The sequence below is a fragment of the Silurus meridionalis genome, chromosome 8 (genome assembly GCF_014805685.1).
Source record: "Silurus meridionalis isolate SWU-2019-XX chromosome 8, ASM1480568v1, whole genome shotgun sequence".
NCBI lineage: Eukaryota > Metazoa > Chordata > Actinopteri > Siluriformes > Siluridae > Silurus > Silurus meridionalis.
This window is the reverse complement of record NC_060891.1, coordinates 4,214,716-4,269,102: the sequence shown is the minus strand read 5'-3', so window position 1 is coordinate 4,269,102 and position 54,387 is coordinate 4,214,716. Positions and strand designations below refer to the sequence as shown.

Genomic DNA, 54,387 nt, shown 5'->3' with positions numbered 1-54,387 from the left:
TAGCTGTTAACTGGACCTCACATCATGTTAGCTAGATAGATGTGATAGCCTAGTGGGTTAATGTCAGGGTCCCCATGAGGATGAGTTTGAGAGTTTGATTCCTGGTCGAGCTGGTTGCTGTGTTGATAAATAAAACTTCTGGACCTTGTCCACTCTGAAAACATTTCAATTCTGTGTTTGATTAATTTCTTGATTTCCTGGTCTTTAATGAAAGATAACCCCACCAAAAAAAAAAGCACTTCTGTGGGTTAAGGCTTGTGCCTGAACATGGTCCTTAATATAGTCCACGCTGGTGATAAGGTTTCAAAGCCAGTCCTACATGCCTTCTTTCTTACTGCACTGGCATGAAACAAAGTATGAACCCTCCAAAAAAGCACAAGCAGTGGTTGCTCAGTGGTTTAAGGCTTGTGCCTCATCTAAACATGCATCCCAATCTGATCTCTTCCATGGTTCAGTGGGTTACGGTTGGTGTCTCACTGAAGTCCTAGACTTAACACTCGACACATACTCATTCCACCATCATTTATTATTATTATTTATACTCTACCATACTACACCGTTTACATGCTGTTTTTTGCACCTTTACTGTTTTTTATTACACTATACTGTTATTATACTACACTGTTTACATGCTGTCTTTTGCACCTCTTGACTGCTGCTGTTTTTTGCACTACATTGTGTCTGTTTATATTCAGTCCCGGGTATAGTTTTTACAGTTCTCCTCATACAGTACTGTATATTCAGAGTATACAGGAGCTTTACTAGTTGGCGCTATCTCAGGTTTTTGTCTTGTCTTGTGTTGTCTTGTGTTTTCTGTCTGCACTGTCTGTCTGTATTGTTTTTCTGTCTGCACTGTTTGCACTAGGTTGCACTCGATGCACTTCATGTAGCTTGTTGTTGTTTAGTGTAGCTCCAGGGTTCCAGAGGAACGTTGTCTCGTTTTTACTGTGTACTGTGTACCACTGTGCATAGTAGAGATGACAATAAAAGCCTCTTGACTTGACTTGATATTAAGGATCAGGGTTTGAATCCTGCTAGTTGCGATGTAGGTTATGTTCCTGCTTCCTAAATCTTTCTTTAGCTTTATATTCTTGTGTTGATGGTTTAAAGGTAGATAGACCTGCTCTAAACAAACTTCCTGGCCTGTCTTCTCTGATGGTCCAGTGGGTTAAATCACGTGTTCTGCTTTTGGTGGGGTTCAGGGTTCGAATCCTGCTTTCTGCCTGCCAGTCACGATCAGGATTCACTTCCTACATTTTTCTTTAGCGATATATTTTTGTTTTTAATGGGTTAAAAAGAAAGATACACCTGCTCTAAACAAGCTTCCTAGCCTGTCCTCACCGATGGTTCAATGGATTAACATTGGTATCTCGCTGGTGGTGGGGATCTTGGTTTGAATCCTGCTATTTTCCTGCTATTTACAATGTGGGTTCAACTTGTGCTACTTACATCTGTATTCGCTTCCTAAATTCTTGTGTTGACGGTTTGAAAAGAAAGATAGACCTGCTCTAATCAAGCATCCCCTTCTGTTTTTTCCTGATGGCTTAGTGGGTTAAGGCTGGTACTTTGCTAATGTTGGTGGTCAGGGTTCAAACCTGGCTTTCTGTCTGGTAGTCATGAGGTAGGTTAAATTCCTGATACCTACATCTTCATATTCTTGTTTTGATGGGTTAAAAAGAAAGATAGACCTGCTCTAAACAAGCCTCTCAGCTTGTCCTTCCTGATGGTTCAGTGGGTTAATGCTGGTGCCTCGCTAATGGTGTGAATCAGGGTTTAAATCCTGCGTTGTCCCTGCTAGTCATGGTATGGGTTTGCTTCTTAAGTCTGTCTTTAGCATTATATTCTTGTGTTGATGGTTTGAAAGAAAAGATAGACCTGCTCTAACAATTGGTATAGCCTGTCCTTCCTGATGGTTCAGTGGGTTAAGATGGGTGTTTTGCTGTTGGTGGGGTTCAGGGTTTGAATCCTGCTTTCTGTGTTTCTTTCTGCTCTGAATTTCTTGCTTTTGAAACAAAGGTGAGTTGTGGGACTTGATGGCTTTGTGGTAAAAGCCTTGCCTCTGAGCTCAGAGGTTGCTGGTTCAAATCTGGCTTGTCCCCACACTGGGTAAGTTGTGTGGAAATTAGTGTGTGGTGAGCAATGATGTGGGTGACTGTGAACACCTGCTGGGTTACAGCCTTAGAATAAATGTTTTGCATGTAGGGGCAAACAATTTGTTAATTAAAATTTTCTCCGGAGCCTATGTTGAAACTTTTTTGGATGTTTTTGCTTCATAACCCCCTGTTTTCAGCTTCTCAGACGCCAGGGGGGCAGACGCCTGAATATTGCCCCCCTGGTTTAGGATACGCCCTCTGAAACCGTCCACATCCGACCTTCCACGCAACCATTTCTGACACCTTCCTTACTATGGTCACTGGAACCTTCCACACTCTTAACTTTGAGCCCTGGCTGGGGTTTGAACCAGCAACCTCTCAACCCAGAGGCAAAGCTCTTCCAATTGAGCCACAGGATCTCCTGCATGAACCTGATTTTTAGGACCTTTTTTGGTTCTTTTATAAAACTTTTTAAACAATTTAAAGGATAGCTAAGGGGTAGGAATTGAACCAGGTGAGTCAGATAGCAGAGGCCATATTACTAACCACTACACTACCAGAGGGGTGACAAACAAGGCTTTGCTTATTGGACTCTTGGTTTTTCTATAGTTAAGAGACCACTGTTTTCTCTTAGATCATGATGGTAGAGGGTCAAAACTTCTCCTTCCTGTTCATTCTCTCAGTTACTCGAAGTCTATGAGAACTGACTCAGGTATAAGAACCACATCTCCAACACCTGCACCACTGATATACCATGATTTACCAGCAATCAATTTTAATGACCTTTCATTGTTCTGTTTTTAAAAACTTCTTATAATGTTCAATATGAAACTAGAGGTAAGAATCAAACCAGGAAAGTCTTTCATCATAGATCGCTAATGGCATTACTTTCAAAACTCAAAACTTTGTTAGACATGTAAATAAGCAGGAAAGACAGAGACAAAGACAAAGAGACACAGACACAGCTTTAGAAAGAGTGAGAAACAAATAGAGAGACAGCAAGAGAGAGACATATACAGTGAGACAAAGACATTTACTAAAAGAGACACAGAGACAATTAGATAGAGAAAAAATAGAGAGACAAAGATAGCGAGATATAGCCACTTCCTGTTGGAAGTGTTTATCCCGAGCGACTCTTAATGATCTCATTTACTAAATGAGCAGTAGTGAGTTAAGTGCTTGCTCAGGTGCCCAAAACTGGCAGCTTGGAGGTGTTAAACATGTATCATATTTACAGCATGTGATATGTATGTAAGCATATGTACAGTGATTAAATATAAAGGCTATATCAGTGCAGAGACGTGTGGACATCATTAAGAGCCTTTGCTATGTTTCCACACGGACAGTTAATGAGGTGATACCGGAGAAACTGCGACCCTTCAAGTCAAGTCAGGAAGCTTATATATAGAAAATTATAGACATTTTACAGATTTGAATGATGTATTGTTTTTATCTGTATGATCAATAAAGACAGTAATTTAAGTTTGTGTCACCATTATGAGGGAAAACGCCACAAAACGCCACCTAGAGGGTTAATTGTGTAAAACATGGCGGATTTGGTGTTTGATTTGAGACTTGGCGCAGAAATAAAACAAAAGTTTACAGATTAAAAATATTTTTATCTGGAGATTATTTATTTATTTTAGATCTAAGTAAAGAAAGGATAACGTCGTGGATAAACGTATTTTTTGCCAGTTAATTATTTATGTATTTAAATTTTTTAAAAATGGTGAAACAGAAATGCGCGTTGAATTGATAGCGCGTTAATAGCATTTCGTGCCGTTTGATTTTAGATATTTTCATTAAATTCAGTTTTCCCACTAATGTGCAAATATTCTGGAAATATTTGGAAAAATAAATTATAAAAAAAAAGTGATTTTTAATAGTGAAATTATGTAGGCTGTCACGGACCACATGCAATGCCGCCGCGGACCACCAGTTGAAAACCCCTGGCGTAAAGCCTTCAGGATTTCTTTAATATTTCTTTCAGGCAGTATGTAGGCTTTCATCACCTTGTGGAGAATAATATAGGGGAACATAGATAAAGAAATTCATCTTTATTTTATATTCTGTCTGGTTTTGTGAAACAGCCCTTCATTCTCTTACAACCTTCAATTTTATCATGTTCAGCCTCTGCACATTCTAACCTTGCTTTTATTCAGTTATGCTTTATCTTCACAAACCCTTCTCCATGAAACAAAGCATGCATGAGTGCAAGGGTTTTTTTGTACTTTTGTTTGAGGAATTGCAAACTCCAATGCCATTCTGCTTTTCTATATCTGCCACATTTTATTTCCCCACTCCAGGCAACCAACTTGGAGACTGGTTTTGAACCAACAACCTCTTAGCTCAGCAGTAAGGCTTTTACCACAACACCACCAAGACCTACTTAAGTGAGCTCATTTTTGGGAGGGTTTATATTTTATTTAATAATAAGTGCGCATGATATTATTGTGAAAGAAAGACAGTAGTTGAAAGAAACTTCCATCAAATGAACCAGGAATCAGGTATTTGCTCAGGTGAATTCAGTTCCAATGCGCCATAGTCCAGATGGAATTGCATGGTTTTAAAGTGTTGAATGGGAGCCATGTCTGTTCAGTTTTCCTTTCACCCGGAATAAATCTCATAAAAGTCCAATTTGGCATTTGTCCTCTTTCATCATTCAGTCTAATTTTTGTGTGCATAGAAACAAAAGGAACATGCATGTGTCATGGTGGTTTCAATGATATTCTGTACTATCAATAAATGCTGAATATTTTATTGATTATTTTTCAATCTATAATATTTGAGCCTAAATGATTTCTTCGTTTGAACAAAGTCGTGGATCATTTATGTGGTTGTTTGCAAATGCATATTTGATTTATTATTATTTATTTATTTTTATTAAAGATGTGTATGCAAGCCTGTTTATACTGGGCAATGGATTCCACTGTTCCACTCTTCTCTTTAAGAGCTTAAATAGAACTTCTTCAGAATATGTTTATTGTCAGTGTGTCTCGACTTTTGGGCATCAATGGACTAATAAATGTATAATGTAGCTTCCAATACAGACATATGGATTGAAACTGTATGACTGCACCTCGAAAAACTAATTTTTACGAACCATATGAAAAAAATTTCCAAACAATTTTTTTTTAAATCGTGTATTCAATACAGTCTGGAGTCTTTCATGGTATTTGTGATGCATATATACTCTTTAACCAGCTGGTGGCGCTAGTATGATGATTTCGCAATCACAATCAGACTAATGGAAGTTTTTCTAGGACCAGCCAAGTCAGTAATATTTTTTTTTAAATCCTCTCTCTCTCTCTCTCTCTCTCTCTCTCTCTCTCACCTAGAGCTCATTTGATATTTACATATAAAACTGTTTTTATGTAAACTTATTAACACATGTAAGAACTTTTAGCTTATACAGATGTCTATAAAGAGGACAGAAACTAGATAGATAGATAGATAGATAGATAGATAGATAGATAGATAGATAGATAGATAGATAGATAGATAGATAGATAGATAGAATTTAAATTTAAGAAAAGAAAGTACAAAGATAAATGAAAAAAGGCAACAAAGGAGAAAAAACTGGAAAGAAAAAACTTGAAAAAATAAAAAGATAAAAAAATTAAAAAAAAAAAACAAGAAAGAAAGAAAACAGGAAAAAGAAAGGAAATAAATAAACATAAGAACACTTGTGAAAAGGGTGAAGTGAAACAGAGGTCAGAGTTCAGTTTTATCTTTCTTGGTGACCACATCACTAGAGTATCTTACCAAAGCAAGGACACTCTTTACATTTCAGCAACACTTTAGTAGATCTTCTCAAGGGACAACACTATAGAAATAAAACATTTAAATATTTAGAGTATTAGTCATTATAGCCAGTAGCATTATTGTCTAAATAACTGGCAACAAAAGTGAGTACACCCAAAGTGATAACAGCTGTATATCATTTATAAATGCAAATCCACATGTTCATGTTTTTGTCTGCTTGACAGGACCATACAAATGTGTGTATCTTGTATTAGAGCAGTTAAAATTTAGTGATTTGAATACAATTCTCTCATACTGACCACTGGATGTTCACCATGGCACCTCATTGTAAAGACTCTCTGAGGATTTGAGAATTAGAATTGTTGCTCTCCACAAAGATGTCTGAAGCTATAAGATCAGTAACACCCTGAAACTGAGTTAAAGTACAGTGGCCAGGGTCATTCAGAGGTTTTCAAAGACGGGTTCCACTCGGAACGGACCTCGCAAGTCTGTTTGCTGAAGACAATCTATCCAAGAGCATGAATTACTGGAACCATGTCCTGTGTTCTGATGAGATTAAGATAGTTTGGCTCAGATGGTGTCCAGCATATGTGGCGACACCCTGGTGAGGAGCACCAGCAAAATTGTGTCTTGCCTACAGTAAAGCATGGTGGTGGTAGCATCATGGTCCGTGGCTGCATGAGTGCTGCTGGTACTGGGGAGCTGCGATTCATTGAGGGAAACATGGACTTCAACATGTACCATGATATTTTAAAGCAGAACATGATGCCCTGCCTTCAGAAACTGCGCTGAAAGGCAGAATAAAATAACGACCCTAAACACACCGCCAAATTGACGATCTGTGATGACATTATGAAGAAGTGGAAGAGGATCCCAGCAACAACCTGTCCAGCTCTGGTGAATTCCATGCCCAGGAGGATTAAGGCAGTGCTACCTAACAATGGTGCTCACAAAATATGGACGCTTTGGACACAGTTTTGACATGTTCACTTGGTGTACTCACTTTTGTTGCCAGCTATTTTGACACTAATGGCTGTATGTTGAGTTATTTTGAGAGGACAAACAAACAAATGTGCAGCTAAACAAGCACCCTCACTTTTGTTGAATATTGTATTCGCACGACAAAAGAAAATCTTCTTAATAACGTTCTTGGAGGGAAAAAAAGCATCTTGAGCCTCAACTGGTTTATATTATATTATTATATATTATAAGCCATAATAATAAGCAGCGGTACCTTCTGTAATTTTTGGGATATCTGTATAAAAAATAGCTCTGCTTCTCTGAAAAGTAAAAAATACAAAAGATGGCAGAGGGTTCCATCATCTCACATCTCACATCCCACAACGTCACTGTAAACAACCGACTTTAGTTACAGAATACAGTTTTGAAGATGTATATTACAAAAATCTTACATTAAAAGAAAAAAAGAATATTGCGCAATTTCAGTGTCAGTACTGTAATGTGAGATGCTGCACCCTAAGCCAGATGTGCAAATGACCTGTGAATATTTCTAAAGAACCCTGGACTTTCTGGTTCTCCTTCAGAGGAGCATGGAGTCATGAGCTCAGCTGGTACTCATTGTTACACCGTTTTAATCCAAAACACAAAAGGTTCTTTTTCAGCTGATGGCCAAATGCTGCCATCCATCCCAAAGAACAACCACTGAGTAAATATATCATTCTTTTTAAAAGTCACAATCGTTAAGGAAATCCTAGCTGTGCCACACACACAAACACACATTTGTTTCTATCCAATGAGTGTTTTCATGAAGGCAGGCCTGGAGAAGGGCCAGCGGTACTCGTTGGGGACAGGACCGTTGACGTTGCACTCGAAGAAGGAGAACATGGGGAACCAGATGCGAGCTCGGCGGCTGTGCTGGTACGCCTGCGTGTTGGCCAGCGTGTGGTAGTAAAGGAACAAGCGAGTGGTGATGTAGAAGGCGATGAAAACGTCAATGGAGTAGTGCTCGTGAGCAGCCAGGATGAAGAAGATCCCGAACAGGTTCAGCACCCATGCGAGCGTGTGCAAAATGTGCCATTTACTCGGAGTGTCTACAAAGAGAAGAACATCAACAAACACACGGCTGGTTCAATACAGAGAGAACATACGGTGACAGAGTACAAGACACATTTACACCCTGGTAATTCAGAAGAAGCAAGGAGGAGGAGGAGAAGAAGGAAACAAATAAGAAAATGACTTAGACAAGGAAGGAAGAGGAAGAGAAGAAGAAGGAAACGTAGAATACTGAGGTGAAGAAGGAGAAAAAGAATAAGATATAGGAGGAAGATAGTTAGGAAAAGAAGGAAAGGTAGAATGAGAAAAAGAAGAATACGAAAAAGAAAAATTCTGAGGAGGAGGAAAAGAAGAAAAAGTAGAAAAAGAAGTAGTATACTGAAGAAGAGAAGGAAAGAGAAGACAAACGTGAAGAATGAGAATACTGACGAAGAGAAAGAGGAGGAAGAAAAGAAGAAGAAAGAAACAATGGAGAAGGAGAATACAGAGAAAGAGAAGGATGAAGAAGAATATTGAGTGAAGAAAGAACAAAAAGTAGGAACATTTGTGGGAGAATACTGAGGAGAAAAAGGAGTAAAAGAATGAGAATGAGAAGAAGGAGACAGATAGAACGGCAAAAGAATGAAAGAATCCACACAAGGACACAATGAGCGTACTCACATTCTGTGACGAAGAAGTTGAGCATGGTTAGAATCACTGTGTGTCCGCTGAACATGTAATCTCCACATGTGTGCACCCCTGTCAGGGACATGCCGAACCCACTCCATATCTGTAATGAGCGCAAGAGTTTCGCCCAGATATCACCATACATCTACACACACACACACACACACACACACACACACACACACACACACACACACACACACACACACACACACAGTAAGCATGTTGTAACTGCCTGCAGACTAAAGAAATATTGACAAGATTCCAAAATGTACTGACGGACGGACAGACAGACAGTCGAACAGACAGACAGACAGGCGGACAGATAGACAGACCTTGCCAGAACACTGCAGATGATGTCCAGGGACAGACAGGGAGGTGACAAACATGGTCACACAACGAAGCAGGAACACAGTCCCTGTTAAACTACAAAATCTGCGAAAGAGAATAGATCTACATACACACACACACACACACACACACATATATACACACAACATATTACACACACAACATATCACAAAAGGTGAAGGCTCTTGGAGACTTTTTGTTATCTTGGAAAAGATCTGTTATATTACACAGGCATATAGAAATATATAGTTGATTTGTGTGTGGTGTGTGTGGTGTGTGTGGTGTGTGTGGATTGTGTGATTATATATACCTGTGTTTGTGCAGCAGCAGTATTAGCAGTAATATATAACACAGGACGAGAGCACAGGCCTCAGCCATGGCAAAAGCCCAGGGAATTCTGGGTACGCTAAAACACACAGAATTAAATGTCGTTAAAATGCTAATTACATTCAGTAAGCCCCGCCCCTCACTATTCATTATACATATATTATACACATGAACACTTTCTTTTAACTGTCATTACAGCACAGTGGGGCACAGTGGGGCACAGTGCGCCGCTCAGATTTGTCAGAACGTGTTGACTGATTTTATATAAAAGCAGCTGTTTTATAATTTAACTTTTACACTTGCAGAGTGAAGAAATGTTATTCTATTACATTATTATTTGTCCACTACAGTCTCTAACACACACACACACACACACACACACATCTGCATGCATGAAAACAGGAAGTGGCTCGTGACAACTGCGCTCTATGGATTCTTTAGCATTTTATTTCCAACTTTAAGAATTTGTCTTAAAAGGAGAAAATCCTGATGATCTGTATTACTAAATACAAATGTAAACTATTCAATACAATTTTTTAATTTATTTAATCTCATTCAATCAATTTGTGCCAATTTAATTGATTACTCAATGTAAAAAAGTGTATTTATATTTTATATATATAAATACACATACACACATATACACACACACAAACACACCTGTCTAGGAATATGTCAGGCAGGGGAGGGTAGGTTCGCTTATCAGGCACCCTCTCATGCACCAGCACCATGACAAACGAGGTGATTCCAAACACCAGCATCACATAGACCGAACTCAGTGCTGTCTTCCACCCCTCAGGATCTAGATAGCAGTAGTCCTTTTTACATTTTCCATTGGAGTAGCCGTGACCATGCCCATCCCACGTCGCCATGCTGACCCCGTTACCCACTGGGCAGTTTTGGTCCGTGGTGCTATTCCATTCACAGCATTTCGATCCTGAGGTCCGCGAGAGCAACGTGCCATTGGTGCAAGAGTCACTGAATGATCTGAGTGGTGTGTGGGAGCACGTGTTTAATCTCTGAAGCCCTCGCAGGGCCAGCGCGAGCCTCTTGATGTCGCCGAGTCGTGAGAGCCGCAGTGGTGGGGATCGCAGGTCGTGTTCGGTTACACACAACAACGCGGCTCCGTCCACGCGGTGCTTAGCGCAAAGCAGCTCCACGTACTCGCTGAAGCCCTGCTCTCTGAGCCAGAGAGCCACCTCCTTAACGCTCCAGCCTTCAACCCCATCACCCATCACCATACCTACACACAACAAGAAAGAGCAGAGACGTTATGTAATCTCCGGCATTAACAATTTACTGTGCTTTAATAACGCGACGTTTTAAATGAACTGTTTTCTTTCAATTTGCTTGAAATGCATACTGAAGAGCCACAAAGCATTTTTACATTTTTATTTGTATAGCGCTTGAAACGATGGACATTGTCTCAAAGCAGCTTTACAGACAATTCTCTGAGATGGCATGAAGAAGAAACATTCAGAGGAACCAGTCTTAAAAAACGAACCCATTCTCATCTTGGTGGCACCGAATTACCATTCATTCCAGTATGATTATTGTTAAGGTTTCCAGTGATAGCTCAGGACCACTGGTTGCAATTAATCGCCTATTTTAGCAGACTGTTGCTCAGTAACTTCACAAATCTTTAGGCTGCTGATGTGGAACCATCCCCAGCTGCACAGAGTGGTCTCCAATCGAAGAGAACTCAAAGAAATAAACAAACAACAAAAAAAAGATGATATTTACTGATACATGGTCTAGTATCTTTGGGGGCTGCTTTTCTGTGGAGCTTCAAATCTGTGTAGGGAATGATGAAATCTCAAGGCTTTCAAAGCATTCTGGAGCAAAACGAACACATGAATGGCTACGAAGGAAACACTGGAGTATTCTGAAGCGGCATTTTGATGAGCCCTGATCCGAATCCTATGCAAAATCTATAGAGAGAGTTGAAACATGCACTGTGGAGAAGGCTCCTTCAACCATCTGGAACAGTGTGCTCATAAAAAATGGGCCAAAACGTCCTGTAGACAGGTGCAAAAGTGTCATCAAGAGCAACAGAAATCACTTGTTTCACATGCATGGATTGCCTCTAAAGATCATGCAACAAAAGATTAAGTTATTGTGGGTTCTTCTTTTTTTTTTAATGGAGGGGAGCAAATAATTTGTTGATGTCTGTATCTAAACTACACTAACTAAACTGCTTTTAAAATACAAATAAGCAGATATACACACGCAGACATAATAGTGTCACACCCACACCCGCACATACTATCAGTGCTTTGTAATAAACAGTTATCTTTTTTTTACAGATTGTAACCAGAGAGCACGATGTGCCGACTGTTCAGGTACAAAACGTGTCACAAACACTCAGATCCAAAGATTTAAGCTAGGAGATAAGGCTGTTGAAGAAAACATTATGCTATAGCAGTTACCTCAATCGTATTGAACAGCTTTATGATGAACTGGAACACCCCAGGCTTTCTCAACCTACAGTTCCTGACTTTACGAACACGAACGAGCAAAAAAACTCCACGAGCAGACTCCAGAATGTAGTGGAACATTTCCCAGAAGAATGGAGGTTAAGTATGCAAATGGAGACTACGTATGAAATTTGGATGTTCGGAAAGCGCTTACTAATCTTCGCTCAGCTGTGCACAAATGACAAATGTGTGTCCATGCAGTATGAGCAGGCTGAGAAGGTTACCATTCTTCAACTCGTCCACTAGGGGCATATTCTCTGACAGGGGCAAGAGCATCATCCTTGGCAAATGAATAATGTTTTGTTGTATTTAAAGCAGTAGTAAGGATATTGATATCAAAGCGGGGCTATGTTTGTTTGTCTTTGGGTGTGAGTGTGTATTTTCACATTGTCACATGAACATTTCTGCACTTTTTAACACTGAATCAACTCTGACACATATCTCACACATAGTGCGAGTCGCCCTCTTTCACATATATAAGCTAATGGACGCCTATGATTGGCTACTGCTGCTGTGATCTTTAATAAAACAATATACTTTGATTAAACCCAGGTGTAAATTAAAATTAAAATTAAAATTTACTGTAAAATTATATATATATATATATATATATATATATATATATATATATATATATATATATATATATATATATATATATGTGTGTGTGTGTGTGTGTGTGTGTGTGTGTGTGTGTGTGTGTGTGTGTGTGTGTGTGTGTGTGTGTGTGTGTGTTAAAACTGGAACATAATGCTGAGGTATAATTCCTAATGCTGACATGGTGTGAGACTCTAGACTCCAGTGTTATCTATAGAAAGTCGACTGCTGACACGTAAACACCAAATATTTATTATCATTATCAGGGCAAAGGGCTGTTGTCCCTTACACAGTCTAATCCCTGTGTCACTGATGACAGTGATGATAAATGCGAGCGACTGATAAACGCACTCAAACACACACAAACACATACACGCGCATGCATTCTCACACAGTCTAAACATGTGCCGTCTCCTTCCAGTGTGAACGTGTAGGTGAGATTACTGAAAAGCGCTTGTTATTTTTTTCTAGAATCAACTCTCTGGAGAGATAAAATTGTAGAACAGAGAAAGGCATTGCACAATCTAACAGAGGGAAAACAAGTTCCACTCTGTCACGCTGAAAGTGTCCACGTGAGTCTGCGCGTGTGTGCGCGTGAGTGTGTATTATCATTTGTGCAGGCTAACGTGAAATTTCTTGACGATTTTATGAAGCAATACTAAACTCTCCTCTGAATAACACCACTCTGTTAGAGACAAAGTCAGCATTTTCACTGAGTAACCACACACAAACACACAGACAGAGAGGGGGGGAGGAGAGAGAGAAAAAGAAAGAGAGAGATTTTCATTGAAACTAGCCCAGAGGTCGTATATTTCTCTCTTTTTCTTCTTTTTATAAGACCAAAGTTACATTCCTTTTATTTTATAATCAGTGTATAATAATTTGTATTAAAAAACAAGGGTTTAATGAAAGTATATTGGATTTCTATTAAAGTGTTATTATTATTGGTCATAATCTCTGGGTGGGGCTGTGAATCACTGCAGCAGTAGCCAATCGTAGACATCCATGAGCTCATGTATGTAGAAAAGCGCGATAGCACAAGTGTCTTAATGTGTTAGAGGTGATTCAGTGTAAAATTCTGCATTTAACAAACACACACACACACACACACACACACACACACACACACACACACACACACACACACATATACACACACATACACACACATACACACACATACACACACATACACACACATACACACACATACACACACACATACACACACACACACACACACACACACACACACACCCACACACACACCCTCTTACTCACAAGTAGAAGTTGAAGAAGTGTTAGAGTCTGGCATTTCCCCAGGAGACCCAGGAATCTGTGGCCAGAGATAGAAAAGTCTAGACTAACCTTCTCAGCCTGCTCCCACATTAACACAATGGGTCAGGACTGCTACTACTGAGATATATATATATATGTGTGTGTGTGTGTGTGTGTGTGTATATAATTAGTATGAATGAACAAATCATCAATCCAGCCATACATAATTTCTTAATTATTTATATATGAGTATGAGTTATATAACAGTATTTCAGTCTCGTATCAATCAGACACTATTACTGACTCCGGTACTGACCCTGATTGCTACACGGATACCGAATTAGATCTGAAACAGTCAAATCCGCATTTCATACCATCAAACCAGGTTATTCTTGACACAAATGACATGTCTTCCATTATTACCACAGGACACAAATCGTCATAAAGCACACAACAGTCACGCCTCACGTTTGCAAACCCTGGCACTAGAGCTTGACCTGAGAATCCTGAATTACTCGCTTGCCAAAAGGATTTCAAGAAGAGTTAAGGATCAGGTATCAGTGAAGGTTCTGACCTCTGATGACCTCATCTAATGATATATAGACATAAAATTATAATAATAATAATACAATTTAGAAATACAAATAAAAAAACAGGATTAGTGCAAGATTAGGGAGTGTTTTGTAACTAGATTACGACATACCTATATTCGTCCCACAGTGGGGAAATTTCTGAAATACCACTGACCACAAATCAAAAATCAGATACCAGATTTGATACCAAAGTTTAAACAAATTCCTGATTATTTCTGGATTGTTTTTTTTTTTTTTCCAGACTGTCATCTGACTTCTGTTTTTCATGATTTCCTTTTGGTTTTCATCATTCGATTTACATTTTAAACTGTAGTTAGAAAAAATTAGAAAATATATATATATATATTTCTAGTTATTTAATTAATTACTTTTTCCCTCATTATCCCTAACCTAAGGCCTAAGAAGACATCAGATGTTCACAACATATTTTGTATTTGATATTTAACACAATATTTTACATTTTCACATTAAAATGAAATGCAAAGTATGTAACACAACATCTGTGGTTTTTTAGGTTAAGTCAAGTGGGCAAATGTATTCATTAGACAATGCCTGTTAAAAATACATAAAACAGAATTTATATATATTTATACATAAGAAATTTTATATATATATAAAGAGAGAGAGAGAGAGAGAGAGAGAGAGATATGAATTATCTAATTGTTTGTTTGTTTTGTTTTTTTTGTTTTTACAGATTTTATGTATATATATATATATATATATATATATATATATATATATATATATATGTTTCAATTATGGAAAGTTGTGACTGCAATCAAGACCCAAGAACCCAATCTTTACCTTCTCCAGATCTAAAATCACCCTTGTCCTTTAAACAACATTTAAATCTCCATATTATGTCACTCTTCCAAAGTAAGTGATCATTTATTCCAACACTACAGGTGAATAATAGGATTTAGGAATATGAGATCAGCAGACAGACAGACAGTTTTAACTATTTAAATAATAATAAAACACACAGTTTTGAATAAAAAAATGTGTTGTGATGTGAAAAAGAATGGATCTCTGCTTACCGTCTCCGGGCTGTGATTCCGACGCCTGCCTGTGAGTTCTACAGCTGATCCACTGGGAGTCTCGCACTGACTCACTGCCATGCTGTCAAAAGCCACGCCCACAGCGTGTAAACAGGAAGTGCGTCACGGTTTCACATCTGGGCGTGATGGGATTATATAAATCAGTAGCGTTTATTATTTCTTTAATTCGCATTCTATTGAAAAATATAAATCCAGCAAAATATTATTTTATGATACAAACTTTCGAGACTTATTATAATCCAGCAGTTGTGGGCGGTACCTGGAGTCACGTGTCCTAAAAAACTGGTGATTGAGAAAAGTGATTTAAAACTCCAACTCCGATGGTGTTAAAACCAGGATTTCGTGCTGTTTTTGTATACTTAATTTTTAATGTGTAATGTTTGAAGTTCTCCGGTTTATACTCTTCTATTTACGTTTTCTTCTATTTAAGTTTCCCATTTCTTGATATATAATATACATAAGAATCGACTCTTGAGTCGACTCTTCCTTCTCCCAATGAGTCGACTCATCCGACTCCTAAACGGCTTAAATTTATATTTAATAATATATAAAAATTGTACATTAAATACGTTATGATTTTCACTTATAATTTAATAATACATTTTCAGAAAGCTGTATTGTATTGAAAAAAGTCAAGAAGGCAGCTGTTTTAGAGACTTGACTTATGGCTAATGATAAAAACAAAACTATATATTTGATTCATCTGTTCGAGAAGAAGCATCTGACTTTTCAGATGTGTGCAAGATGGTAAACCAGTGACCCAATAAATTGATCTGGTGGATCATAAAAAATGCAGATGCTAACGGATTCATGCGAGCAATTTAGGCTGCCGTGGAAAAACTTGACCTCTCTACAGCGGAAAGGAGAGAAAAGCCAAGACACACTTTTAGCTTGTTGATGGTGCTGTATATTTGACACTAAAAGACTTTTTCAGACACATGTGGTTCTTTCCCAAACTGTTACCACAAAGATGGAGGCACACGATTGTATAGGATGTCCTTGAGAATGAACTTTCCTTCACTTGAACTCGTAGACCCAAACCTGTTCCAGCATGATGATGCCCCTTTGCACAAAGCCAGCCCCATCACAGTATAGTTTACATGGAGTGGCTTGGAAGATCTTGGAAGCTTTGACCTCAATCCTTTTAAACACCTTTGGAATGGATTGGAACTCTAACTGCACCCCAGGCCTCCTCACCTCAACCTAGTACCTGTTTTTACTAACACCCTTGTAGCTGAATGAGCACAAATCTCCACAAGCACACTCCAAAATCTCATGGAAAATATTCTTAAAAGTGTGGGGGGAATTATACCAAAAATGGGGATTAAATGTGGAATGGAATTTTCAAAAAGCATGAATCCTATGGTCAGGTGTCCACAGATTTTTGTCCCTGTAGTGTAAGGTATTCTTCTGTACTTAAACAAAAAGTAATCGCTGATTCCTTTTAGATAGAAGCTGCAGAAGCAAAATGGAAAGCTGGTGTGCATGTTTTCAGGATTCATATACCAGTTGTACGAATACTTTTTTCCCCCTTTAGCCTGGATCTTTACTCCATCAGAGCTGCCTGTTAGTGGAAATCCAAAGTGAATAGCGAGCGGTATGGTGAAGGGAAACTTCAGCCACATTGGCGTCATTTAGCCACATTTGTGGAACAATCTATTAAATAGAGTCAGAGATACACCATGTAGCACAGCGAGGGCAATCCGTAGCCTTCGGAAAATGCGAAAGGAGCGTGTTCTATCGTTATTTACTGCATCGATCCGTCCATCCTTGTCAGTATTTGTGTACAAATTGCAGAAAGTGCCCCAGTAATTCCAAACACCCCAAAGCAAAATTTAGACCTTTTATTCCAGTTTAGTTCTACATTTATATATTCAAACACATTCTTAAACATCTTATACTGTATATGGACTCATACGTTCCATATACAGACGCCTTCCTGTTTTGATGAGTTCTTCAAGTCAATAGTTCAATTATATGTGCATATTGACCCATCCAGAGATCCACACGAAGCTCAGAGCAGCGCCATCTACAGATTGAGAATGGAAACTCATTTCTCCAAATTAATTATTTCCAAGAAATCCAATCTAAAACTGATTACAGTTAATCTGACAAAAGGTATCCCTCTTCCTCTACAGTGTACAGTTAATTGTAATCTCCAATCCAACAGTTTCACTCATTTTCATTATTCAGCCCATTTACTTAGCTAATGCTTTATTTAATCTCATTTAAAATCTACTCAGAGTAAAATTTTCCAGGCTACATTTATCAACCTTTTATCCTGTTATTATATCACTTATGATAATGAGAGAAATTACAATTCCAATTTCAGCTCGGTCTGCGTCACTGGCATTTGTCTTGCCTGTCTCCATCTTTCTTTCTTGTGATTTTTGTCCTCCCATTAACCATTTAGTGCAGTAGTTTCTGGGGGTCTATATATAGTTTTTTCTCTGTATTGAATATCATTTAAAATGTATTTAAGTACAATACTTCAAACAAAACATACTTATAAGTAAAATTACAGATTTTAAAAACTACTTTAAAAAGTAGAAGCACATACACACACAAAAAAAACCTACTTTCCACCTCTGGACCAACTCTTGGCAAGGCCCGACATCAGGCTCTGCATCGGAGGAGGAGATTGTTGAAGGGATCGATAATTATAGCTATTCGACTTTGTTCCAAATCCAAGACATTAAGTAAAATATCTCGTTTATTTATTTAGTTCTGAACTTGATTGGGATCTTCAGATAAATACAAAGCTGTACCATTGCCTATTTATTTTAAATACTGATCAACAGTGGTGTATTAGTCTACCATCGCTGTGATGAGTTTTTGTGATATCCCACATATCTCCAGTAAACACTTTCTCCTGGTCAGTGGATGTAAAGCCAACGGAGGAAATATCCATTAAGCGCATTCATCCCAGGACACCATACACACACACACATATTAACACCTAAAGGCAATTTAGAGCCTCCTGCTTGCATCTAAATATATATGAATACAAAATCAACCTGAAGTGTCGATCCAGCCAAAAAAATAAAAATGCACATTTATCTACAGATAGAAAAAAAAACTTTATTCCTTGTAAAGGTGTACAAAACTTTATATCGAAATTAAGACCGACAACAGAAATCCGTTCCACGAAATGGTGCCGCACAGAGGGATGTACAGGACTCTGACGTTTTAGCAAATGACACGCGATAAGCACATAAACTAAACAGTCTCTCAGGTTCTGTAGTGAAAAGCTCACTCAGTTTACCTCAGAAGGATCTTAATGCATTTATTGCATATCAAATAAAAGGTTAAAATACTAAAAGTCAGAGTTCCCATCTCCGCTGGATGATGTAGACGTATTGGTTGGAATTGGGGCACAAACTGAAGATATATATTTCAAGCTTGCTTTTTTTGATAGAAACCTGCTAGACCATTAGTTTCCAGTGGAGGTTATGCTGGCATGAGCATATGGTTTCCTTTTTGATTGAGCTGTAAAGCGCTAACGCTGCAGCCTCGTCCTCGTAACTTATGAATTTCACTCAACATCTAGGCTACTGCTTTTTCTCAAAATAACACCTTTTCCATATCCCGAAATAAAATATGGTGGATTTATATAGTTGCTTCTGTTCAGTGTCCAGACCGAGGTTTGGATGCTCCACCAGCTGTTCTTTTTGGGATGGTGGTGGGGACGTAGGGAGGATCCCAAGAACAGATGAAAAACCTCACTGAGGCATTAGATGCCTTACGTTGTATTTGGACGTGTCGTTGTATTGAGTCATGGGTTTGTCTGCGATCCCACACGTACCCACGCCAACTTTTCCGTTCACGCTCTCCGGTGAGGCAAATATACTGCGTTTTACCTAAGGGGAAAAAAGAAAAGAAATGATGGACAGAGTGAGTGAAAAATGAGCATTAATAATCTGGCAACAAACTTTAAAAAAAAAAAAAATGTATGCATCCGTTACTTACTTGCCCCTTCTTGTTCTTTGAATAAGCTTTATTGTTGAACATTTGCCATTTGGATTTCTGGTCTTCTCTTTCTTGTTCTAGCTCTTTTATCCGCTGCACTTTCTTCTGTGCTTTTTTCTTCTTGTATTCCCTTTGCTCTGCCTGCAGCTCCTTCCTGGAAAGGTTAAAACACACGAGGAGCGCGAACGCATTATTTGACACCGACATGCATTTACACAAACCACTTTTCAAAAACCTTTTTTTTTTTTACTAGATTTTAATTAACAAAAATCCAAAGCTAAAATTATTCTGAATATTCGAGCTTCCTGGTCAGGTCTCTTTGGCAAGAGGGATGGAAAAAGTTTGTGGACACACAGCATGTGCTTTTTTTTTTTTTTTTGAACAGCCCATCCCACATTTTTCAGTGCAGTTGTAATAATTGCTGCTCATTTTGCAGTGCACTTGTGATGATTGCTGATCATTCGGTCACAAGGCTTGTTAGTAAAATCAGGTACTGATGTAGTTGGAGGAGGAACAGCAGAACGACACAAAGCAGGATGCAGAGTTTTGGTTTGATCTGTCGCCTGCCTCCCATTCTTTCCTCCCTAAACCCAAAATCTCTCTACAGTTCTATAAACTGTTTATGATAAGAGCTCCAAAGATCTTCCATCCGAACCCATGTGATGTGTATCTTCATAGAGCTGGCTTTGAACAAGTGAAGGGAATATATCATGCTACCACATCCAAAGCAGCGAATACAATTGTGCGCCCCCTACGTTGTGGTAACAATAAAGGAGAAGCAGCACACGACTGGAAAAGTCGGATTTTTTAATACTTTTTTTTTCTCTCCATATAAATTAAATATTAATAATAGAATTACACACTGATTTTTTTAAATACCAGAAAATAATGTATGGTACTAGAAGTCCTCTACCTATGAAAAAGCCAGATGAGACAAGACCAGAAAAACCCCAGACAATGCAAGGATTTAATCCCAACTCACTTGGACTTGGGTTTTCTTCCTTCGTCCATGCTGCTCTTGGCCTGCTCGGCTGCTTTGAGCATGTGCAGAGGCACCACCTCAGCATTGCCGTAGCCGGTGAAGGTGATGGCGGCCGTGCCATTCTCGCTGTCGATCTCCTCTATCTCTGCCTCGTACTGCCTGCAAAGGACAAAGCACTGTAAGCGCATGAGTACGGGCATATCAAAGCACACGCTCACAACAATTCACAGCTTAAACACAATTCAGACCTCGCAGAACGACCACATTGTGATGTAAAGAAAGGAGAAAGAACAGATACTCACAGGCATTTTTTCCCTCCTGTCAAAAAATGTTAATGTGAGTGTGCGTGCGTGAGATACTCACTGTCCGTCCTGGTTCCACACGGCCATGCAACTGTCTCCTACTTTCCAGCTGTGTTTGAGTGGCGCTGCATCTGAGCTGTTGCTACTAGCAACGCCCTCTGCTGGCTGAGCCGCCAACAAGTCTTTTGTCAACTCGATGACCTCCTAAAAAAAATTTATTCACAGTTACCCAGTGCTTAAAGTGCTCTTAAAAAAATAAATAAATAAATAAAAAAGTTAAACAAACCTGCCATTTCCAAGTGTCACCATAACATTACATATGTCAACATAACAATATTACATATATTACATATTAAATATATACAATATTACATATTAAACAGCGCCATGCACAAATATTAGCACCCTAAATTAACCCAGACTTAACCCACTTAGAAAACCTGTGAAGTGAACTGAAGCGAAATCATGGACCTCGAAATCTGAAGAATCTGGAGAGATTTTGTATGTAGGAATGGTTCAGATGCCTTGCCATGTATTCTTCAACCTCGACGGACATTATAGAAAACTCACCAGCACAAAAAATAGTGTCGAGAAGGGTTCCAGTGATCGTAGCATTTATTTGATTGTTTTTGTATTATTATTATTTTTTATAAAACCGTTGCCTATACAGTGGTTATTAACGATGAGGCTTGGATTATGTAGCTCATATCTAAATGCCGTACAAGTTTCTGCGATTCGTGACTATGGAAATGCATTACAGGGTGAACATTAGTATTAAACTGTGACATTTATCCTGCATTATGTTGCTTTTTTTTTAAAGCTAGATCCACGCTGACTGACACGGATAGACAATGCTGCACATCTCACCTGAAGGTCTTTCTGTAACTTTAACAGATCTTCATTTTCGGGGTCTGTGGAGAGCGCCGCTTCCACCTGCTGCAGCTGAGCCCTGTAGCTGCTCAACTGCTTCAACAACTCGTCCGACATCTGAAAACAATACGAGCAGAGTTAAAAGAAGGCCGCTCTGCCCGGTGCACACCACACACCGATTTATTAAATAAATCGCAGGCGTTCCAAAGATCAAGTCTGGCGAACTCTGACTTGCGAACTCTTCTCATAGGAAGACCTTTGTAACTTGCATTACTTCAGTTAATCGTGATCCATGCGATGGTGCAACACAAAAAACCTGACATTCTATTTTTATTTAACTGCAATATAATTGCAAAACATGTGCTACAAATTATCCCTCATTTAATAATAGATTATAGTTAGTTACGGTCTACATTTGGACGATATGTGATAGTTTTTTGCGCCTAAACTGCAGAGCAGTGGATTAACAGATTGTTTATGTTGTTGACCATTTAAGATTGTGTGAACTGGAGTTGCATACAGTTTATGTATAAATGACTGCACCTGCTATTTGTGCATGTTCTATGCTTGTGTATTTGTCTGGTTTATGCATTTTCTGTATGACTATTGTACATCTAACACCATACAGTAATGTGGCCGCCTTTTTAGGATTAAAAACATTCAAGCTGTACTAGGTTTAGAGATTTGATCGTGTGGTGCGATTCCTGCCGTCACCTGCTAGCTCCTGTTTGATAGGTTGTGTGATGTAGAATGATGGCTGATGCTCAGTGTTCTGGCCTGTTAAGCTCTTGGTAGAGAGCAGTGTAAAAGTGTACTGTGACGCTACAGATGCAACTTATCATGAATGGAAGTCTGTGAATCTCCCTCTAGTGGTGAAGCGTGGAAATACAACCGAAGGGGAATGCGTTCCTACACTAATATTTCCCACAAAATTCAGAACATTACTACAAACGTAAAATCCGGGTAGGGCTGGCGAATATAATGTGTGTATGCATGTATATACTTCATTAAATTCACACAGAAATGAGAAGATTGATCCAGCTCGGCAGTAGAAAAGAGCAGTACAGACAGATCACACCAGAGCCAGTCTTAGAATTAACCCAGTAAACAATATTTGAACTGGACCAACATTTACAACCAGACACACACTGCCACATTAGTTCTATTCACAATTATGCTATTACACTGTCACTTCAAGTGACCTCGAGTCTGCAGGTGAATCAGCAATGTCCAAAAGATTTCCCCACACTACTCTACTACCACATGACCCTCTCACTGTATCGGTTTCTTCTTAAAATCCTTATACATACACATATCGTATACCTATAAATCTATTATCGATATATTCATACAATAAAATTGCTTTAGTAAATATTTTACTCCATACTGCTGCAATCAATCAAGACATCTATTCTTCTCCCTTATGTTGGGTCCTACTAGAACAGCAGCTTCATATTCGGGGACTTGGTTTTGTTTCCATGTGTATTATATGTAGTTAGAATGACATTTAAAGCTTACTTGACTTACGGCCGTGGTTGTCAAACTCAATCATAGAGGGTGCCAAAGTTAAATACTGTCTAAGTAGAGGGCCAAAAAAAAGGTAAACATTCAATAAATGACGAAGTCAGACAGAATACAGAATAAAGTGTAAAAATAAAACACCAAATAAAAGCAGTACATTCTGCTCTTATGCATGATTCGCCCAAGCATGGCTGTCGGTTCATTAATGTTTGGGGTTTTGGTCCTGAGTGTGCATCAGTGAGATGACGCCATCTTCAAAACAGAGAAAAGATGTTAACACATATGTTCGAGTAGGTAGAGGCGGGCATCTTGTCAGGAATGAGTGCCAAGGGTCTAATATAATGGATCCAGGGGCTGGAAGTGGGACAGGGTCTAAAGTTTGACATGTCTGATTTATTGTTGTGTTTGGTGATTTTTGCCTTTTTAGCTAACTTTTTCTTAGACAAATACGTGCGCGATCAATCCCTCCTGCACACTCTTACTACCTTCAGCAACTCCAAAACCCCTCAACGCCATCAACCCAATTTTATATTAATGTATTTCTCACCTGCCATTGTTGTGTACGAGAACACAACACCCGCCCCCTGCACCGTGAGTGACAGCAGGACTAACCAATCAGCGCGCAGATTGCCTTTACAACCTTTCTTGTGGCAGTAATATCAACCATTATACTTTTCCCCTTCTTTATAAACACCACACTGTTTTATATTTCATAAGAAATTCGTGCAATTTTCCGATTATAAATATAACTCCTATATCTAAGAAAACTAAGATATAAGAAATATAAATTAGCAGCTGAGACGGAGAAATGCTAACACGCCGCATTACAGCATTAAGCGAAGGCCCGCGGAAGGGAACAGAGTCACGGGCTAAGCGGGGTATTTCCCCCCCTTTCACCATACTTATTTCATTCGCAAAGCTCTTACCTTTCAATATAGACCAAAACACCACTCTCCGAAATATTATTGTGCCGCTAGAGTCGCTTCGAATCGCCCATGTACTCGTTCAACCAGGAAAAATGGACGCGTCCGCGGTGCGCCGTCTCTCTCCCTCCCTCTACAACAAACGAAAACGCTATGAACAACCGGAAGTGACGTTTTTACCCCCTCACTTTTTTTTCCCTCTCTCGCGTCGACACTGAGTTCTCGCGATATCGGCGAGGACGAGACAAAATGGCGGCGAAAAAAACAAAACAAAACACAGCAACAGCTATAAAATATAATGACCATGATAAATATAATATATACTAACATAGAACTATGTCCACAGAAACCACACCAAAGATTAAAAAAAGAAAAAGGCCATACCAAGGAAGTAAACAATAACAACTGGTCCTAAAGCATTTACAGTGATGCAATTTTTAAAGCACACAGTTGTCAAAACAAAACATTGACCAACACGTATTTTTTAAGCTCAAACAGAACAGTTAAGATATTTATAAAAGCTAAAAAAAAATGGATGATAACAATTACCTGACCATTTAAATCAGACATTGAGGCGACAGATTTTCATTTAGAACCACAATCGTTTACCTGAAATACCGCATCCAGGTGTTTATTATAATAGCAACTTTATCTCGCATTTATTATTAGTAAAACCATACTCAACATAGAGCATGAAGACAAAATATTCGTGTTAATGTTTTGAAGTAATTATGTCTTAAATTAGTAAATCATCAGTAAACCAAACAAAACATTTGCTGTTTCCACACGGACGGTTTTAATTGCCGGATGTGTGCATCATGGGGGATTTTGGTGCTTTATTTGATACTTGGTGCATCAGTAAAACAAATGCTTAGGGATTAAAGTTATTTTATTTAAAATGTATTTTAGATCCGAGTAAAGAAAGGACGACGTGAATAAATGTGTTGCGTTGAAGGTTTTAATTTCTCCTTTTATATTTTTAATGAAAATGGTCACAGGAATGTGCTTTGCGTTAATCACACGTTAATAAAATTTGTGCCACTAAAATTAATTAGTGTTAACTCGTTATTAACACGGTACTTTTGACAGCCCTACTTAAATATTAATGTTTGGCAGTTTGGGCATTGAGATAACAGGCTTTTGATTGTACTGGTGGTTTCATTACATTAAATACAATTTCTGCTGAATCTTCTGGATTATTTTTATAATATTTAATGTAACAGTTCTTTTAGAGTGAACTCTATTACCAAAATAAACATTTGAGGTCTCTCTTATGAATATTAGAAGGGGTGTCAAGGGAAAAAAAAAACAATACCAGAGAGGCAGGAAACAAAAGAAAATCTCTCTATAGGATGTCAAGTGAGGAATACTAATCTTCTTTTGTTATATTAAATTTAGAATTATAATTTAGTAGACATTGAACATGAGCGAGTGCATTCAGAGTCTTTTGTGATTGGACAATGATTGCTTTTTAGTATTGCACTACTGCAACATGGTGATGAATGTGGTAATGAAAAGGAGAATCAGGTTGATAAAAAAACAAAAACAATAAAAAAACCATATCTCTCTCTCTCTCTCTCTCTCTATATATATATATATATATATATACATACATACATACATACACATACATAAATATACACACACACACACACACACACAATATGTATGCATCATCTGATTTTTAAAAATGTTTATACTTTTGATTGTGGCAAATAAAATAAAACAAAACAAAGCAATATCATCTGTATTTCCCATTTTCTTCCTGATGTGGCTGCTTTTCTATGGAGTACACATAAAAAGCACAAATAACAGAATACATTCAAATGTTATATCGTTTATTTCTCAAAAAAAAAAAAAAAGAAAGCAATTCCATCACTCAATTTTGTATAATAAATATACGTTTTGTTCAAAAGAAATCCTTTATCGGATATTAGCAGTTTTCCGTGTGCTTGTTGAGATTTGTGCTCATTTAGACACCGGGGTGTTAGTAAAGCCAGATACTGATGTAGGTGAGACGAGAAGGCCTGTGGTAAAGTGTTCCAATCCATCCCAAAGGTGTTTATTAGGGTTTAATAGCAGGAGTTCTTTCACTTCGAGCCATATAGTCATGACGATGGCTTTGTGCACAGGGGTAATGTCATTCTGGAACAAGTTTCGGTCTCCTAGTTCAAGTGAAGGGAAATATCTGCAGATATCCTATATAATTGTGTGCTTCCAATTCTAACCACATATGGCTTGATAAATCCCAATACTTTTGTCCATATAGTGTTTTTTCTGACTTTAAAGCAGCGATTTATGAAAAGATGTCCAGTATCATCAAAGCAATTTAAAGCTTTTAAATCACACAAAATCTCACATAGTGCACTTTTAACTTCAATTGATTGGCATTAACAAAATAAAGCACTTTTGTATTATAAGAAAATAATCCCTGTTTTCCCCAATAGTTACACAGCTTTATTTCTCTACAAACATTTTACATTTACCCCAAAATATACACACCCTGAGACACTGTATAAAACACAAAGTGCAGCAACCCCTCAACAGCTACCTGACGTCACAAAAAGAAAAGCTTTGAGAAGGAAATGAAACGTTTTCTCCCATAGTCCTATAATACAAAAAGGTATATAAAATATAATTAATTACTCATAAGTTGCAATAATACAACAAAATTACATTTAAAAGCATTAAACTGCGATGGCTTTTAACTTGGAACACTGGAACGAAAACACAGATGTAAAATCAGTGTGGTCGCTTTATGAAATTGACCTTGTAAAGACAAAATCATTTGGGGTTTTTTGGCCTAATTGGATTCGGCATGGTTTATCAAGTGAAACTCGTGATTCCTGCAAGTAGCTGGCGGCTGTGAAGCGCACCACACAAGCACCGTTACACTGAAGTTAAATAGGAAAAATGATTCGAATCATCGCCACTGCATCGATGTCATCAAGGGAAACGAATTTCCGCTGGTTCTGCTACAAGAAGGTAGTTGCCATTTTTAGGTGATGTAGTGAAAATAGCGGCAATAAAACAATACAAACAATTTGAGAGAAGATTAAACCATCAACAAATAAACATTCTTGGATCCTTTTGACGTTAAATATCAAGACTATGATGCAGCATTTTTCCTTCAATCAAAGACTGAAAACAAAAGGCCTAAATGACTATTCACAACCTTTCACACTGCAGGCGTACGGCATTATGCGCCATCGTCATCTGAAAACTTGTATTTTGCATAGACGATGAGCATGACTATTGCCATGATAATGCAGAGAGAACCCATCACAAGGTATGCGATGCCCAGGAACTGATTCTTTCCTCCCATCCAGGAAACGTTAGAGAACACCACTTTCTTCGTGCCCCCAAAGCTCTGAACAGGGTAGTCTAGGTTGCGGGTTAAGGATCGAAGCACATAGTGTAAAACCTTTAACACCTTCAACACACACATGACCAGCATAAACTAGTGGCGGTTAATGGCAATGATATTGAAATAATTACTTTTTCACATTCACCAGTGAAATGAGAATGGAAAAACCTTCTGTCCATCTACACTGTTTTTCTTCCCCACTCTTATCACTCTTTTTCTTCCTCTAGTTTTTTTTTATTTGCTTACACCCAACAAGACTAACCTGTCTGTGTGCATTTGTAGCTGACAGAGTTTCACCTAACAAAGAGAAAAGCTGCATGTCAGCTGAAGAGGAAAATTCTTGCACCATCTGAATAATTGACTTTGAATTTACGTCACAAAAAAAAACACAAAAAAAAAAACCTTAGATGTGCAAAAACACCCAGAAAAATGTAGAGACAAGTAAAAAGACACACAAAAATACACACGGACACGTACAGAGATATTGTACACTCACACAGATTCACAGACACGTACACACAGGCGCACAACAGACCTGCACAGAGTCACACACAGAGATAAGTACAGTGGAAGAGACACACAACAGACACGCACAGGCACACAGCAGACAGGTACAGACATACGCAGAGTCACAAAGATACACAACAGACATGTACAGACATAAGCACAGTCACACAACAAACACGAACAGAAATACGCAGTCACACAGACGCACAACAGACACGTAGAGTCACACAACAGACACACACCGAGATAAGCACAGTCAAACAAACACACAACACACATGTACAGAGATATACACAGACACACAACAGACACATACACAGATAAGCAGAGATGCATACACAGAAGAGACACGTACAGAGATACACACACACACACACACACACACACACACACACACACACACACACACACACACACACGTTTAGAGATATACACAGACGTATACACAGACACACACTACGAGAAGAGGCCTGGTGTGTTGATTGCACCCGATTGAAGGATACTGTAGTTGATCTGTAATGTATAGTTGCCAGCAGGTAAGCCATTCGCATACGCTCCCTCTCTGATTCGCCCATACAACTTCCTGAAGTTAGGAAGTGCTGCACGCCTCATCCACACCAGGAAATCCTGGTTCAGGAAGCCGTTATTGGCCGAGTCATTCGGGTCCAGTTCGTACACTGGCTTGGACCAGTTAATGGGCTTTGTAGTACCTGAGAAAAGAAAAAAAAACAACAACAAAGGATTTAATTTGTGTGCATATTTTTCATCTTATATTACACACAGGCCTTAGTGATTCAATCAAAAAAATTATCCCCCGTACTTTTTATTAATTTACAGCTACATATAACACTCATTAAACAGGATATCTCCTCTTTTAGCTTTTGTAATAGAGGATATAATAGTCTCTCAATGTACACTCTTCTGTCCTAAAGACTCTCCCGTGGTCAAAAATAAAAGTAGCAATACCTCTGCACTAGCAGAAATCAGATAGAATGAGCACGGTGGCAGACATTAACACAGACTAATTATATAAATGTAAATCAGGATTTCGTTGTCTAATCTGTACTTAGTACAATACGACAGGTTTCGCTCGCTCAGTCGGTAATGACCACTCAAGAGAATATACAAAAGTAAGAAAGTAATATAGATAAATACCTGAAAAAGCTAGAGCCAAGGAACCATTGACGGGAGCAGGATTCCTGTATTTGATGTTGTAATCTGTCCACCATGCGATTCCTTTTCTGTCAAACGGAACCAGCGACTGCTGCCCATTGATGATCTGGTACAGCGTGAAGGAGTCTATTCAGAAGAGATAAAGTCAAAATGTGTGTGTGTGTGTGTGTGTGTGTGTGTGTGTGTGTTTGTTATGAAACACAGGCAGAAATGTGTGAAAGAGCCTACAATGATTGATTTTGGTTTTAAGGCTAGTGTTGTGAAATCATTGGATAGCGGCATAATCTAAAACAAATCCTCAAGATGAATGAAATGAGCTGTTCAATGAAGACAAAAGAAATGGCACCCTAGAACAGGAGGAACTGTTATAACAGCACATCAGCTGCCCTAAACACGTTGTTTTGCCAATAAGATTTACATTGCTTTTTAAATCCCATTCCACATTTAGCCCCGATAGAGGTCTGTCTGGAAATCTCAACTTTAAAGACATTATTTTTTGGCATGGGTGGAATCTTTCAAGCTCGCTTAGTAGGATTCGGGAGCAGTGGGATGCGATACCGGTGAACATGCTGTTGGCGATGGATCCGCAGGGGACGATTGGCGTCCCGGTGGAATCGTTCTGATACGGAGAGCAGTTGCTATCTGGAGACTGTAAAGGTTTTCGAAGAAAAAGAATTGACAGGAATTAAACAAATAAATAATACATTAAAAATTCGACAATTAGGAAAGACAAGCCAGAAAGGAAAGACTATACCAGAAAGTATGCCGTGTCTCCCACTAGTTGGTAGGGATCGACGGACACTCCGTACGTTCTGTAGTTCTGATAGTAATTTGAGAGGCCGTAGTAGAAAAATACAGGGCCCTAAAAAACAGCAAGGTTATCAAGCCCAGCAATCCCAGCAATATTTAGACGGGTCAAAAAAAAAATTCACCATACCTCGAAAAGCTCGCTGAAGGAGAACTTCACTTCGCATACGCAGTCTTTTTTAGTCGGGTCCATGCACTTTCCACAGGAGGAGTCGTCTGTAACGCCTGTGTAATCTCTCTGATACACAATAAAAAATATTTAAAAGCCTATTTGAGTTACATTTTCACTATTCACTATAGCTCAGTGTTTTCCTTTCGTTGCATTGATGTCAATGGTGTTAGAGCACAACATTGGACATGACACAGCATCCTGGGAGTAAGATAAAGTTACACTGGCAGCTTGGCAATACTGAGGCTAAAACTCTTGAGCTTTTTATCAAAACCTTTACTGATCAAATTACTACGACTGTAATGGTACAATTATTTCTACCGGACTGTTTGGGTACATGTGCACCGAACACAATCATTTTTACGTGTGAAACATAGTTGAAATCGGAGTTCCCTCACAAACGTATTAAGATATACCTTTATTCGTCCCACAGTGGGGAAATTTCTCTGTTACACCAGCAAAGGGAGCCGCTGCAACAGACTGCCACTTGGGCGGCGCCACATGCACGCTTTTGCTTTTTTAATTATTTTTATTATAGGGGTACATATTCTACCTCCAGCACTTTGATGTTTTGGGAGGTGACGAAGAGCGCTACGCCGATGCCGATGAAGGCCAGGCCGATGAGAGTGAAGCCGGGGATAACTATACCGGCGGACAGAATGGGCTGCCATGCGGGAAGCCGCTGCTGCGTGAACGCCGTGTTATCCGGCCTATTCTCCATCGAGCCCTCTGTCTTCATCCTTACGGTGCCTAAAAACAGGAGAACAACACAATCTTTCAGGCTATTCGTTCGTTTTAAGCAGTTATTTCACCTCCCTCGCTCTAGTCCTGCAGAATTCAATTGTAATGCAAATGTATCTATCTTATTGTAAGCAAAAGAGCATTTCTGGAAAGAGACATATAAAAGCTAGTAATATACGTTTCTAAAACGAGTGGAAAATTAAATACATTTGGATGAAATGCCCAGCTCATTATGATGCCACATGCACGCATAGTCATTTATCGCATTTCTCTCAGGTACAAGTGCCCAGACTGTTAATCCAGTCTTCCTCATTATTCACATTAATGCACACTATTTGGAAAAATGTATGTAGATAACTGTACATAAGATTCTTGGTCACTTTTTAAACAGCCCCATCTTACAATTGCTCTTAATCTCCACTCTTCAGGGAAGATGTTTTACTAGATTCTGAACTGGGTTTGTGGAGATTTGTGCTCATTCACACACAAAAGCATTAGGGGTCAGTGTTCCAGTTCACCCCAAAGGTGTTCAATAGGGTTGAGGTCAAAGCTCTATAGCAGGAGATCTTCCACTCCAACCCATGTAAAGCATATCTTCATAGAGCTGGATTTGTGTACAGGAGCATTGTCATGCAGGAACAGAATTGATGTGAAGGAGAAACGTCATAGAGCATCTAAAAATGTTGTGTTAACAGTTTGGGGAAGATCCACATGTCAGGAATTTCCATACTTTTATCCAGATTTAGCCTGTTTTAGATATAAAAAGACATTATTTGGATCTTGGTCTGTGCTACTTTGAGGCTTGATGCAGTGGGATGTGTTTGTCCTGGAAGGTGATGACATTTCCTGAACATTCGTCAATCCAATAGCGCTCACCTTTCTAGGATTTTATTATTCTCAGGGTAGTTACGTTACATTAAAGTTTAGAGTTTTAGATCAAACAAAATACCACCCCACCTTATATGATAATCCCCCAAATTTAGAGAACAACCTGGCGTAACTGGAATAATACAATTTGATTTACATTTGAACACAAATCGATTTTTGCTAGAATAAGATTATGTGGTGTTTTAACACAATGTGGTTCATTATATATATATATATAATGTACACACACACACACACACACACACACACACACCCACACACACACACACACACACACACACAGTAATAATTCAGAATGTAAATAAATGTCTGTATTTTCTTTAAGTTGCTTCTTAAATATATTCAGCATTATTTCATTTACTTCAGCAGTTTCCTGTTACAATTAACAAGACCCAGCTATTCATTATGTTATAGCAGCAATAAACAGTCTTTCCTTCAGGATTCTTGCATATTTTTTCACAAAAAAACAATACAAAAACAATACCAAAAAACCCAGATTTTAGTTTTACTGAAATTAGAGACTCCTTTCGAATTATAAATGCATTATACATACAGAATACTGCAACGATTTGTTGTTTTCCCTATACATTATTTCATTATTATAAAGTGTATTATTAGGCATTATTCCACATTTTGTTCTCTCTCACACACACACACACACACACACACACACACACACACACACACACACACACACACATATATTATACTACACACACATATATATATATTATAAAGAAAACTTCCCTAACAATAAGTTTAAGCCCAACAAGCCCTGAAATAATAATAAGAATATTCTAAAAAAAGCTTTTTTCTCCTGACTTCTACTTCCCTTAAAAACGACCAAGAATAAATAAAAGTATTTAGTGTGAACTTACGTTTGTTTATTTGTTTCTTTTCTTTATTTTTAAATAAAGTCGTCGACGACGAGAGAACGCCCTAAATCTCACCTGGAGATTTACCTGAACCAGGAACTAACTTCCTGTGGGCGGGGCTTCGGGGTTTCCCATACAGCATAAGTGATTCATAATATATTATTTAATACATTAATATATTCTTTCAAAAATTAATATCATATAAAATTATCATAACTGCTTAAATCGTGTAATGTCATCAGGGCATTCACCAACAATTTGTAAAATATTACAATCTGGAAGATAAAAAAAAAGAAAAGAAAAACAGGTCCGAAATGATTTATTATTGTTTTATTATTATTATTATTATTATTATTATTATTATTATTATTATTATTATTATTATTATTATTATTATAACAAGTCACTATATACTATCTAAAAATGTAAGAATCGCTTTAGGTTTGATTGATAGATTTTCTCACCAATCAAAGCTCGAAAATTGTCTGTCCCGCCCATTCAGACTTTACCCGAGTTATCTGATTGGTCCGTTTCTGGAGCTGCGCTCACACATCTGCTTCCTTTGTGCTGGACGGTAGCTAATCTGAGGTAAATAAAAGATTTATTATTAAAATATTAGTTCTAATGTATAAAATGTGCTTTATGAGACGTTCCGTGTTCAGGTATTAAAAATTGCGTCTGAATAGCAGCTTTACGTTGGGCAGAGTTCAACCGTTGGCAGTTTAGCGCTCGCATCGCGGTTAGAGCTAAGCTTCATAACGAGCTAGCGTTATGCGGCTGGAGTTTTTTTGAACGCACCCGTTTTTCGCGAAGAGTCCCGCCCCGCTCGGCGATTGATTGGTAGTTCGTATTGGAATAAGCGCTCTTTCAGCCAATCGCGTTACAGGATCCGGATGGAACTAACCAATTATGATGGAGGATGGGGAGATAATAGAATACGAGTGGGAAAGAAAATATCGCATGCTAGTGTGCTTATTGTATTGTTGTATTGTGGCTAGCTCGATGTGGTGTATTGTTTAAACCGTTGTTGATTGTCCATTTTTTCTCGATTAATTAGAAAAAAAATAATAAAAAATGAGCAGCTGAGGAAATTGAGATATTAAAAGCGTCCAGTTAAAGATTGTTCGTTCATTAAGTCGAATGTATGAGGTTTATGTGAACAATAATAGAAAACGTTAAGCACGAAGCAAAACGTTGTAGAATTTGAGATTTTTATTGTAATGTTAAGGACTCCAATATGTAGGACAAAATTTGTTTTTACCCCCCTAAATTATTAGTTATTTATATAAGAAGTATAAACGCTGTTTTCTGATGACTCATCCTGTACTGATCTTGTGTTTGTCCAATAAAATACTGTCTAGAGTCTGTAAGTCCCGCCCCCAGGAGCAGAGTAGCATCTAGGACGATTGTCATTTTTCAGCCATCATCTTATTTGAGGTTTGTTTAGAATTTGTGGGAGTTCAAGCACAGTGACTCTTCAAACTCCCCAGCGTTATTACGCCTCCTGGAGACAATAAGACGTGTTATCCCGTCATTTAGGATGTAATTTGTAAACAAATCACGTGTACAACAACGTTATCTAAAAACAAAATCAAAACCGGCAGCAGGTCGGTGTTTAAAATAGGGAATAAAGGAAGTAGGACGAGCGCTACGGACTTGCTGTGTTCGTAACTACGATTATTACGTGTTTCAAAAGTGAATACACCTGCATACAGAATCAGATTCTTTAATTTGGGAAAGTACATAACAGTGACATTATAACATTATGAGCGGTGACTTGTATAACACTGATTATCTCTTCATTATGGCACCTGTTAGTAAGGATTTATTAAGGAGCAAGAACATTTTGTCCTCAAAGTTGGCGTGTTAGAAGCAGGAAAAATGGGCGAGCATAAGGATTTGAGCGTGTCTGACAAATTGTGACTTCTAGACGTCTTGGTCGAAGCGTCTCCAAAACTGCAGCTATTGTGGCTGTTCCCGGTCTGCAGTGCTCAGTATCTCAAAAGTGGTCCAAGGAAGGAACAACGGTGAACCGGCGATAGGGTCATTGATGCCCGTCGGGAGTGAAGGCTGGCGCGTGTGGTCCGATCCAACAAACTCTGTAGCTCAAACTGCTGAAGAAGTTCATGGATGTTAATGCTCAAAGAGTCAGGGCTGTTTGGCAGCAAAAGGGGGACCGACAAAATATTAGGCAGGTGGTCATAATGTGACGCCTATTCTGTGTAAGTACACTATATGGTCAAAAGTATTAGGACACTTTTCTTAGGCTTTTCCGGCCATATGTGGTTCTTTCTCAAACTGTTACCACATTGTGTTGGAGGTGCCCAGTTTTAATGGATGTAACATGAAAGTTCCCCTTCACTTAAATGAGAAGACCCAAACCTGTTCTAGCATGACTAAGTCAGCTCTATGAAGATATGCTTTCTATAGGTTGAGAGTGGAAGATCTCCTGCCATAGAGCTCTTTAACCCTATTGGAACACTGACTGCACCCCAGGCCTCCTCATTCTCCATCTGTACCTGACTTTGACTTTACTAACACCCATGTAGCTGAATAAGCACTAATCTCCACCAGCATACTCCAAACTCTAGTGGAACACTTAGTGGGGGTTATTATAACAGCACATACCGATCTTATACTCAGGTGTCCACATATTTTTGTCCGTATAGTGTTACGTTTACCTGAGAAGCTGGAAAACTAACCAAGAGATCCATAGCAATTTGTATTGATGCGACAGGATGTTATTTTTGTTTGACCGCTCTTTATCGTGAACGGTGAAGTAATTTGGGTGCTGCTGTACCAAAGGTGGACCACTCTTACGTCTCAACTTTTCCTGGCACAATATTCACAATATTTATTTTATTTAACTATAATATATTCTGTCCCAACAGCCCCCATTTCCCCCATTTCTTGTTGTAGTTGCACCCTTTCCTGCTCCTCACCTTTTGTCTCTTTTATTCTGCCTTTATTTCCCAGTGATTGAATGGATATTTCCCGGTGCACCGAGAAATGGGTAAAACAAAACAAGGTTACTGTAATGTGCACTTGATGTGAATTTGCCCTCATTTGCCATAAAACATCCTCCAGCACATTCACACGTCATCTCATGTCATGTTAGGAGCACGTCAAAGAGGTGGGCTCGAACCTTCAGAACCTTCAGAGCAGTCGCTCACGCAGGCCGTGGGAAACGATCCAGATCAGTGCGCAGAGAACGCCAGGTCCTACTGCTGAGTCACGGCATCCGCATGCGTTATCGTAATCATTACTTCTTAGCAGATTTCGAGACACGTGCCTTTATACCAGGGGAGGGCAAATCGCTAGTGCGAAATTCATAGTTGCTCAATAGACAAGAGGTTCTTCTCTTTTATTCTGAGCTTGTGAATCAACCGTTTTAGGGATTATGATCCGGTCTTTTTTTTTTTAGAGAGCTCATTTTAAATTCTGATAAATGAATACCGTAAATGGTTAGCAGTATTTTTTATTAAATAATAGATAAACAAATCCGATCCTGATAGTATTTTTTTTAACTTTTTTATTGCTTTACCATTCATTATTACAGTTATTTCTAATTGTTTTCAGGCAGCCAAAACAAAGGACTGTGTGTACGTGTGTGTGTGTGTACGTGTGTGTGTGTGTACGCGTGTGTGTGTGTACGTGTGTGTGTGTGTACGTGTGTGTGTGTACGTGTGTGTGTGTGTGTACGCGTGTGTGTGTGTACGTGTGTACGTGTGTGTGTGCGTGTGTGTGTACGTGTGTGTACGTGTGTACGTGTGTGTGTGTGTACGTGTTTTGACTGTTTTAGGCTGCTGTCCATCCTGTGTCAATCGGTCAACAAACATCTAACATCTATTACACGTCACCCCTCATTTTGTTCGTTTTTTTTTTTTATTTATTTTATTTTATTTACTTGTCTTCAAAAAAACAAAAAATACCATATCCATCGTGTTTCAGGAGAGGCCTCTGTCTTCCTCCATCATGCTGTCGAATAAGAAAGACCCAGGCTCGTCCTCGTCCTCATCCTCTTCCTCAGGAGGAAACGGGGTCGACAGGGCCACAGAGACGTCCGCGGGTCCGCAGTCGGGAGCCGCGACGGGTTCTGCTTCTTCAGCAGACGTGAAGAAGAAGGAAAGGGCGTCTCCGAGCGGAGAAGCGAGCGGAGCACCGCTGCCTCACCTCCCCGGCTCTGCTGGAGCAGATCAGGACTCGGCCGAAGGCCGCAGGACCAGCCGGCGCAAGCGAGCCAAAGTGAACACCTAAATTTTTTAGTCATTAGCACCAGGCGTGTTAGGTGCGATGTTAATGTGTCGCTTATAGGAAATCAAATTAAAACACTGTTTCTCCATTGCCTCTTTATGGTCTCTTGTCCAGAGTCTGGTGTACTACGAAGCCTGTTGTGTCTCCAAGCACAATATTATTGTGGAGAACACCAAAAATTACATAAAACCAAGTTCTGAGTAGCAGCTAAGAAGCCATCAGGATTGTGAGTTATTGAAAATGACAAAGGAGCCAGAAGTCACGGTGGTTATGAACACTTGTGATGTTTATGTCAGGTTAACGAAATATTGATTAGCCTAAGTAGCACTCAAATCTTTTTTTGCAATGTACACTATGTGGACAAGTTTTGGGACACCTGACTTTTCCAGCCAAGTCTGTGGAAGAACCATGTGTTTCTTCCTCAGACCTGTACCACAAATTTGAAGGCACACAATTGCATAGTTTTTATTTATTTATTTATTTATTATTATTTTTTTATTTATTTAAACTTGACTTGAACTTGGAGACCTAAACGTGTTTCAGCATGACCCCTGTGCACAATGCCAACTCCCTGGAGATATGGTTGACATGGTTTGGTGTGGAGCTCTGACCTTAACCCTCTTGAACACATTTGAGCGAACACAAATGGGCACTCGAAAAAACACATCCGAATCTTATGGTCACGTGTCCACAAACTTTTGTCCATATAGAGTATTTTTGCGCTCGTAGTGGAGAGAGGCTTATCTGCTCCGTCTCCGTGAGCCGGTTGTAAGGAAGATTGTGCATGTGACCCATGCTGCAGGTGGAGTACAGGGAGATGGACGAGAGCCTGGCGAACCTGTCGGAGGACGAATACTACTCGGAGGAGGAGAGAAACGCTAAAGCCGAGAAAGAGCGAAAGCAGGTGGTTCCTCCGCCCGCACCCCCTGTCGAGGAGGAAAACGACAGCGAGCCAGAGGAACCCTCGGGTGAGGAGGGCGTAACCGCTCGGTTTTGTTTTTCTCTCATGGTTTTTGTGTGTATATTCTGTCTTTTAATTATTTTTTTATTTTTGGCAGCACCCTACCACATACACACAGGTGTGATTATACGAATGACTCAAATGCCAGCTATATGCTTTTACACGCTTTATGCACTACAGTGCAATCGCGTCTCGCTCACTCCAGCTGATATTGTTGGCTATTTTTTTGGCATTTCTGTCAGGTTTAGAGGGTGCAGCTTTTCAGAGTCGCCTTCCGCATGACCGAATGACCTCGCAAGAAGCGGCGTGTTTTCCTGACATCATCAGCGGGCCGCAGCAGACGCAGAAGGTCTTCCTGTACATCAGGAACCGCACGGTACAGCCTGGATTTTAGTGCACAATTTCGGATTAAAGCAGTGCAGCATGTAGTGGAAAACCTGCAGTCTAATATCCATGGTGACATTTAGACTAGTATTGTGAGGGGCCAATAGATGGCAGCACAAGGTTGCACGCACAGTCACAGGGAGCACTGAGCTGGGAGTGCTGTATTGCTGTGCAAGGGAACTATTTTGCAGGTTTAGTGTGTAAACATAGATCAGTAAAGTACTTTCTTGTGCTTAGAGCAAGTCTCAAAATCACCTCGTATACAGGATGCGTGGTTTATTTAGTTTAAGTGTGTAATTCATCATCCAATGTATTATTTTTTTTAACTGAGCTAACAATGTAAATAGAAAGTACAGAACTGTGATGGTACAACAATGTAAAATACTTAAACAAAAAAAAAAAACAGCAGTTCATAGTTGCATAAGTATTCACACCCTCAGCCAGTATTTGTTATATTCACTTCAGGTTTCTGGAACAGGTATTTCCACCTGAAATACTCCCTTATCCATTATTTAATCAGTTTCCATGTTTCCATGAAACACCTTGAAAAACACAATGCTCTGTTTTAAGGGTAGTGTTCTCAGGTTGGTTTTAGACTAAATGTAGGCCACAAAATTCATTTTTTACCTCATGAATGTAGTAAAGCATTTTTTTTCCCCTTTAAAAACCTTTCAGCAAACATCTATTGCCTTTTTTTATTCCTTCTCTCCAGAATAGCTTTCTTCTAACCACTCTGTCCTGAAGCTAGATTTGTGTAGTGTCTGATCAGCTTCTTATCTGAGCTTCAGATTGTTTTTCTCACCAGTGACTCACTTAATTACTCAGCGACAGGTTGGATAAACAAGAATAATCTTGTTTTTGTCTTTTCAGCTCCAGCTCTGGTTGGATAACCCTAAGATCCAGCTGACATTTGAGTCGACGGTGCAACAGCTGGAGGCACCTTATAACAGTAAGATCATTACCCCTACTGAGATTCACCTGTTTCGATGTTTTTTAAGCGCATTGTTCCGTCTCATGAAATTTTTATTTCGCCATCATGTAGTAAGAAGTACAGAATAACCAACCTATCTTTTTAAAATGGATACTGGATAAAAAAAAAACAAAGACTACATTCCATGTAAAATACAGTATTGAATATGTCGCTTTTTATGCACTTTGCGTTCTCCATGCAGCAAGCAGTCTCACGTGTAAAAGCAAAGCGTACGTGATGTCAGTGATTCGCCTCTAGAGGCCGCTCTCGTAATAGCAGCAAACTGGAATTCAGTATGAATTTTTGCTAGTAGTTCCAGCACTCAACTAATCAGCAAACTGATATCGGTCAACCTCTAGTATGTAGAAATGATTTTACTACTTAAAAGAGGAAAGTATTTTGATTGTAAATTAATGGCCATATTGTACATAGTTTTAGGTTTTTAGCATTTTTTTTTGGCAAACAAACGTGTGTCTGTTTATCCTCCAGGCGATGCCATCCTAGTCCACAGAATCCATAGCTACTTGGAAAGACATGGACTCATCAACTTTGGGATCTACAAGAGGGTCAAACCTTTACCAAGTAAGCATTTGTTCTTTTTACTCGGCGATGATCAGCAGAAGGTGATTTGGTGAGGAATTCTCCAATATGCAATGCTCTGTGTGTGCAGGTAAGAAGACTGGGAAGGTGATTGTGATTGGCGGAGGAGTGTCTGGCCTGGGGGCTGCGAGGCAGCTGCAGAGCTTCGGGATGGACGTCACCGTGCTGGAAGCCAGGGTGAGACAAACACATCAGTTACACATTATGAGTGCAGGTCTGGACAAATCATAAATTCATTTATTTAGCCCACCAGAACCAGAGGGGAAATCATCCTCATCTCTGGACACTCATTATAGATCCATTATTGTTGAGCGTATCAACTGCTCACTGATGAAGACTTGACTGCAGAACTGTTTGACTGTTTTTGGTCTTATGCCATAGTAGCAAACTGTTCATATTAATTACGGTTCATATCCATCATCATGGTATTTTTCTTTATAGTTATACTTTAATATTATTATTTATATTTTATTTCTTTCTATTTCTCTTGAATGTTGGATAGTCGTAAAAAAAGTGATAAATACAATTAGATTTATTAAGTTTCTTTCACTTATTTTAGCAGACCAGCTGTTTTTCCTACAGTTCCTCATGCCTCCTTTACTGCTTAATTGTTTATTCGAAGAAATTAATGTATCGTCGTAGTGTTTTTTTTTTTTTTTTTTTTTTTTTAAATCAGGTCTTTTGATCTAGCCTTATAGTCTTTTGATCACTTAAAAGGTGTAAATCTTTTTTTAGTTTCTACTGGTCTGTGTTTTGAAAAGAGTTTGGTTTTCTGTTGCTCTAATTGACAGGATCGTGTCGGAGGACGAGTAGCCACCTTTCGTAAAGGCAATTACGTGGCGGACCTGGGAGCGATGGTGGTAACAGGCCTAGGTGAGAGCTTTTTCCTTTTAATTAAAGACTGGTCTTCTGTTCATTCTGTAACATTTCTCTCACCATCATTTCTTCTGCTTTCTCTCAGGTGGAAACCCCATGGCTGTTATCAGCAAGCAAGTGAACATGGAGCTGGCCAAGATTAAACAGAAGTGCCCCCTTTATGAGGCCAATGGCCAGGCTGTGAGTATGCACACACACACACACACACACACACACACACACACCTGAAGACACAGAGCTATGTCTCATGCAGCACTACAGGGGTCTTCGATTCAGTTCTGGTTAATTAAATGCTTTGCACAATTTATATATTTATTATTCTTCCATCCTGTAAGACCACTGATTCACTTCGAGCTGCTTTAAGAGCTGAACCAGACGTGTTTAGTGTTAACGATTTGGAACGTCAGTGTTCAGGAAGCGTGCACTGTTAGAAAAACATTCTCTTGGTTTAGATCTGTTGGTGCTGCAGCTTAAATTTGTGACTAAGTGAGACCCGGATTCAGCGGCAAGAAAAGTTTTATAACTTTTTGAGCTTAAAGAGGCATTGAGTATACCCTAAACACATACACACACAGTCATTCACCTCATGCAGACTGAGCATAGCTGAACCTAAAGGTCGACATTGTCTTGTTTTCTCTTTCCTGTACCCCCATTGACTGTTATATTTTCTTGTTTTTTTTCTTTTCTCTAACAGGGAGAGCGATGCACAAGTGTGAGTATTAAATTCATGGCGTATTTCACCCTAAAAGTGTAAATCAACCCCACAGCGGTACAAATATATACAGTACAGTGTATATAAATACAAAAAAGAAAAAGGTGCCTATTATGTCCCTATTGCTAATCCCTTTCGCTTTGTGCATGTAGGTTCCTAAGGAGAAGGATGAGATGGTGGAGCAAGAGTTTAACAGGCTTCTGGAGGCCACATCCTACCTCAGCCATCAACTTGATTTCAACTTCCTCAATAATAAGCCAGTTTCTCTTGGCCAAGCTTTGGAAGTGGTCATACAGTAAGTGTATTGGGTGTACTTTTAGCATAGACCTACATCGGGTTATTACCCAGTAGAAATAGTGGGAATTGTCGGGGCATCAGTAAAAGACGTAAGATAACTGTGGGGAGAGCGTTGGCTCAGGGGAAGAGGAAAATGAGAGGCAGCCATCGGGTTTCAGAAAAAAAGCACACGTACCTGAACACACAAACTGATCTATGTGTCTCTCTCTCTCTCTCTCTCTCTCTTCCATTCACAAACCAGCACTTGACCATGTCCCTGCTGCCACAATGACAACTACTAATAAAAATAAATAAATCAGGGTTACAGCAAAGCTAGTTTTCTGCCATAAGCGACACTATACCAACAGCAGGCTCATATATTGACCATATCTCACATTTTGCACGTGTATAAACACAAGGAAGGCGGCCAAAAAAAAACTGCCAAATATTTGCAAAGATCATTCATTAATTACAGACTTGTGTGTATGTACATCCAGGCTGCAAGAGAAACATGTGAAGGACGAGCAGATCGAGCACTGGAAAAAGATCGTAAAGACACAGGAGGAGCTCAAAGATCTTCTTAATAAGGTACGGTAATATTTGAGCCACATGCACGCACAGCGGCACACAGTCTAGTCGATATTTTAATTGCTGATCTGTCTTTGTTAGATGGTGTCCACTAAGGAGAAAGTGAAGGAGCTGCATCAACAGTATAAAGAGGCAAATGAGGTGAAGCCTCCAAGAGACATCACAGCCGAGTTCCTGGTCAAGAGCAAACATCGTGATCTTACCGCTCTCTGCAAGGTCTCGCACGCGTACACGCAATTATACACACACAATTTATGTCATTGTTAAATCTCATTACATCTGAAACATGAAAAGGCTTGAAACATATGTTGCTAAACAAAATGACCATTTATTACGGGTGAAACGGTACACAAAATTCACGGTTCGGTAAGTGTGTGTGTGTGTGTATATATATATATATATATATATATATATATATATATATATATATATATATATATATATATATATATATATATTTATACATATATTAATGCAATACACTTTATAATTGTATTAATTAAATTAAGTATTCTTTTAAATTGATTACATAAAACAATAGAACAAGTTACACCCCTACCATTTATATGCAGGAGTAAGGATGACTACTAATTGTATAGCATAAACATGTAATGTGTGTGTGTGTGTGTGTGTGTGTGTGGATTGTCTGTAGGAATATGATGCATTGTCTGAGCAGCAGGTGAAACTCGAGGAAAGATTGCAAGAGCTGGAGGCCAATCCACCAAGGTATATACACACACACACACACACACGCCTAAGTATCTGCTTTATCTTCTCACACACACCTTTAGATTTAATCGCACATTTACTTACCCTCAGACTTCCTGTCCCACACTAATCTTTGCATCCTGTAGAGCTGTGCTGTTGATATTACATGTGATATTTCTCCTTTTTTTTATTTCTCAGTGATGTATATTTATCCTCAAGAGACAGACAGATTCTGGACTGGCACTTTGCGAACCTGGAGTTTGCCAATGCCACACCTCTGTCTACACTCTCTCTCAAACACTGGGATCAGGTAATTTGTGTGTGTGTGTGTGTGTGTGTGTGTGTGTGTGTGTGTGTGTGTGTGTGTGTGTGTGCTCGTGTCTCCCATTCAGTGCTTTTTTTTTCTATCTAACGTTTGCGCGTGTGTGTGTAGGACGACGATTTCGAGTTCACAGGGAGTCACCTGACCGTGAGAAACGGCTACTCGTGCGTTCCAGTGGCCCTGGCCGAGGGATTGGACATCAAACTGAACACGGCAGTGCGCCAGGTGCGCTACACCTCCTCAGGTGAGTCCCATACCTGCAAGGTTCAAATCTCAGCAGTTGACTGTGTTGCATTTAGAATAAAATAAAAAATGAATGTATTAATATTTTTTTACGTGTTTACTCACATCATTATATCCATTTGCTCAAAGATTTGTGCCTCTTTCTCACGTTTTCTTCTCCAGGCTGTGAGGTGATCGCCGTGAACACACGCTCAACCACACAGACCTTCATCTATAAATGTGATGCTGTGCTGTGCACTCTTCCCCTGGGAGTGATGAAGCAGCAGCCACCTGCAGTGCAGTTTGTGCCTCCGCTCCCTGAGTGGAAGACGTCTGCTATTCAAAGGATGGGCTTCGGCAACCTCAACAAGGTGTGGATGTGTTTCAGGATGCTTTTTTTTTTTTTTTTTTTTTTTTAATAAATATTTTTTGTATTAATGATGAGATTACCTGGAGCTGACACAAAGGCTCCATTGCCTCTAGAAACCACCCTTTACAAATGTAGTGAAAAGAATGGCAGAAGGTACGAGGTGGAATAACAGTTTCGAGACTGCCTCTGTTTACAAGAAAGTACTATTTATCTACGTTTACAGACCATCACCTTCAAAATAGCCTTCTTGCACACCAGCACAGGGCTCCCAGTCTTTTGAAAATATGACCTAGAGCTCTGCAGTGGTGTCAAAACGGCGACCCCTGAGCTGAAGCTTCATCCTCAGGAAGAGGGCGAAGTCCGCAGGAGGCAAATCTGGCGAGTAGGGGGCTGCGGAAGTGAGATCATGTTGTTTCCCGGCAAGAAAGTCACATGAAAGGAGGGCTCTGTAACAGATTGCGCACGTGGTCAGAATAGCACGAGTTACACATCTCCATCTGTACACAGGACACCGGGAGATTTTTTTTTCTTTTTTTTTTTACCTGTATGAGATCGATCTTCTGCAATTTGCTGCCGGCGAATGATTGTCTGATTTGAATAATCGGATTGATTATGGATTACAGTTCTTACTGTGTTATTGGAGAATGGAGACCGTGCACACAGTCCCAAATGTGTCACATATAAATACATCAATAAATACACAAACCGATTTAGCACTTTTAAGATGCTTTACATCATCTGTAAAATTGCATGTTTTTGGCAACACCAGTCTTTTGGAGTTCAGTGCTGATTTAGAAAAAGTTCACCAACCCATTTTTGTTGAGCTTAAATGTAGCATTCTTTTGAGAAAACTCCAGAAAAAATGGTTGTGCGTCCTTGGAACAAGGTTACCTTGGTTTCCTGCTGGCTGAACCAGAGCTTTGATTTCAACACTCCCCTCCTCCCCTTTTCTGTCCTACGTGATCTTACCGTCATACACTGCAGTGAATCTCTACTTTCCAGCAGCAACAGAAATGCTGCAGTGTTATGCAACATCCTGCTGCTGAGTTTCCTCTACAGACCAGCAGGGGGTGCAGTGTGCTTGTGCTGTATATACACCATTAGCAGCGTCCTGCCTGTACAGGCCTGCAGTATGTTGCAGGCCAAGGCCGGTTGGGGGGGCGGGTGGCTCAGGAGGTTCACTGGCATGCACAATCCTCTAGTTCACTAGCTCATAAGTTAATTATATCTCTGCATAGGGTTTAGGGGTTCATGGTGGGTTTTAGGGAATTCCGTGTCTGAGATTTATTTATAAATTTTTTGTCCTGGGCTACTTGTATATCAGCGGTATATGTTTTAGCATCACTTTTTTATATTCACAGGTGGTGCTGTGTTTCGACCGTGTGTTTTGGGACCCGAGCGTGAACCTGTTCGGTCATGTAGGAAGCACCACAGCCAGCCGTGGGAGCTCTTCCTTTTCTGGAACCTCTACAAAGGTAAACCAATTGCCCTTAAATTTATAGCATTGAAAAAATTCTTAATAAATAAATTCTACTTAAGACTCTGGGTTCTGCCTGAACCTGTGTTGTGATAACAGCATTGAACATTCTCACGTAGTTGTTAGAGACTGATCTGATTATGCTTCCCGATTGAAATCTTTCTACGTTCATTCTTGTTAGCCCCCATTCTGCTGGCGCTGATGGCCGGGGAGGCCGCGGGCATTATGGAGAATATCAGTGATGATGTCATCGTCGGCCGTTGCCTAGCAATCCTAAAGGGAATCTTTGGTAGCAGTGCAGTTCCTCAGGTAAACAAACACGTGTTTTTTAGAAATGTTGGGGGTGTAACGGTACACGTATTCGTACCAAACGTTTTAAGGTACAGGTCTTGCGGTTCGGTACACGTGTGTCCAGCTTCAAGGATTTCTCTTAAAAGGGGAAAATCCTGACTGTGCATATCGAGGGAGTGAATGAATGAAGGATGGAATGAAGACATCTGTTTAAAGTTTTCTGAAATAATTAGAACAGTTAAGTAGATGATATCTTTAGAGAATTTATGATTAAATGTAAAAGACACACACTTATTTAAACATTTGTAATATACACATGGGGTCAAACATACGCAAAAAAATTTCCATTAATTCAATTCAATTGAATCAATTTCATTTGTGAAATTTTCAATTGAATCGACTACTCAATTTAATCAATATAATAAAAATGTATTGCATTCATTCGATTTATTCTATAAAATATTATTTAACTAAGCAGGAATTTGCATCTCTTCCCCCGAATTTGCAATTCTTCTGAATTTTGTGTACCGTTACACTCCTAATACATATTACATAACCATCATACCAACCTTCAGTCTTAGAAGCAGGATATTTTCAATTCTTTAACTTTTTTATATTTGTTTGAATTTGTAATGGATTTTATAGGATGTAATATAAATGTATAAATATAAAAAGTGCCTGTTACCCTCGAACGTGATCCCAGGACAGAAAGAGAGGAAATGTACACCAGCCTCATTTAGGCTCTATTACAACACCAGTGTAATTGATGCGAGGTTTTTGTGTGTTGCCATGGTAGCCGAAAGAGACGGTGGTGACGCGATGGCGTGCGGACCCCTGGGCTCGTGGCTCATACTCATACGTGGCAGCTGGTTCCTCCGGCAACGACTATGACCTCATGGCTCAGCCAATCACGCCCGGACCTGCCATACCTGGGGCTTCACAGGTGAGACATGCTTACTCAAACACACACACATACACACACAGCCAACAAAGCTGCTTTGTTAGAGTCTAGGATTCATCACAGCACATTAACCTGAATGTAGGGCTGGGTGATGTTCCGAATATTCGACATTCACGATTTGGATTTTTCTTAAAAACCTTAACATTCTCTTTGTATGAATGAATTAAAAGATCCGGAAACACAACATAAAACGAAGCAATTCTTTTGAGTAAAATAAGAAAAACTACATGCCTCAATTGAACGTTTTCGCACGTGAGAGGTGAATCAGGCGCGCCCTCGGGCGGTATTCGTCTCTTAATTATCGTGGCATCGGTGCTACGACGGCGTATCTGATCGGATGCGTGCGCCAGCGTTTTTTATTTAAAATCACGATACCTCGATTTAAGAAGAAACAAAGTCTCGAAACATACGTTTCAAATAAAAAACAAAACAACTCCCAGCCCAACCTGAATGGTACTGGATTAGACTTTAATCGAGTCATATTGGAGATGAAGGGAAACGTGAATTCAAGTGCATAGATTTGGTTCTTGTGAGCTCAAAAACGGTTATAAGGCACGATGAGGTATACGCCAGCTTTAGTTAGTTAGGGATTTGTCAAAGATGAAAAGTAAACGGAGCGAATGAGCACATTCTATGCCCCAGGATCACATTCTATGCTACGTGATTGCCTACGTAATCGGTATGTCTTGGGCCGGTTTCATGCTGGGAATGTTATCAAATGAAACATGAACAAGCAAAGACCTGTAGCGCTGTAGGCCTCTTACCTCAACAGAACGTCTTAATAATATCATTCTCGGGTCGTGAGCTATGGGAAGGCTTGGGAATGATGTCACCGGGAACGAGGCGATAGTAAACGCGTGCTGCCTGTGTATCAGTGCAGCTGTATTGCCTTTATATGGTAATGTATATGTTCTAGTGTGTTTTTTTTTCTTTTTTTCATTTGTGCATTTGTGTGTTTCACAGCCCGTTCCTCGACTCTTCTTTGCCGGAGAGCACACGATCCGTAACTATCCGGCGACGGTACACGGAGCTCTGCTGAGCGGCCTCAGAGAGGCAGGACGCATAGCCGATCAATTCCTCGGAGCAATTTACACAATGCCCAGGCAGAACACACCTGCTGCCAACCCCCAGCCGTCTCCCAGTGTGTAGATGCGCGCGCACACACACACACACACACACACACACACAGGTCCTGTTCAGCATGTAGGAGCTCACTTATATATATTCTCTTGTCCAGTTTACAGGAGGAAACACACACACACACACACACACACACACACACACACACACACACACACACACACACGCATCTATAGCCCAGAACAGAACCACCCTACACTTGTCTTTGTGTAACACATCCAATCAGAAAGAAGGACATGAAAGGCGAGGAGAAAATTAAATGTAAAGTGCAAAGATAAAGTCTATTGTCTAAATGGGACCTTCAGAAAGTGTGTGTGTGTGTGTATTTGCTAATTACCGGTCTCTGAATGAAGCTGAAGTTTAAAGGAAGCTCTACCTCTTCCTGAGGATCAGTGCTTGAAAAGCGTTAACCCCCCCCCCCACCCTCTTTGTTAACTTCACAGAATTTCCTGGAATGTAACAACAATTTTCAGGAATAATTGTTACCATAATCGACAAACAACAATCCGGGAATCACACAACAAAAAAAAAAACAGAGGCCGCAGCTTGAATTCATGAAACACACACACACACACACCACCATAACCTGTCTGTCCGAGGATTAAAACAAGCGGACTTCATGCCGGACGCAAACAGGACACACTCTCGCACATGGCACACGCGCTCGCTTCCTCACGCTCGTCCGAATACGCCACAGTCCTGCAAAGGTCAGAATCGACCATCGCGATTCCAGAAGATCAGCGTCTACTTGATTATCTGGCTATTTGTTGTCGAAGTTTCTCCAAACCGACGTTCTGGCGTTCAACAGAATGCAGTGCAGTTCATCAGAGCATTAACAGTATCACGTGTGAGGAAGAATAGCTTCCCAAACATAAATACAGACCGGAATCGGAAATCCTTTGCACTGATTTTCACCCAATGTTCCATTTTTGTTTTATATATATATATTATTATTATTATTATTTTTATTCAGATCCATGTGAATGCTAAATCGCTTCCACCGTTCTACATGATCTTTGTCGACCAGTTAGTCAAGTAAGGAGAAAAAAATAGCTTGAAGTGTGTAGCTGCTATTATACTTTTTTTTTTTTTTTCGGTTGAAATATGAAACGTTTTTAGTGAATTTCATGAAGCAGCTAAGATTTTTGTTTGTTTTTGTTTGTTTGTTTGTTTGTTTTTATTTTCTATAATTGTCCTCACAGTCTAGGTTTTATATCTCATCAGAATTTGGTATTAAATGAAGAAAAGAAATGGCGAGTCATCAATTTTTTTGTGTGTGTTCAAGATGTCATGGCTGTTTGTCAAACTATTTTTGTACAAATGTTTGCGGACACTTTAGTCGGACATCGTTAGTTACGTATGTGTCTTTGTACATCCCATTCCACTATTAGTCCCTATTCTTCTGGGAAGATGTTCCACTAAATTTTGGAGTGTGCTAGTGAAGATAATGTGCACATACAGCAACACGGGTGTTGGCTTCCCAGAGTCCTAAAGCCTAAAATTTAACAAAATCCTAATTTTAGGCCTTAAAAAGTCTTCGCTGTTTTAGGTCTTGTTCCTGCAGCATTTTAGGATGATGATGATCTTTCTTTCGCTGGTCCAAATATAATTTGCTGTATTATGACTACAAATGAGACCAACATGCAACAGCCTTCTTATATTGGTGCAAATTTTAGATCGTACCACAGACATGAAGCCGATTTATTTCACAGCTACGGGGAAGTTCAAGTTTAGCAATAATTTTTGTAGTGATGCAGTTCTTTCTTAAAAAGTTCTGAAATGAAAAGCGTTCCACATCAGCGTTCCAATTCATCCCAAGGGTGTTCAGTAAGGTTGAGATCAGGGCTTTATAGCAATCTAATCAAGATCTTAAACTCCAACCCATGTAACGTATGTCTTCATGGAGCTGGCTTTGTGCACATGATGGAACAGATTTGTGTCTTGTAGTTCAAGTGAAGGCAAAATTTCATTCTATGCATCCAAAGACATCCTATACAATGATGTACCTCCAATTTTGCGGGTAACTGGAGAAGAACCACATCTGGCTGGAAGAGACTGGTGTCCCAATATGTTTGTCTAGATCATGTAGCTTTGATTTTACACACACACACACACACACACACACACACACCTCTTCCCAATATGTTTGTTTAAACACGGTTTCTACCTCCCATGCTCGATGTACAACAGGTTTGTACACAACATACCTAGACGTTACCTCATACACACCAACCTTCTATAGATTATGATGCAGCTCTTAGACACACAAGAACAGATGTCACAGTTTGAAACTAAAACGTGTGCACACACTTACATCCTCAGACACGATGGTGCATTAAACATGCTTCATCTATTGGAAAAGCGTGCGCTTTTATACCACAAAGGGGCTTCGATTTCTCGGTGGTTCTTTACTGTTAGAACCTTCATCCTGGAAATCACACTCCAGCCCATAATATTCTTCAATCGGTAGAATAATCATACAGGTAGCAACTTTTTACTTAAGTACAAGTCAGAGCCCAAACCTCTTTACACTCTTTCACTCAGGTTAAAGTGGTCAGTACTTCAACTTTTACCAGAGTCTTTGAAAACATGAGTATCTGTACTTCTACTTGAGAGAATAATGTCTGTACTTTTGCCACCTCTGACCGTATGTACTCTAAATTTAAGTGAGTTCCTGTGGTAAAATGACCTGTCTAGGAGTGAAAAATTGATAACCTTGGCAGAAGCAGACAAGGAACAAAGAGTGCAAAAAAAAAAGAAAAGGGGAGCTTAAGGAAATCTGACTGACCTTCCCTTCCTCTTAGACTTGGTGCCAGAAAACATTATATATCCAGGAATCAGTTAAATAGTTCACCAATCCTCTATCACCAGTCACAGATGAAGTGATCAGAAAGACATCAGGAAAACCAAATTGAGGATGCTGTATTTCCTCAAAGGATTTCAAAAAAATTAATTATAAGAAGATGATCCATGAAATCAGCTCACGACTTAATGTTCTGCATCTTATCCAAAGTGTCCCTTTTACGGAGATAGACCTCATACCAGGTGACTCTCTGGCAGAAGGTAAACAACTGATATATATATATATATATATATATATATATATATATATATATATATATATATATGTATGTATATTTGGCTGTCAAAATTAAAATTATTGTAAACGGCACTAAATTTTATTAACGCGCTATCAATTCAGTCCTTTCTTAGATCTAAAATAAATAAATAAACTTCAGATAAAAATATTTTTAATCAGTAAACTTTTGTTTTATTTCTGCGCCAAGTCTCAAATCAAACACCAAATCCGCCATGTTTTACACAATTAACCCTCTAGGTGGCGTTTTGTGGGTTTTTCCCTCATAATGGTGACACAAACTTAAATTACTGTCTTTATTGATCGTACAGATAAAAACAATACATCATTCAAATCTGTAAAATGTCTATAATTTTCTATATAAGCTTCCTGACTTGACTTGAAGAGGTGCAGTTTCTCAGGTATCACCTCATTAACTGTCCGTGTGGAAACATAGCAAAGGCTCTTAATGATGTCCACACATCTCTGCACTGATATAGCCTTTATATTTAATCACTGTACATATGCTTACATACATATCACATGCTGTAAATATGATACATGTTTAACACCTCCAAGCTGCCAGTTTTGGGCACCTGAGCAAGCACTTAACTCACTACTGCTCATTTAGTAAATGAGATCATTAAGAGTCGCTGATAAACACTTCCAACAGGAAGTGGCTATATCTCGCTATCTTTGTCTCTCTATTTTCTCTATCTAATTGTCTCTGTGTCTCTTTTAGTAAATGTCTCTGTCTCACTGTATATGTCTCTCTCTTGCTGTCTCTCTATTTGTTTCTCACTCTTTCTAAAGCTGTGTCTGTGTCTCTTTGTCTTTGTCTCTGTCTTTCCTGCTTATTTACATGTCTAACAAAGTTTTGAGTTTTGAAAGTAATGCCATTAGCGATCTATGATGAAAGACTTTCCTGGTTCGATTCTTACCTCTAGTTTCATATTGAACATTATAAGAAGTTTTTAAAAACAGAACAATAAAAGGTCATTAAAATTGGTTGCTGGTAAATCATGGTATATCAGTGGTGCAGGTGTTGGAGATGTGGTTCTTGTACCTGAGTCACTTCTCATAGACTTCGAGTAACTGAATGTACAGCAAGTTTTGACCCTCTACCATCATGATCTCTTAACTATAGAAAAACCAAGAGTCGAATAAGCAAAGCCTTGTTTGTCACCCCTGTGGTAGTGTAGTGGTTAGTAATGCAGCCTCTGCTATCTGACTCACCCGGTTCAATTCCTACCCCTTAGCTATCCTTTAAATTGTTTAAAAGTTTTATAAAAGAACCAAAAAAGGTCCTAAAAATCAGGTTCTTACAAGAGATCCTGTGGCTCAATTGGAAGAGCTTTGCCTCTGGGTTGAGAGGTTGCTGGTTCAAACCCCGGCCAGGGCTCAAAGTTAAGAGTGTGGAAGGTTCCGTTGACCATAGTGTGGAAGGTTTCAGAAATGGCTGCGTGAAAGGTCAGATGTGGATGGTTTCAGAGGGCGTATCCTGAACCAGGGGGGCATTAATCAGGCGTCTGCCCCCCTGGCATCAGAGAAGCTGAAAACAGGAGGTTATGAAGCAAAAACATCCCAAAAAGTTTCAACATAGGCTCCTGGGAGAAATTTATTTAATACCCTTTTCCTCCCTGCCCAAAATGCAAAATTGTCACCCTCACTTTATTTTCTGAGGCTGTAACCAAGCAGATCTTCACAGCCTTTGTTCACAGTCACCCAGACCATTGCTCACCACACACTAATTTCCACACAACTTACCCAGTATGGGGGCAAGCCAGATTTGAACCAGCAACCTCTGAGCTCAGAGGCAAGGCTTTTACCACAAAGCCATCAAGTCCCACAACTCACCTTCTTTTTTTGGGGGGGTTTATCCTTCGTTTCATGCTTCAAAGCAAGAAATTCAGACCAGAAAGAAACACAGAAAGCAGGATTTGAACCCTGAACCCCACAAACAGCAAACCACCAATCTTAACCCTCTGAACCATCAGGAAGGACAGGCTGTGCCAATTGTTAGAGCAGGTCTATCTTTTCTTTCAAACCATCGACACAAGGATATAATGCTAAAGATGCAAACCCATATCGTGACAAGCAGGGACAATGCAGGATTTGAACGCTGATTCACACCATTAGCGAGGCACCAGCATTAACCCATTGAACCATCGGTGAGGACAGGCTAAGAAGCTTGTTTAGAGCATGTCTATCTTTCTTTTCAACCCATTAAAAACAAAAATATATCGCTAAAGAAAGATGTAGGAAGTGAATCCTGATCGTGACTGGCAGGCAGAAAGCAGGACTCGAACCCTGAACCCCACCAAAAGCACAACACCTAATTTAACCTACTGGACCATCAGAGAAGACAGGCCAGGAAGTTTGTTTAGAGCAGGTCTATCTATCTTTAAACCATCAACACAAGAATATAAAGCTAAAGACAGATTTAGGAAGCAGGAACATAACCGACATCGCAACTAGCAGGATTCAAACCCTGATCCTTACCATCAGTGAGACACCAGCCTTAATCCGATGAACCATGAAAGAGATCAGACTGGGATGCATGTTTAGATGAGGTACAAGAATTAAACCACTGAGCGACCACTGCTGAAAAGCATGTGTGCTTTTTGGAGGGTTCATACTTTGTTTCATGCCAGTGCAGTAAGAAAGAAGGCATGTAGGACTGGCTTTGAAACCTTATCACCAGCGTGGACTATATTAAGGACCATGTTCAGGCACAAGCCTTAACCCACTGAGCTACCACAGAAGTGCTTTTTTTTTTTTTGGTGGAGTTATCTTTCATTAAAGACCAGGAAATCAAGAAATTAATCCAACACAGAAAGGAAATGTTTTCAAAATGGACAAGGTCCAGAATTTTTATTTACCAACACAGCAACCAGCTCGACCAGGAACCAAACTCTCAAACTCATCCTCATGGGGACCCTGACATTAACCCACCAGGCTAACCATTTGCAGCTGTATCATACAAATAAATAGTTTAAAAATCATATATTGTGATTTCTGGATATTTTTTTTTTAGATTATGTCTCTCACAGTGGACATGCACCTACGATGACCCCTCTATGATTTCTAACTGGGAGAACTTGCAAAATAGCAGGGTGTTCAAATACTTATTTTCCTCACTGTATTTTATGTGTTTTTCAGACATATTTTGAAAGTGTAAAATGTGTCTTTCACATACAACATTAAAGTCATAACCTGAATCAAGTCTCAAACCACAATCATTTATAATATGTTTACATTTATGGTATTCAGCAGATGCCCCTTATCCAGATCAACGTACAAAAGCGCTTTGAAGACTGTATCAATGAATAACACTGGTTCACTAGGTTCCACAAACGCTATTTGGAGCAATTGAATGATGGTTCTAGTGTATCAGAAAGAGGAACGTCTTCACCCGTAGTTTGACATTTAGGGGAAGGTCATTCCACCACCTTGGTGCTAGAATAGAAAAGAGTCTCGATTAGCAACGTGTGAGGAAAAGGACAGTTGATGGTCCATAGTTACTTCAAGGTTGCGAGCAGTGGCTGAAGGGGAGATCAGAGAGCCGTGTAGAGATACTGTAAGATCCTGACCCGGAGATTAATCAATTTAGCTGGGATTGAGTTTTAGCTAATGAGCAGTCATCCATGAAGATATGTCCTCCAGACATGCAGAGATCTGAGCAGAAGCTGTGATAAGTAAGATGGAGATATAGATGATCACACACAAACACAAACACTTTTTTACCGACTGCACAAACTGGATGAGGGTCAAGGCTCTAAATCCCAGTGTCTCAGTAGGTTAGTGGTGAGAGCTCTTGGTGCTGCCAATTTGTATTGTTAATGCTGTGGCTCAGGTTGAAATTCCTGGTTGAAATTTCATATATT

The 54,387-nt window shown here is 39.4% G+C and overlaps 4 protein-coding genes across 4 annotated transcripts; 1 reads left to right on the top strand and 3 right to left on the bottom strand.

Annotated features, from left to right (window-relative positions):
* Positions 1 to 7,039: 7,039 nt before the first annotated feature.
* On the bottom strand, positions 7,040 to 15,325 carry samd8 (sterile alpha motif domain containing 8). Its single transcript, XM_046855029.1, has 6 exons — positions 15,198 to 15,325; positions 9,876 to 10,458; positions 9,199 to 9,294; positions 8,873 to 8,990; positions 8,532 to 8,682; positions 7,040 to 7,909 (listed from the first exon to the last, which is right to left on the bottom strand). Exons 2-6 carry the CDS (start codon positions 10,454 to 10,456, stop codon positions 7,605 to 7,607), a joined length of 1,251 nt encoding a protein of 416 aa, XP_046710985.1. The 5' UTR covers positions 10,457 to 10,458; positions 15,198 to 15,325; the 3' UTR covers positions 7,040 to 7,604.
* Positions 15,326 to 18,279: 2,954 nt separating this feature from the next.
* smndc1 (survival motor neuron domain containing 1) lies at positions 18,280 to 23,947 on the bottom strand. The gene is made up of 6 exons (XM_046856449.1): positions 23,789 to 23,947; positions 21,339 to 21,458; positions 20,533 to 20,675; positions 20,170 to 20,328; positions 19,188 to 19,341; positions 18,280 to 19,078 (listed from the first exon to the last, which is right to left on the bottom strand). Exons 2-6 carry the CDS (start codon positions 21,456 to 21,458, stop codon positions 18,941 to 18,943), a joined length of 714 nt encoding a protein of 237 aa, XP_046712405.1. The 5' UTR covers positions 23,789 to 23,947; the 3' UTR covers positions 18,280 to 18,940.
* Positions 23,948 to 25,818: 1,871 nt separating this feature from the next.
* tmem30b (transmembrane protein 30B) lies at positions 25,819 to 32,445 on the bottom strand. The gene is made up of 8 exons (XM_046855546.1): positions 32,316 to 32,445; positions 30,362 to 30,558; positions 29,770 to 29,877; positions 29,587 to 29,694; positions 29,391 to 29,481; positions 28,815 to 28,958; positions 28,163 to 28,369; positions 25,819 to 27,169 (listed from the first exon to the last, which is right to left on the bottom strand). The coding sequence occupies exons 2-8, from the start codon at positions 30,545 to 30,547 to the stop codon at positions 26,985 to 26,987; spliced, it is 1,029 nt and encodes a 342-aa protein (XP_046711502.1). The 5' UTR covers positions 30,548 to 30,558; positions 32,316 to 32,445; the 3' UTR covers positions 25,819 to 26,984.
* Positions 32,446 to 35,288: 2,843 nt separating this feature from the next.
* kdm1a (lysine (K)-specific demethylase 1a) lies at positions 35,289 to 48,675 on the top strand. The gene is given in 22 exon segments (XM_046855544.1): positions 35,289 to 35,340; positions 36,264 to 36,557; positions 37,369 to 37,534; positions 37,770 to 37,903; positions 38,782 to 38,860; positions 39,371 to 39,463; positions 39,552 to 39,658; positions 40,273 to 40,354; positions 40,443 to 40,537; positions 41,052 to 41,069; positions 41,222 to 41,364; positions 41,843 to 41,933; positions 42,015 to 42,149; positions 42,586 to 42,659; positions 42,840 to 42,951; positions 43,075 to 43,207; positions 43,369 to 43,556; positions 44,917 to 44,998; positions 45,001 to 45,030; positions 45,214 to 45,341; positions 46,120 to 46,266; positions 47,248 to 48,675. Coding segments are annotated over 22 exon segments (2,562 nt in total). The 5' UTR covers positions 35,289 to 35,295; the 3' UTR covers positions 47,434 to 48,675.
* The last annotated feature ends 5,712 nt before the right edge of the window (positions 48,676 to 54,387 follow it).

Bases quoted from the DNA above. Each gene is read 5' to 3' on its own strand.
- samd8 (XM_046855029.1), bottom strand. From the start codon at position 10,456: ATGGTGATGGGTGATGGGGTTGAAGGCTGGAGCGTTAAGGAGGTGGCT. The intron at 8,991-9,198 runs GTATATATAATC...GTGTGTATGTAG, and splicing joins CTGCTGCTGCACAAACACAG to ATCTATTCTCTTTCGCAGAT. The intron at 8,683-8,872 runs GTCTGTCTATCT...GTGTGTGTGTAG, and splicing joins ATCTGCAGTGTTCTGGCAAG to ATGTATGGTGATATCTGGGC.
- tmem30b (XM_046855546.1), bottom strand. From the start codon at position 30,547: ATGAAGACAGAGGGCTCGATGGAGAATAGGCCGGATAACACGGCGTTC. The intron at 29,482-29,586 runs GTATAGTCTTTC...AAACCTTTACAG, and splicing joins GAGACACGGCATACTTTCTG to TCTCCAGATAGCAACTGCTC. The intron at 28,370-28,814 runs GTATTTATCTAT...TTCTTTTCTCAG, and splicing joins CTTGGCTCTAGCTTTTTCAG to GTACTACAAAGCCCATTAAC.
- smndc1 (XM_046856449.1), bottom strand. From the start codon at position 21,458: ATGTCGGACGAGTTGTTGAAGCAGTTGAGCAGCTACAGGGCTCAGCTG. The intron at 20,329-20,532 runs GTGAGTATCTCA...TGTCCTTTGCAG, and splicing joins GTGTGGAACCAGGACGGACA to GCAGTACGAGGCAGAGATAG. The intron at 19,079-19,187 runs GTAAGTAACGGA...TTTTCCCCTTAG, and splicing joins CAAAGAACAAGAAGGGGCAA to GTAAAACGCAGTATATTTGC.